The 70,235-nt window shown below is 42.5% G+C and overlaps 2 long non-coding RNA genes across 2 annotated transcripts; both read left to right on the forward strand.

Annotated features, from left to right (window-relative positions):
- The first annotated feature begins 30,137 nt into the window (after nucleotides 1-30,137).
- Nucleotides 30,138-37,066, forward strand: LOC127463200 (uncharacterized). The gene is made up of 3 exons (XR_007900693.1): nucleotides 30,138-30,261; nucleotides 30,367-30,474; nucleotides 36,262-37,066. It is a non-coding gene; the product is annotated as an uncharacterized LOC127463200 (long non-coding RNA).
- A 12,740-nt stretch (nucleotides 37,067-49,806) lies between these two features.
- Nucleotides 49,807-57,610, forward strand: LOC127463202 (uncharacterized). The gene is made up of 3 exons (XR_007900695.1): nucleotides 49,807-49,967; nucleotides 54,115-54,211; nucleotides 56,830-57,610. It is a non-coding gene; the product is annotated as an uncharacterized LOC127463202 (long non-coding RNA).
- Nucleotides 57,611-70,235: the final 12,625 nt, after the last annotated feature.

A 70,235-nucleotide genomic window follows, 5' to 3' on the forward strand; every position in this document is an offset into this window, starting at 1 on the left:
GCATGGAGTGCAAGGCCCCCAGGTTTCCAGATTTCAGGTGGAATTCCATCAACCCCAGCTGCCTTGCCGATTTTCACCTGCTGTATGGCCTTGAGGGTTTCTCCTAAAGTGCGGGCAGTATCCAATTCATACTTTACTGGTTGTTGTATGATGGACTGAATTGCTGAGTCTTGCACTACACGGTTGGTACTGAAGAGAGTCTGAAAGTGTTCAGATCATCGATTCAGAATGGAGGTTTTATCTGTTAGAAGCGTTTGACCATCTGTGCTGAGAAGAGGGCTTTGTACCTGGTATGTAGGCCCGCATGCTGTTTTCAGGGCCTCATAGAATCCTCTGTAATCACCCATATCTGCGCATAATTGAGTTTTTTCAGCTAGATCGATCCACCACTTGTTCTGGATGTCACGGAGTTTCTTTCAGCACTTGCTGCATGCAAGACGAAAGGCTGCTTTTCTTATGTGACAGGATGGCAGTGCAAGGTGTGCTTGATGAGCAGTTCTCTTCGTCCTCAACAACACTTTGATCTCTGGATTGTTTTCATCAAACCAGTCCTTGTTCTTCTTGAAGGAGAACCCTAAGGATTCTTCAGAGGACTGCAGGATGCTGTTTTTCATATGCTGCCAAATTGTTTCAGGAGAGAAATCTGTAGAATCCGTGGAATGGTTTTCGAGCCGTTTGAAGGTTTGCCTGGAATCTGTCTCTCACTGTGGCTGATTGGAGATTGTTAATTTGGAGTCTTCTCCTTGGGATACTGACCCTTTTAGGTTTGAATTTAAGATTGAAGTTAAGTTTGCAGTGCACAAGCCAATGGTCTGTTTGGCATTCTGCACTGGGCATCAAACGGGTGTGATGGACATTGCAAACATCCCTCTGTCGCACCAAGACATAATCAATGAGGTGCCAATGCTTAGATCTAGGATGCATCCAGGTTATCTTCAGACTATTTTTCTGTTGAAAGATAGTATTAGTGATGGTGAACCGTTGCTTCACACAGAATTCTAGCAGAAGTCGACCATTATCATTGCAGTTTCCAACACCATGCTTGCCTAATACTCCTTTCCAGGTTTCAAAAATCTTACCTACTCTGGCATTGAAATCACCAAGGATAATGATCTTGTCCTCTGCAGGAACCTTCTGGGTAAGGCGGTGCAGGTCAGTGTAGAATTTATCTTTTTCAGCAGGGTCAGCTTGGAGAGTTGGGACATATACACTAAAGATGACAACATGTTGCTTGTTGTGTGGTGGAAGGCATAAGGAAATAATGCGATCAGAATGACCTGTTGGCAGATTTTCGAATTTAGGAACGATGGAGTTTTTGATCATGAAGCCAGCTCCTGAGATATGCTTTTCGGTTCTGGGCTTACCTGACCAGAAGGTGTGTAACCAGCACCATGTTCTCTAAGGCTGCCTTCCTCATGAAGGCTAATTTCACCGAGAGCAGCAATGTCGATGTTAAGACGAGCCATTTCATAGGCAATTAGGGCAGAACGGTGCTCAGGACGTCCGTTGTTCACAGAATCAAGCATGGTTCTGATGTTCCAGCATGCTAGAGTTAATTTAGGTACACCTTTGTAGGCAGGTGCATGCCATCGTCTCTTGATCTTTGTGCAACCGCATTGGAAGAAGATGCCCGTTGGCCTGCGGTTAACCAACCGGGTGAAGGTGGAGATGAGCTTTGTTTAGGCCACGTTTTCTAGACCCCTCTCCGAGTGGAGCAAGCATTGCTGTCCTTGAAAAGGCTGCTTGGTTGTTCCGGGTGCTGCCCCAAGAGACTGTCATCTCCAGTCAGTCTCAAATGACCGATATCCTGAACCGCCTGCATGCAGGGTTGGGTCTGTGGCTTCCAGTGCACCTTTCACCTGCCATTTCGACCCTCACTCGTCGCTACAGGGCTTTACAAATGTGGGTAAAGCCTTCAAGCCTGCGCAATGGATTTTTAGGTGAGATGCGGTATGAGTGGAACTGAACCCACCCTTTAATCCTAAGGTTCATCTGCCAGGGCTGAGCGAGCTTGGACGGTGGCAGTGAGGTCCTCAGGACGTAGGTTTAATTAGAGTATCCTTCTCTTAGATGGATGGCTTTACAGGACTAAGTGAGCTCCATCTGCCCAGGTTTGGAATTAGAGTTGTCCTTCTCCTAGGATGACTGCCAGAAGGCTAACGAGCTCATCCTGCCCAAGGATGTATTGTATCTGACCCTACGGTTTTGACCTGTCTGGCATGGGCAACTCTACCGAAGGCATGTACCATCGCCAACATAGCTCGCAACCACGTAGGATTACACAGGCTACATTCCTACTATTAAAACTATTAGGGCAAGTCTTACACTTCCTACTTTTCTGCCACCTGTCTATATTCAATCCTAGGGAAACACCCAAGATCAACCCTTTGTCCTGACCACCCTTTCAGGATGTAACAAAAATATTCAGAACATACCGAACCTGGGCAGTAGCCGCAGGTGAGCCAAAAACAAACAAACGAACAAAACCGTTCCTGCTCCCCTACCCACCTAGGGCACTAGTACCTCTCCAGGCTACAGCCTGGTCGAGACCCCCAACCCCCAGAGGAAACCATTATCCACCCTGACCTTATCCTCCCCCCACTGTGTTACCTCATATCTTCCCACGCACTGCTTATCTGCCCACCCTCCAGTCTGAGGACCCCCACGGCTCGCCTGGTACCCTTCCCCTCCCCCCTCCTCCCCCAAACCGTACCAGCAAACCTCTGTGTGCTCCGAGGCTTCCAGTCTCTTTTCTCACGAGGGCACAAAGCCATGCCGGCAAAGCTCCCTCACTCCTTTCCCTCGCTGGGCAGGAGGAGGGGGGGAGTGGCCCTGTACAGGCCCAGGGGCAGCCCTGCGCCGCGGGGGGCCATCCTCAGCTGCACGGGCTTCTGGTGGGGGGACCGGACCCTTCCACGGCCGCCGGGTTTGGAAATAACTCACTGGGAATAAGCAGCTAGATTAAAACTCTCTTCTTCTCCAATGTGTAGAAGATCTGCATTCCTAGCAGTGACTGCCATTTTTTGAGGTGAACACAAAGAGCAGAAAGGTGTCCCTTCATATATACAAAGAGCTATTCTATAAAAAATAACTAACATTTAAAGCATACTTTATTTCATGACCATGAAATCAGGTTATTAGAATCAAATTCTAAGCAGTAGTATTTGTTTATCTATGTATTTGGAGTTTTCATTAAAGTCTTAACACATCCTGAAAATTACTAAGTAATTGAAATGACATCCCTCAATATGGTTTGAATGAAGTAATTAATGAAATAAAAATCAAAAGTTATCATCACTATGAAACTGAGACAAAAAAAAAAGATAATATTTCTCCTTTTGATTCTGAGTTGTGCTGCTGCTTCTAGTGGCATCACCCTCTCTCAAGAAAATGCATTGCTGGACTCATCAGGCTTATTGCTCAACAGTTTTACAATCCTTAATCCAATTGAGAGGCACTTATTCCCCCATTTGCCACTTAACTCTGGGGAAGGTGGTTCTAGCTGCAACCTAAAAGCAACTATGTGTCTTCCATTTATTTTCCTGTGGCACAGTATGGCTTTTGGTCCTCTTGATATCTTGGTTTGCTGTTATGTGTTGTGGTATTTTGTTGCTGGTATGTGGAATGGATATTTTGAGGGCGTTTCAGGGCAAACCTTGTCTTGTTTGGATGCAGTGGGTCAAGCTCAATGAGTCAGAAGCTTCCTTCAAGACCTTCAAGCCCATATTTCCTTCACTCTTTCTCCCAGGTACAAAGCCCTTATTTCCTGGAAAAGCCCTTTGACTGAGCACTATTTGGAGGACGTTACCTGCCCTTGCATACATTTAGTCCTAAATGACTGTGCTGTAGGACCTGCAGGTTGCAAAATCTTTGGGTAAAAGTCTCGTCTTTTTCTCTTTTGACATGTCCACCCTACAGCATGCTTGTGCATTAGCTGAATAATACTGGTAAGAACAATGCAGACAGATATGACTGATACTGCTCTGGGGATCAGAGTAAAAAAAAAAAAAAGCTTAAATGAAAAAGTGCAGGTAAAACACAGATGAGATCCAAATGTGGTCCAGGATGTGTTTCTTTCTGTGTCGTCCATCAGTTCCATCGCTATATTCACTGAAGGCCTCTCTCACATACCTCTACTTCTCCCATTTCTCTGCTGGTTTCCACAACAGAAATAAAGAGAGGAAAAAGAGGAATGGTGTCAGCAATAGGTGGTTTGATGCTTATATCAATGATGAACAAACATTAGGGAGTTTTGCTGGAGGAGTGAGAAGGTAAAGCAAGTTGTCTGGCAGCGGCTAGATTTCCACTGATTTTTTCACTGAGAGGGTGGCCACAGCCACCACACTGTTCTTGCTGAGGGCCAGCTAGGGAAACATGACTTGAAATGAATGAGATGTTAACAAACATGGGGTTTAATTAGCAATGTTACATAGATGCACTTTCGCTACAAGAATGTGAAAAATATACTCTGAGTCCTACTCAGTTACCCGTAAGCTAAAAATACTGACTTCTTGGTATTGCTTTAGGTTTAAAGTAGAATTACTGGTTTTGTTTGTGTGGTGTTTTTTGTTGTGGTTTTTTTGTTTGTTTTGTTTGTTTGTTTGTTTGTTTGTTTGTTATTGCAGTAAGAGCCAGGTGGCAGAAGAAGGGTTTTCCCTACTTTATGGTGGCTGTTAGTACAACTGTTAAATTAATCCAGTGGCTGGGATGATTTATTACTGATTGAAAGACTCTGATGAAAAACAGTGTTTTTGGGACAAAAATAAAAGGCTCATTGGGAATTTTGGTTATTGAGAGAAATAAGGACTCAAACCACAGAGGTCAAGAGAAACATCTGCAAAAGTAGAAGACAAGATATATTGCCCCCTTTAACACTGCCACAATGAACTTGAAAAGGAAAGAAGCAATTCTGACTAGGAGATTCAAATGGATCATTTCTCAGAGAAAAGGCATAAAACTGGGATCTACTTAGAAAAGAATAAAAAAACCTCAAACCTTGAGAAACACTCGACTGAGGTGAAGAACACAAATGCATAATGAGTCAGGTGAAAGCCAAGTGAGATCAAGGATAAAAGGTAGAGCTGCGTGAAATTCCCAAGACTTGATTGGTAAGAATTTGGGGTTTTGATAGACTTGAAGTGCTTTGAATTCAATGTTTCTTGATCCTGAAATCCTAAAAGCACAAATTGAAGCAATTTTTACTAAGGATTAAAGCATTCATACTAACCTGTAGATTTTCAGTCTCTGAATTCCTTCTAGGATCCAGCACCATTTTCTTCATTTGCTGCTGAGCAGTGCAATTCAGACTCCAACATATTCTTGCCAAATGGCTAGTCTGAATGTTTGCAGTAAAACTCGGGAGTGTTGTCTGTGAGAATATGTGCATATCTGTCACAATTGCTGTGGCAGCAGTTGACACATTCACCAGCTGGCCTTGCCTGATGTCTTCAGGTACCAAGAATATTTTCTACGCTTTCTCTATACTGAACTTGCTGCAATCTACACAGCTGGGAGGGAAAGTAAAGGAAGTGCATACATTTAATTACAAGCAATATCCAATTAAAATATTAGTAATATGTATAGGTACCTTCCCATACAACATGTTGGATAACACAAGTTGCTTTGCCTATTTTGAAAATGACTTTTAGTGAGGACAAGGCACAGAAATTACTACCTTGTGTGAGTTGTGCCCTTCGGTACATAATGAGCCTTCCAATAACTGTGATTATGAATTTCACAGGACTATACTTCTCTATCATTCTTTAAATTTCTGTATTCATCGTGCACATATAAAAGATGAAAGTAAGGCTGCTGTATGTGATAAGAATTTCCTTTAGGCAATTTCGATACAGGAATGATTTTAGAGTCTAGAAAACTGAAAAATATAAGAATATTCTTAATGTAGGAAAAAATCCCAAGCACGTGCAGTGCAGCCCTGGCCCCTGGCCTGGAAATGTATGTGGCGTGGCTGGCCCTGGGCGTGCAGGCCCAGCCTCAGCCCCAGGTGAGGAAAGGAGAGGGGGAGCTTCACTGGCCTGGACTGTGCCCTGGTGGGAGATGAGAGGGGAAGACTCAGAACACACAGAGGCTTGCCAGTCTGGTTTGGGGGAGGGGAAGGGTGTTGGGCAGCCCATGGGGGTCCTCGGACTGGTGGGAGGGCGGGTGGGGGAGCCCTCTATGAAGTGTTGCAGGTAAGCAGTGCATGGGAAGATATGTGGTAACACGGTGGGGGGAGGATAAGGTCAGAGGGATAGTGGGTTCTTCTGAGGAGCTGGGGGTCTCAGCCAGGCTGGGGCCTTGAGAGGTAGCCAAGCCCCGAGTGGGTATGGGGGCTGGAATGGTTTGGTTTTGGCTCACCTGCGGGTACTGCCCAGGTTTGGTATGTTCTGGATATATGTGTTGCATCCTGAAAGGGTGGTCAGGACAAAGGGTTGATCCTGGGTATTTCCCTGGGATTGAATATTGTCAGGTAGCAGAAAAGTAGGGAGTGAAAGGCTTGCCCTAACCGTCTTAATGGGAAAGAAGTCTGCGTACCCCCTTGCGGTTGCGAGCTATGCTGGCGATGGTACATGCCTTCGGTAGGGTCACCCATGCCAGACAGGTCAAAACTGCAGGGTCAGATACAATATACCCATGGATAGGATGAGCTCGTTAGACTTCTGGCAGTCATCCTAGGAGAAGGACAACTCTAATTCCAAACCTAGGCAGATAGAGCTCACTTAGCCCCATAAGGCCATCCATCTAAGAGAAGGATACTCTAATTAAACCTGTGTCCTGAGGACCTCACTGCCACCGTCCAAGCTCGCTCGGCCCTGACAGATGAACCTTAAGATTAAAGGGTGGGTTCAGTTCCGCACATACTGCATCTCACCTAAAAATCCATTGCGCAGGCTCAAAGGCTTTACCCACATTCACAAAACCCTGTAGCGATGGGCAGGGGTCAAAAGGGCAGGTGAAAGGTGCACTGGAAGCCACAGACCCAACCCTGCATGCAGGCGGTTCAGGATATCGGTCATTTGAGACTGACCGGAGATGACAGTCTCTTGGGGCAGCACCCGGAACAACCAAGCAGCCTTTTCAAGGACAGCACTGCTTACTCCACTCGGAGAGAGGCCTAGAAAACGTGGCCTAAACAACGGTCATCTCCACCTTCACCCGGTTGGTTAATCGCAGGCCAACGGGCATCTTCTACTAATGCGGTCACACAAAGATCAAGAGACAAAGCCATACACCTGCCTACAAAGGTGTAACCAAACTGACTCTAGCATACTGGAACATCAGAACCATGCTTGATTCTGTGAATAGTGGACGCCCTGAGTGTAGTTCTGCCCTAATCGCCCATGAACTATAGCGTCTCAACATCAACATTGCTGCTCTCAGTGAAGTTCATCTCCACGAGGAAGGCAACCTTAGAGAACACGGTGCCGGTTACACACTCTTCTGGTCAGGTAAACCCAGAACCAAAAGGCATCTTCTTCTGCCACCTGGCTCTTACTGCAATAACAAACAAACAAACAAACAAACAAAACAAAACAAACAAAAAAACCACAACAAAAAACATCACACAAACAAAACCAGTAATTCTACTTTAAACCTAAAGCAATACCAAGAAGTCAGTATTTTTAGCTTACGGGTAACTGAGTAGGACTCAGAGTATATTTTTCACATTCTTGTAGCGAAAGTGCATCTATGTAACATTGCTAATTAAACCCCATGTTTGTTAACATCTCATTCATTTCAAGTCATGTTTCCCTAGCTGGCCCTCAGCAAGAACAGTGTGGTGGCTGTGGCCACCCTCTCAGTGAAAAAATCAGTGGAAATCTAGCCGCTGCCAGACAACTTGCTTTACCTTCTCACTCCTCCAGCAAAACTCCCTAATGTTTGTTCATCATTGATATAAGCATCAAACCACCTATTGCTGACACCATTCCTCTTTTTCCTCTCTTTATTTCTGTTGTGGAAACCAGCAGAGAAATGGGAGAAGTAGAGGTATGTGAGAGAGGCCTTCAGTGAATATAGCGATGGAACTGATGGACGACACAGAAAGAAACATATCCTGGACCACATTTGGATCTCATCTGTGTTTTACCTGCACTTTTTCATTTAAGCTTTTTTTTTTTTTTTACTCTGATCCCCAGAGCAGTATCAGTCATATCTGTCTGCATTGTTCTTACCAGTATTATTCAGCTAATGCACAAGCATGCTGTAGGGTGGACATGTCAAAAGAGAAAAAGACGAGACTTTTACCCAAAGATTTTGCAACCTGCAGGTCCTACAGCACAGTCATTTAGGACTAAATGTATGCAAGGGCAGGTAACGTCCTCCAAATAGTGCTCAGTCAAAGGGCTTTTCCAGGAAATAAGGGCTTTGTACCTGGGAGAAAGAGTGAAGGAAATATGGGCTTGAAGGTCTTGAAGGAAGCTTCTGACTCATTGAGCTTGGCCCACTGCATCCAAACAAGACAAGGTTTGCCCTGAAACGCCCTCAAAATATCCATTCCACATACCAGCAACAAAATACCACAACACATAACAGCAAACCAAGATATCAAGAGGACCAAAAGCCATACTGTGCCACAGGAAAATAAATGGAAGACACATAGTTGCTTTTAGGTTGCAGCTAGAACCACCTTCCCCAGAGTTAAGTGGCAAATGGGGGAATAAGTGCCTCTCAATTGGATTAAGGATTGTAAAACTGTTGAGCAATAAGCCTGATGAGTCCAGCAATGCATTTTCTTGAGAGAGGGTGATGCCACTAGAAGCAGCAGCACAACTCAGAATCAAAAGGAGAAATATTATCTTTTTTTTTTTGTCTCAGTTTCATAGTGATGATAACTTTTGATTTTTATTTCATTAATTACTTCATTCAAACCATATTGAGGGATGTCATTTCAATTACTTAGTAATTTTCAGGATGTGTTAAGACTTTAATGAAAACTCCAAATACATAGATAAACAAATACTACTGCTTAGAATTTGATTCTAATAACCTGATTTCATGGTCATGAAATAAAGTATGCTTTAAATGTTAGTTATTTTTTATAGAATAGCTCTTTGTATATATGAAGGGACACCTTTCTGCTCTTTGTGTTCACCTCAAAAAATGGCAGCCACTGCTAGGAATGCAGATCTTCTACACATTGGAGAAGAAGAGAGTTTTAATCTAGCTGCTTATTCCCAGTGAGTTATTTCCAAACCCGGCGGCCGTGGAAGGGTCCGGTCCCCCCACCAGAAGCCCGTGCAGCTGAGGATGGCCCCCCGCGGCGCAGGGCTGCCCCTGGGCCTGTACAGGGCCACTCCCCCCCTCCTCCTGCCCAGCGAGGGAAAGGAGTGAGGGAGCTTTGCCGGCATGGCTTTGTGCCCTCGTGAGAAAAGAGACTGGAAGCCTCGGAGCACACAGAGGTTTGCTGGTACGGTTTGGGGGAGGAGGGGGGAGGGGAAGGGTACCAGGCGAGCCGTGGGGGTCCTCAGACTGGAGGGTGGGCAGATAAGCAGTGCGTGGGAAGATATGAGGTAACACAGTGGGGGGAGGATAAGGTCAGGGTGGATAATGGTTTCCTCTGGGGGTTGGGGGTCTCGACCAGGCTGTAGCCTGGAGAGGTACTAGTGCCCTAGGTGGGTAGGGGAGCAGGAACGGTTTTGTTCGTTTGTTTGTTTTTGGCTCACCTGCGGCTACTGCCCAGGTTCGGTATGTTCTGAATATTTTTGTTACATCCTGAAAGGGTGGTCAGGACAAAGGGTTGATCTTGGGTGTTTCCCTAGGATTGAATATAGACAGGTGGCAGAAAAGTAGGAAGTGTAAGACTTGCCCTAATAGTTTTAATAGTAGGAATGTAGCCTGTGTAATCCTACGTGGTTGCGAGCTATGTTGGCGATGGTACATGCCTTCGGTAGAGTTGCCCATGCCAGACAGGTCAAAACCGTAGGGTCAGATACAATACATCCTTGGGCAGGATGAGCTCGTTAGCCTTCTGGCAGTCATCCTAGGAGAAGAACAACTCTAATTCCAAACCTGGGCAGATGGAGCTCACTTAGTCCTGTAAAGCCATCCATCTAAGAGAAGGATACTCTAATTAAACCTACGTCCTGAGGACCTCACTGCCACCGTCCAAGCTCGCTCAGCCCTGGCAGATGAACCTTAGGATTAAAGGGTGGGTTCAGTTCCACTCATACCGCATCTCACCTAAAAATCCATTGCGCAGGCTTGAAGGCTTTACCCACATTTGTAAAGCCCTGTAGCGACGAGTGAGGGTCGAAATGGCAGGTGAAAGGTGCACTGGAAGCCACAGACCCAACCCTGCATGCAGGCGGTTCAGGATATCGGTCATTTGAGACTGACTGGAGATGACAGTCTCTTGGGGCAGCACCCGGAACAACCAAGCAGCCTTTTCAAGGACAGCAATGCTTGCTCCACTCGGAGAGGGGTCTAGAAAACGTGGCCTAAACAAAGCTCATCTCCACCTTCACCCGGTTGGTTAACCGCAGGCCAACGGGCATCTTCTTCCAATGCGGTTGCACAAAGATCAAGAGACGATGGCATGCACCTGCCTACAAAGGTGTACCTAAATTAACTCTAGCATGCTGGAACATCAGAACCATGCTTGATTCTGTGAACAACGGACGTCCTGAGCACCGTTCTGCCCTAATTGCCTATGAAATGGCTCGTCTTAACATCGACATTGCTGCTCTCGGTGAAATTAGCCTTCATGAGGAAGGCAGCCTTAGAGAACATGGTGCTGGTTACACACCTTCTGGTCAGGTAAGCCCAGAACCGAAAAGCATATCTCAGGAGCTGGCTTCATGATCAAAAACTCCATCGTTCCTAAATTCGAAAATCTGCCAACAGGTCATTCTGATCGCATTATTTCCTTATGCCTTCCACCACACAACAAGCAACATGTTGTCATCTTTAGTGTATATGTCCCAACTCTCCAAGCTGACCCTGCTGAAAAAGATAAATTCTACACTGACCTGCACCGCCTTACCCAGAAGGTTCCTGCAGAGGACAAGATCATTATCCTTGGTGATTTCAATGCCAGAGTAGGTAAGATTTTTGAAACCTGGAAAGGAGTATTAGGCAAGCATGGTGTTGGAAACTGCAATGATAATGGTCGACTTCTGCTAGAATTCTGTGTGAAGCAACGGTTCACCATCACTAATACTATCTTTCAACAGAAAAATAGTCTGAAGATAACCTGGATGCATCCTAGATCTAAGCATTGGCACCTCATTGATTATGTCTTGGTGCGACAGAGGGATGTTTGCAATGTCCATCACACCCGTTTGATGCCCAGTGCAGAATGCCAAACAGACCATTGGCTTGTGCACTGCAAACTTAACTTCAATCTTAAATTCAAACCTAAAAGGGTCAGTATCCCAAGGAGAAGACTCCAAATTAACAATCTCCAATCAGCCACAGTGAGAGACAGATTCCAGGCAAACCTTCAAACGGCTCGAAAACCATTCCACGGATTCTACAGATTTCTCTCCTGAAACAATTTGGCAGCATATGAAAAACAGCATCCTGCAGTCCTCTGAAGAATCCTTAGGGTTCTCCTTCAAGAAGAACAAGGACTGGTTTGATGAAAACAATCCAGAGATCAAAGTGTTGTTGAGGACGAAGAGAACTGCTCATCAAGCACACCTTGCACTGCCATCCTGTCACATAAGAAAAGCAGCCTTTCGTCTTGCATGCAGCAAGTGCTGAAAGAAACTCCGTGACATCCAGAACAAGTGGTGGATCGATCTAGCTGAAAAAACTCAATTATGCGCAGATATGGGTGATTACAGAGGATTCTATGAGGCCCTGAAAACAGCATGCGGGCCTACATACCAGGTACAAAGCCCTCTTCTCAGCACAGATGGTCAAACGCTTCTAACAGATAAAACCTCCATTCTGAATCGATGATCTGAACACTTTCAGACTCTCTTCAGTACCAACCGTGTAGTGCAAGACTCAGCAATTCAGTCCATCATACAACAACCAGTAAAGTATGAATTGGATACTGCCCGCACTTTAGGAGAAACCCTCAAGGCCATACAGCAGGTGAAAATCGGCAAGGCAGCTGGGGTTGATGGAATTCCACCTGAAATCTGGAAACCTGGGGGCCTTGCACTCCATGCCAAATTTCATGAGTTTGTGTTGCGCTGTTGGGAACTAGGTGAACTACCATTAGACCTTCGTGATACAGTCATCATCACTTTGTATAAGAAGAAAGGAATTAAATCAGATTGCTCAAATTACTGTGGTATTACTCTGCTCTCCATTGCTTGCAAAATCTTGGCAAGAATACTCTTGAACAGACTAATACCCGCTATAGCAGAAAGAATTCTACCTGAAAGCCAATGCAGTTTCAAGCCAACAGGAGTACCACAGACATGGTGTTTGTTCTCAGACAACTGCAGGAGAAGTGCAAGAACCAGAATAAAGGTCTCTATGTAACCTTTGTCGACCTCACCAAGGCTTTCAATACTGTGAGCAGAAAAGGTCTATGGCAGATTTTGGAACGTTTAGGATGTCTCCCCAGGTTCCTTAAAATGATCATCTCACTCCATGAGGATCAGCGCGGCCAAGTCAGATATGACGATTCACTTTCTGAGCCCTTTCTAATAAAGAATGGTGTGAAACAAGGCTGTGTTCTTGCACCAGCCCTTTTCACAATTTTTTTCAGCATGATGCTCCAAAGGGCCACGGCAGACCTTGAGGATCAGGACGGTATCTACATTCGATACCGTACTGATGGAAGCCTTTTCAACCTAAGGCGACTGAAGGCCCACACTAAGACCTTAAACCACCTTGTCCAGGAGCTGCTTTATGCTGACGCCGCCGCCCTTGTTGCCCACACAGAAGTAGCTCTGCAGCGTTTAACATCCTGCTTTGCAGACGCTGCTGAGCTCTTTGGGCTGGTGGTCAGCTTAAAGAAGACAGAAGTTCTCTACCAACCTACACCTCAGGAAGTCTTCCATCATCCCCATATCACCATTGGCCAATCAGTGCTCAAATCAGTCCAGCAGTTTAATTACCTAGGTAGCCTCATCTCCTCGGATGGTAAGATTGATGGGGAGATAGACAACAGGTTAGCAAAGGCATATAGTGCTTTTGGAAAACTCCATAAAAGAGTATGGTGTAATAAACACTTGAAGAAAAGCACCAAGATCAGTGTTTACAAAGCCATTGTGCTGTCTACTCTTTTATATGGTTCCGAATCATGGGTCATCTACCGCCACCACCTGCGACTCCTAGAATGCCTCCATCAACGCTGTCTCCATACAATCCTAAACATCCACTGGTCAGATTATGTGACCAATACATCTGTTCTAGAACAAGCAGCAGTCACAAGTATTGAGGCCACCTTGCTGAGAACAGTTGCATTGGGCAGGACACGTCTCCAGGATGAAGGACCACCGCCTCCCTAAGATCTTGCTTTATGGCGAACTTGCCACTGGTTGCCGCAAGAGAGGATCTCCGAAGAAAAGATACAAGGACTCCCTGAAACAACATCTCAGCCTCGACCATATTGATTAACATAACTGGTCTACTCTGGTCTCAAACTGGGAGGCCTGGAGGCACACCATCTATAACGCTGCTGCTGTTTCCTTTGAGAACGCACGCAGGCTCACTCTTGAGGAGAAAAGACAAAGCAGAAGGAATCGTGTCTCGCAGAATATACCACCTAAGGAATCTTTCTGCTGTGCCTTTTGCAATCGGATATGTCTGTCTCGTATTGGCCTCATTAGCCATCAGCATGCTTGTAACAAACATGGATAGAGCCTTCCTAAATCTTCGTTCGCGAAGCCTAGCCATGAATTTCTAAATCCACCCATACAGAAAACTTATGCATTTGCATGACTTCTCTGCACATATGCTTAAAATAGTACAAAATTGGCCACTGTTCAGATGAGTCAAATCAAATAATAGAGCCAGCAATAAATTTGTATTAATATGTGTAAATAGTTCCTTTCCCCTAGCTCTGCAACCTGTGAGATCAGGCCAGCAGACCATCACCCATCTCTCTGCTGCACAATATGCTCAGATCAAACTCTTCACTGCAATGCTTGAGAGGTTCTTGATCCCCAAGGAAAATAATAGATGGTCAGGAAACTGTGTGCTAAGTTCAGAAACTATTTCAGATGTAGTGTACTATGCCTGAAAAGAGAGTAAACCTATTACTCACAGCTGCATTGCAACAAATTCAGAGATGAAGCCATTGAGGCCCCTTTCATATTTTCTTTGGCCCCCATACAAATTGTTGACATCATTTATTCTTTACCATTCATCTACTGTTGTTCTGAGGCTAAAGCTGTATTTCAAAGATGGGAGAAGGTCTGGTCAATCAGTGGGGGACAATTACTCTGGGAACTCCTGCACCTTTCCTATTGCTTGAAGAATGCAAAAATTAAATCCAGTAGCCCTGGATACCTTTAAAATTGTCACTTAGTGAATTCAGGGCACTAAAACCTCAAATAAATAAACTCGTAAGGAGAAAAATAACTGCACAATATCTGCAAAGATATTTATGCTCTTTGTATTGCCTCATAGAATTGCAACTCACAGAGTGAAGTTTGAAGGGGCCTCTGGAAGTCATCTAGTCCAAACAATATGCCCTAGCAGAGACATCTAGAGCTGGTTGCCCAGGCCATGTCCAGACGGCTTTTAAATATCTCCAAGGATGCACAATATCTCTGGGCATTCTGAGCCAGTCCTCAGTTACACTCAAAGTAAAAAAATGTGATGTTCACAAAGACCCACCTGTGTTTCAATTTCATAGAATACTAGGTTTCCTTAGATTTAGGCTTTCAGGATTTCATGGGTAATATTCTGGGTGATCTAAAACACAAGTACTGATGCTGACTTTGATAATCACAGAATCACAGAACATACTGAGTTGGAAGAGATCCACATGGCCAGCTCCTGGCCCTCCACAGGACCATCTCCAAGAATCACACTATGTGCCTGTGAGTATCATCCAAACTCTTCTTTAACTCTGTCAGGCTTGGTGCTGTGACCACTTCCCTGGGAAGCCTGTTCCAGCACCCAACCACTCTCTGGATGAAGAACCCTTTCCTAATATCCAACCTAAACCTCCTTTGAAACAACTTCAGACCATTCCCTTGGGACCTGTCACTGTTCAGCACAGACAGAAGAGATCAGTGCCTTCCCCTCCTCTTTCCCTCAGGAGGAAGTTGTGATTGCAATGAGGTCTCTCCTCAGTCTTCTCCAGACTGAACAGACCAAGTGACCTCAGCCACTCCTCATACGGTTTCCCCTCAGGGCCCTTCACCATCTTTGTTCCCCTCCTTTGGACACTCTCTAAGAGCTTAATATCTTTCTTATATTGCGGTGCCCCAAACTGCACACAATATTCAAGGTAAGGCCACACCAGTGCAGAACAGAGTGGGACAATCCCCTCCTTCAACCAGCTGGCGATGCTGTGCCTATGCCCCCCAGGACATGGTTGGCCCTCCTGGCTGCCAGGGCACTAATGACTCATGTTCAACTTGCCATCGACCAGGACCCCCAGGTCCCTTTCTATGGCACTGCTTTCCATCATCTCATAATGCACCATGCAGAGATAGTAAGAAGGCAGGGAAGGCAGCAGACATAAAGAGACAAAACTTCTGAATTAATGTCTCTAACATCGATTTGCACAAAGTATTTACAACTGTTATACAACCACTTTACAGAAAAGTCATGACTCAAAAGGAAATTAGTTAAGCCGTGAGCTAACATATGCCAGCTCACCCGTGATTACGAATGGAAGATCACTAAAGGTCTTGGTTTAGCTGGTTAAATTGCTATTTAGTTAACACTTCAGCATAATGGTAACTCTCTAAGCTTCACTAGTTTAAGTCGTTACTGGATCTCTTTCGGGATGTGCAATATCACCCTTACAGAAGTGAAGTTGCTTTTGGTGTGGAGAACCAGGACAAAGCTCACTCAGCAGAGCTGGACAGTGGCTGTGCTGTATCCTACCCTGTCACCACTTTAACTGGGACTGGGTTTGCATGGAATTGCACATATCTAAACTTAAAGGATGGTGGAAATGGTTCACTAGTCTACACAAATGTAGATTGCAGTCACATTGCAACAGCAGAAGAAAGGCAGTTCCTGGATTGTGCATTGTATTTTCAAAAGGCACATGTAAAAATCTTTTCTCTTTTCCCTTTTGATCAGACAAATTTCCTGATGTGTCACTTTTTGCAAGGTCTCTTTTTCATTGAAATGTACTCTTTTTCTAATAGATGTATGGTATGCATTTGCAGTAATTACAGAAGATGTTGTCCTTTTCATTTATGCCTGTGCAATCCAGTTTGACATAATGTCATAAAAGTTTATGTGTTGTGTTCTCTGAGCTCCTTACTAATATCCCTGGCATTCTCCCTGACTATCCAAAATCAATACCATTGCTCCTCTCTCAATAAAAAATGGAGCATTGAACAGGGTCCAGATGTGCACACTGACAATTTGCAGCAATTAGACACTGTGCTAACAAATGACCTTCCCATGGGGTGATAAAGTAGAACCAGAAGAATCACCAATGTCTTTCTCAAGGGAGCCTGAAAATAACTGGGACCTTTAAGAAGCGAATTCAGTTTCTGTCCCTGTTTCTCTCATTGGATAGCCACAGAAACAGTGAAATCAAGACAGAGAGGCATTCATATTAGGAACCCTGGTAATCAATTTTTACTTGCAGATGGTGGATTGTAATCAATGTTAATTAACCAGATTCTTCTTCAGACCAGGGTACACTGAGAGACCAACATTTTTGATCAAGACAACTAATTTTGCTCGCCTTCAGAAAAGGATAGTGATGGCTTTGTGAGCCACAACAGAATACAAGATTAGGGAAAACAAATAAAGAAGATACTTTAAATTCATTAAGAAAATATGCCTTACATGCCTTCAGAGATAGAGGAAACAGCAGCAAACCACAGAATCACAGAATATAATGAGTTGGACAAGACCCACAAGGATCATCTGGTCCAACTCTTAAGCGAATGGTCTATATGGGGATCAAACTGTGACCCTGATGTTTGTGGAGATGGCAGTGGGATAGTGCAAGGCTGACCCTCTGGCCCCCAACAAAAATTCAATCTCAGTTGTGGAGACCAAAATTTCTTCCTGGTTTTTTTTGTATGGTTTGGTTTGGGGGTGGTTTTTTGTTTATTTTTTGGTTGGTTGGTTGGTTGGCTGGTTTTGTTGATTTGGAGTTTTTCTCCAATGAACTTTTCAAAATAGATCTTTGTACTCAGGTTAAGTTCATGAGAAAGAGTACTGAATCAGAATTGTCACTACAAAGTTACAGTCTTCACAAATTTGTCTTTTGCATTTGATGCTATTCATAAAGGCTTATTTTTTTTCAGTTTCAATTAGGAGAGAGTTTTAAACTCCCATATTTAAAAAAAAAAAGTTCTAATTTAATTTATTTTTGTTGCTGCAAAAATTCCATGCATTTTCCAAAAACATGGAAACTTGATTATTTTTACTGTAAGCATATTTCTTCTTTTATTTTTAATAAAGGGTCGGAGAATGGTAAAGTTGTCTCTTTTTCCAAAAACGCTTGCTGCCAGATGGTGGAGGCCATCAGAGGAAGCTGATACTGTTTCTTCATGGTCTATATCTGCTCTTCAGAAAAGAAAAGGAGTTCATTTTCTAGTGCTGTCAAACTATTACCTCCTCCTTACACAAGAAGCTTTAAAAATTCACAGTGCAAGAGAAGAAAAGCATAATGCAATGAAGGATTATATACTTGCCTATATGCAAATCCTGCTGTATTGATCTGTGAATTTGGTGTAAAAAGCTGCCTTTCCAGACATCTTTGACTGGAATGAAAATTTAGGCTTTCGATGAACTCTGAGTGGCACAATAATGAACTCCAGATAGCATCAGAAATATTATTATTCCTCAGGGTCAGCAGGGGTCTTGATTGCAAACTCACTGTAGCAGAGACTTTTCTGTTTTGCTTTTATACTCTGGAAGCCAGGAGGATGTGGTTTCCAACTAGTTCTTCTAAAAGCAGCAGTGATACATTGGCTTTGCTAGACAACTGGTATGACTGACTTGGCCTAAGAAAAAGTAAAAACATGAACACAATGCTCTGTGCCACACGGATGGTAACAGGTCTGATTTTCACAGTTACTACAGGCAAGCCACGTAATGATTGTTGCTCAGTTCCTTCTATGTGTAGTTGGTAGTTGGTATAACAATAGTTCTGTCTGTCCTCTCTTTTGTCACTTAAGATGTAGTTTTGCAGAAAAGGATAATTTCTTTTGTGGATTTCCAAAGCATCCACTACAACCAGGACCAAGAGCGTACACAGGAGGTGTCTTGACTGGACAGAGATTTGCTTGGAGTGCTTAGATAGCAGGTGATATTATTAACAAGCGGAAAATAAAAATAAATGAAAAAATATTATTAGTCTATGAAATGTTATAAAACATAGAATTTCTTTCTCATGCTTCAGACATTTTGGGGTAATTTTTTTTCTAGGAAATGTAAGGAACACGGAGAGCATATGCCAGGAGTGTAATTGACACCAGTTTTATTACAGACTTGGCCTACCACTATCACGAGAAAAAAGGAGTCTCTGTCTAATACAGGAGGCAGCAGTATATGCTTTATACAGTATGGCCACTCAAACTCTCACTGGAACGATCCAGTGAAGAATTTAGTGCTACAGGAACAACAGTATCACAGAACATTCTGAGTTGGAAAGGACCCACAAGTATCATGGGGTCCAACTCTTAAGTGAATAGCCCATGGGGGGTAACCCGCAACCTTGGTGTTATTAGCACCATGCTCTAATCAACTGAGCTAATCTCAGGGTTGTAAATGCAGACTGACTTTGGTGCAGAGAGCTGGAAGCCATTCCTGCTCCAAAAGAAGAGGAAAAAAAGACAAACAAAAAACTCGACCTAATTTTTCAAAGAACATATTTTTTGACAATAAAGATCAAATTCACCACTTCAGGTATTCCTACTATAGTCTGTATACAGAAAGTAAGCCTCCTTTTATCTTTGTATCTTTAAAATGAGCAGGCTTCTAGCTTTCCATGAGGCAGAAACTTCAATTCTACCTGAGAACATGAATCATGAACTGTGGTAAAACATATGTAACCAAGAAGCATATACAAAGCTTCTACTGCAGAAGAAAGAGACAAAACTGACTTGCAAATGGGATAATTTAATTTGCCATATGCAACAAAAAAGTTTCCATACAACATAATCATGTAAATTCTTGGGTGTCATCAACCTTCATTCAATTCTGAACTGTATATAACTGGCCTTTAACAAGCACTAATAAGTTCATTATTAACAGTTCCAACAGTGAAACTTCAGTGTAGGAGAAGTTTCACTGCTTTTGTACCTTAATTCCCTCTTTTGGGGAGTTTTAGTAAACACTGAACAGTTGAAGTGTACTCTTGAAACTTCTCATACATAAGTACATCAGGCAGCGGATACCACATAATAAGTGGATAATACATCAGCATTACCATAAGTACTTATCTAGGTCACAAGTTGTTTGTCAAGTGCCACATCAGCTGAAAGGCAACTAGCAGCAATTGTTTAGGTTCGTGAATGCCTTACTGTATGCAAAAGGTCTTGTGCCTGATGTAAAAAAATAATATCATGGGTTATGTAGGACAGTTGAACAAAAACCTACTGATAATAACATTTGAAAGAGGATCTGGTTTGCTACAGACTGAACACTGAAGTGAGATTCATCTGTAAAGTTTGAATTCTGATTTATTTCTGAGCATATTTAAACCAGCTTCTATGTCTAATATGAGATTCAAGAACAGACCTTCGGACCCTTTAGTTAGAATTTGCTTAGAGATTTTGAATAAATTTGAAAACAGCAGTAGTCAGAGCATGCCAGATTAACCATTGTTTCGAATAGGGGCAGTTTCAGATGACATGAGCTATCCAACATTATTTGATACCAGGAGTCAGATGAACAGACAAGTGGGTGAAAAACACCATGAACTTTCTTCAGTGCAACTGGGATTTATCTTATGCAGTTTCACCAAGGTAAAGCTGGTGTACTTGCCTACTTTTTTATTATCGTAAAAGAAAAAAAAAATACTTTCACTGGATATCTTTTATCTTTGCCAGAAAACAAAAAAAGATTTAATGCCTAGCCAATGTCTGGAGGCAATTGTCATTGATTAGTCAGATTATTATGACTTGTCAAATGATTACACAATAATAACAATCTCGCACTGAATTCATTTCATTTGTCTCTTGATCATACAGAACTTTAATTTCTTCAAACTGCAAGGTACTAAGATTTGAAGTTTCAAGTCAGAGAATGCTATGTGTACTATCAATTATTTCAGACTTGCGAGCATTGATGATTTGCAGAATTCCACTGAATCCTCACAGCGACTCAGCAGTGTAGGGGTTGAAAACATTTCTCATTTATACAGTCACCCCATCCTGACAGAATTTTCACTGGTGGAACATTTTGCTGAACTGAACTCGGGAAACTCCACATGCACATACACAGACTAACACCCCATTGCTGCCAGCACAGCTGACGCCTATACACAAATATTAGCAAAGGATTAAAAAGCAACAGTGAAACTTGCATTCAGAGCAGACTGGAACATACAAAGTATTTGAGACACTTGCAAAAAGTCTCATTTCTTATTCACCAAAGGCAGAGCATTCAGCACCTTGCAATACAGGTTTTTTCAGTGGGTAACCTTCTACTACTTCATAGGTATCACTTTACAGCATCCCCAGTGATTCAATCCATACTTAAGAGTACCTTGCCCAAGCAACCAATGTATTTCCTGGTCCCTTGAATGGTTCCTTACAAAATCTGTGTAAAGGGATCATTTTATCCAACACTGAAATACAGCCTGCCCTGTTGTATAAATTGACAACTCTTTAATGGCACACAGCAGTGTTGTAGGAGAGGTTTAAAATGGAAAGTGAAGGCCAAAAGAAGGCAATGCTTTCTTAACAGCAAGTGGCTTCGATACTTTCCTGCTGGCTCTAAAATGTGTTCATTTTCAAAGGAGTTAAACTCAACTTGATGGGTAAGACACCATGGCCTTGTTGATTTAATTAATACTAAAACATGGAAAATCACTTAGAATTGCCTGTATACATTCAGTCTCTAGAATTTGTATTTCTAATTTTCAGAGAATAAAATATTTCTGAAGCTTAACACCCAGAAGATGCACCATACTAAAGAGCAGAGTAAACATAGCTCTAGATGAAAACTGCGTTACTTAGCAAAACACTCAGGCTTGTTTTTTGAAAGGATACCAGCAGACTGAACATCTTGTTTTTTCATTAAAGTGGCCTGTCCTATTTATTTGCATCACAGTGTTAGTTTTCTGATGCCTTCACCAGCAAAAATTCTGTTGGCACAAACACCTGGTAGGTTTGCCATTGGATAGTTTATTGCCATGTATTGTTTCAAGCAGAATTCCAGTGATATTGTCAAAGGCACAAAACAACAGTAGTGAGTTTTACCTTGCGGACACAGTATATGGTGTTAATTGCAGGTTCTGTGGAATGGCAAACTTGTTTAAATCTAAAAAATACAATCATTTTGGATTGTGTGATAATTCATTTTTAGGGCTCACATGACAGCCAGACTTACTCACAAGCTAGCTTTTTTTCAGCAAACTGATTTAATGTTGGCTAGAAAAGAATGGCTGGTCAATGCCAGACCTTCTCCTCTACTTTCTTTCTTTTCTAGTTCCTTCTTCATGAGTTTTGATCATTGAACAGTACTGATGGCCAGAGCAAGGGACCTGGACCCTGTCATCAACCATTTAACTTTCAGAGAATTCAGAAAAGTCAGGAGATAGATATATATATATTAAATTGCTGAAGAGAACTGGATGTTTCAAAGGGCAGGTCAGACGTGGCAGGGACTCAGTTATCTTTTCACTGTCTACAGCAGAGTCAACCTGTAGTGAGGAAGCCCCCTAATTAGATGTTTCTATACAAGTGTCTGAAATTGGGTAGGGTGAACAAGGACCAGAACGTGATCTGGCTTCCAGAAACTCCGAAGTCAGCTTTTTGCCATTCATGTGAAAAATAGAAGTAATATTACCACTCACTGTAAAGCTATCAGTTTCCTAACATAACAAACAGCTCATTAAGGTATCTCTAATATCTTACTGCTACTGTATTATGCTATATGTAAAAAGTGGTCAAAGCAGACAGGGAAATATATTCAGACATAGTTTCATCCAGAACACTTAAAACAAGAATGGTATTGTCTACACTCATCGATCGAAGCAATGAGGGAGATGTCAAAGAAAAAAGATTTTTGTCCCCCACAAGCCTTTCCAACAGCTGTCTGGAAGAAAATATACAATAAAACTAAGAGAGTCTATAAAAGTGTTGGATGCAGATTTGAGGGGTGGAGTAATGGAAATGGAGCTTTTCTGGAACTTGCAAAAGATCTTTCTTAAGAAAGAAGAGTGAGTGGAGCCTGGCAGAGGCACAGGGTTTGTAGGGAGGCGACAAAAACAAGAGCAAAGAGACAAGCTAAAACAGACAGTGCAGAAAATTTATCTGTAGAAAAAAGCTAAAGGCACAATATAGCCAAGTAAAGTAACCCCATAAAATTCTCGAACATGAGCATTCTGAGGCTGAAATTTTATTTTCTCTTTATTTTACAAGGTGTAAACTGGTCTTCCAGTTAGAAAACACGTTAAATAATTTCTCTCCAAAAAGACAAGTTTCTTTATTAAAATTGCAGTGGGTTTCACAGTCTCCACAAGCAGTTACTGTTTTTTTGCACTCTTGCTCTCAAATAAGGGCAAAATTCTGTGACCTATTAATTACAAAGCAGATCCTGACATACACATACAGTCCTTTAAGCAGATTGCACTGCTCACTATATCTAGAAATTAAAAAGCAGCTGTTGAGAAATTGATATAAACTAACTACAGTAGCCTGGAGTTACATATTTATATTAGTAAAAACTGGACTAGCTCTTGAGTTCCTAGAAGATCAGAGTTAACTTTCAGTCTGTGACTCAATTGTAAAACAATGCCATTTTCTCTTCTCAAGCCAGCAGACAGCCCAAAACAGCACCCCTGGGAAGACATGACTATCTAACTGGGAGATTTTCTTCACTCTGTAAAAAGACCAAAGTTTTCAGAGAGTTCTGTGTAAGTCTTTACTATTTGCTGTTTAACCAATGAACACGGTAGGTGACAAAGAATAGAGACAACCTGTCTGTCACTGCATACTGGACAAAGCACATATATGACCTGTTGCAAATTGCATCCTGACTCAGTATCTCTGAATTTTGCTTTCATTTTTGGCTGGTTTGTGGGAAAGGGCTACTGCTGTCAGGGGTTTTCCTGTGCTACACCTTCTCTCATAAAAATGAAAAAAAAAAAAAGGAAAGTACATTAACAAGACCAAGGAAAGTACGCAACAAAAAAATTTAGCAGAAAAAAACCCCAAAGCAATGAAAACCAAAGTGCAAAGCAGATAAGAATTTCTGTCCCCCATTCCAATAATACAGTGATTGCATGCCATTGATGTATTTTTTTGTAATCAAAAGCAGTCATGTAGTTGTGAAATTAAAGTATTATTTTAATCAGAAAAGCTGATTTTTTTGTAACATAGCTGATGTTGGACCAAAGTCAATATGAGGAGTAAATGCAGAAAGGGACATAGCAAAGTTTGATACAAAATTCTCTCTTATTTACACTTTCATGGATGATCCAGGAAAATAATATCTGAACTGTCCTACTAATAGAAAAGAGAAGTCACTAAACATCACTGAAAACAGCAAAAAAATTCAAAGCTATATCAACATTGAATCTTATTTAACAGAAACAAATTGTTAAATATTTTTTGTTTGGGCAGGTCTAGGCCAACCCTAGAAGCCCAAAGGCCTAGAAGGCTAAGAGCCAAACCTTTAACCTGTTACAGTACAAATATCACAAAGAGACTCAGTTTGGAAACATGTTTAGCCAATAGAACTTGAGAAAAATAACTCCACATCAATAGGGGGCAAGTTTGGCACATGGCTCCTTTTGCCTTAATGGCTTATCTGGTGTTAGTTAACGGCTAGTTTTGAAATCACAGCTTCTGGGTCCAGAAAAGAGCTGTAAGTGCTCAGTGCTCATCAGTTCATTTCAGCCTCATGCATTCCCTACATTTTCTTTTATTTTTTAAATCCTAGAGAAAGGTAAATCAGGAATTATTTTCAAAACAGAGGAGGTTTTTTTCAGTATGAAGTCTACTTCTGGATAAATAGCCTGCTGTTTTTAAATGAGATTGATAGAGGTTTGCTTGTGTTTGATTATTTTAGGGGTGAAACACACAGGAGAAAATAGAGAAAAGATAAAGCTTTAAGTTTTGCAAATCACAAACAACACCAGCTTCTTTTATTTGCCACTTGTTCTTAAAAACTGATTGCATCCAAAAGGTTTCTCCAGGCACACTTTTTGGGAAATGCTTATGATGGGTTTGCCATTGAATGACCTCATTCCCAGAAATCTGTTTGCAATGAGTAACAAAAACAACGAAGATGTCATCAAACAATAAAATTCTCCAGAGAACTGGAGACTGTTCTCAGCTCTCAGTGTATGTAAACACCGGAAATAAATGCAGTCCTGCAATATCCTATAGTCCCGTCTCAAAAAATGCAGCAGGGTAGCATTTTTTCTCCATACAGGACCATATGAAATTGTGAGAAGACAACTGCACTTTAAAATTCTTTTATCTTTATTATCCTCCTCCATTGGAAATACTGGGCTAATGTCTAAACCTTCAGGCTATAGACAGTCTCCCTTGCCCATTTCAACAGCAAGACACGCTCTCTTCAAAAGCTCCCCTGGGAAGCGAACCAGCTGACTACGGGGCGGAGCCGAGCTCGTCAACGAGGGATTTAAGCGGCTGCTGGGAGCGCGGGGAGCAGGAGCGGGTGAACAGAGACGTGGCGCAGCAGTTCGCGCAGGCAGCCACCTCCCAGCTCTCTCGGTGAGCTTTCCTTTTTTTTTTTTTTTTTTTTTTTTTTTTTTTTTCCCCCCCCAAAACTCAACTAGAGCCAGCAATGGTTTCCAAAAAGGTGAAAGCCGTTGCTGCTGTTACCACAGCGGATGTGTTAACACAGACGGAACCCCCCAAGAAGGACACCAAGAAGGGCACAGGTCTTCAGGTCACTGACTGCACAGAGTGTCTGAGCCTGGCGTTAGTACAACAGGACAGTGTGAGAGACGCCTGAGTACGATGCGAGCAGGTGAATGATTTACTGTGCCTGGTGGCAGAGCTCAAGGAAGAAGAGGTAGAGAGGCTAAGAAGCATTAGGGAGAGTGAAAGAAAATTGGCTGGTGGAGTTGCACCCTTTCGACCCCAAAAGAAGTCCAACAGGAGACGGTGAAGCCCTGCCCCTTCTGCCATCAGGCAGATGGAGCAAACCGAGTAGATGGGGAGTAGTGGAAACAGGTCCCTGACCGGAGAGGTAAAAGAATCCCCTGCTGACCCCCATCACCTCCCTGGGTGCTCTTAAAGAACAGAGTCAGGCAGAGGGCAGTCAAGAAGAGGATCTGTCTGGAGGGTCTCCTGGTTGTACCCTGTCTACCACACAGATTACAACTACAGCTATTAAAAAAAAAGAAAAAGAAGGGTAGTTGTAGTAGGTTACTCCCTTCTGAGAGGAACTGAGGGCCCTATATATCAACCAGACCCATCCCACAGGAAAGTCTGCGGCCTTCCTGGGGCCTGGGTGAGGGATATTAGGAGGAGACTCTCTAAGCTAATTCAGCCCTCTGATTATTATCCACTGTTGGTAGTACAGGCTGGCAGTGATGACATTAATGGAAGAAGTACAACTGGAAGAATGGCAATGGAAGTACAAATGGAAGAAGGGCAATTAAAAAGGATTTCAAGATGCTAGATCAGTTAGTTAATGGGACAGGAGCACGTGCTGTTCGCCTCAGTTCCTGCAGTAGCAGGGATGAATGAGGAGAGGAGTAGGAAAACCCATCTTATCAATAGGTGGCTAAAGGATTAGTGCCACCAGCAGAATTTTGGGTTTTTTGACTATGGGGCAAATTTATGCTACCTAGTCTCCTCAAATCAGATGGGCTTCATCTATCTAGCAAGGGCAAAAGGACTCTAGCCCTAAGTTGTCAGAAGGGCTTTAAACTAGGTTTGAAGGGGGAGGGAATTGAAACTGGACTCTCCAGAGATGACCCTGAGGGTGGAAAGCCAGAGTTAGAAGTGAAATCAGCAGCCCAGCTGAAGTGCATGTACAACAATGCACACAGCGTGGGTAACAGACAAGAGGAGCTGGAAGCCATCGTGCAGCAGGAAAGCTGTGCTGTAGTCACCATCACGGAATCGTGGTAGGATGACTCGCATGACTGGAGTGCTGCCATGGGTGGCTATGAGCTCTTCAGAAGGGACAGGCAGGGTAGGAGAGGTGGAGGGGTGGCTCTGTATGTTAGAGAGTCTCTTGACTGTAGAACTTGAGGTCGGTAATGATAAGGCTGAGTGTCTGTGGATCAGAATCAGGGGGAAGGCCAACAAGACTGATATCCTGGTGGGAGTCTGTTACAGACCACCCAACCAGGATGACAAGGGTGATGATTTATTTTACAAGCAGCTGGCGGATGTCTCAAAATCACCAGCCCTTGTTCTTGTGGGTGACTTTAACCTTCTGGATGTCTGCTGGAAACTCAACACAGCAGAGAAGAGGCAGTCCAGAAGATTCCTAGAGTGTATAGAGGATAATTTTCTGCTCCAGCTGGTAAATGAGCCTACCAGGGGTGGAGCCCTGCTAGACCTGCTGTTCACAAACAAGAGGGGCTGGTGGGAGATGTAGTGGTCAGAGGCCGTCTGGGGCCTTTCATGACCATGAGGTAGTAGAGTTTTCAATACTCAGGGATGCAAGGAAGGCCATCAATAAAACCTCTACGCTGGACTTTCACAGGGTAGATTTTGGCCTATTCAGAAGACTGGTTCAGAGCATACCCTGGGAAACAACCCTTGAAAACAAAGGGGTCCAGAAGGGATGGACATGCTTCAAGAAGCAAGTCTTGAACGCACAAGAGCAGGCCGTCCCAATGTACCAAAAGGCAAGTGAGTGGGGAAGACGACTGGCCTGGCTGAACAGGGAGATTTTGAAGGAAATTAGGGTGAAAAAAAGAGCTTACTGACTATGGAAAAAAAGGGCTGGCTACTCATGAAGAGTTTAGGAATATAGTTAGGTCATGTAGAAAGAAAATTAGAGAGAAAAAGGCACGATTTGAACTCAGTCTTGTCACTTCTGTTAAGGATAACAAAAAGTCTTTCTACAGATACATCAGTAGCAAAAGGAAGGGCAAGGAAAACCTCCATTCTTTATTGGACATGGGGAGGAACATAGTTATCAAAGATGAGGAAAAGGCTGAGGTACTTAACACCTTCTTTGCCTCAGTTTTCAACAGTAAGACAGGTTGTCCTCAGGACAATTGGCTTCTGGAGCTTGTAGACAGAGATAAGAAGCTGAATAGCCCCCCTGTAATCCAGGAGGAAACAGTTTGCGACCTGCTGAGCCACTTGGATCCTCACAAGTCTACGGGACCAGATGGGATCCATCCTAGAGTGATGAGGTAGCTGGTGGAAGAGCTCGCCAAGCCGCTCTCCATCATTTACCAGCAGTCCTGGCTCACTGGGGAGGTCCCAGATGATTGAAAGTTGGTGAATGTCACACCAATCCACAAAAAGGGCCAGAAGGAGGACCCAGGAAACTACAAGCCTGTCAGCCTGACCTCAGTGCCTGGCAAGGTTATGTAGCAGATCATCCTAAGTGCAATCACACAACACCTACAGGATGGACAAGGGATCAGACCCAGCCAGCATGGACTTAGGAAGGGCAGGTTCTGTCTGACCAACCTGATCTCCTTTTATGATCAGGCAACCTGCCTGGTGGATGAGGGGAAGGCTGTGGATGTGGTCTATCTGGACTTCAGCAAAGCCTTTGACACCATCTTCCACAGCATTCTCCTGGAAAAGCTGGCAGCCCATGGCTTGGACAGGGGCACTCTGTGCTGGGTTAGGAACTGGCTGGAGGGCCGGGCCCAGAGAGTGGTGGTGAACAGTGCTGCATCCAGTTGGCGGCCGGTCACCAGTGGTGTCCCCCAGGGATCAGTGTTGGGCCCAGTTCTGTTTAATATCTTTACTGATGATTTAGATGAGGGGACTGAGTACACCGTTAGCAAATTTGCAGATGACACCAAGCTGGGGGGGAGTGTTGATCTGCTGGAAGGCAGGAGAGCTCTGCGGAGGGACCTGGACAGACTGGAGAGATGGCATGATTCCAATAGGATGAGGTTCAAGAAGGCCCAGTGCAGGGTCCTGCACTTTGGCCACAACAAGCCCATGCAGCACTACAGGCTGGGGACAGAGTGGCTGGAGAGGAGCCAGACAGAGAGGGACCTGGGAGTTTGGATTGACAAGAAGCTGAACATGAGCCAGCAGTGTGCCCAGGTGACCAGGAAGGCCAATGGCATCCTGGCCTGGATCAGGAACAGTGTGGCCAACAGGACCAGGGAAGTGATTCTTCCCCTGTACTCAGCGCTGGTGAGGCCACACCTGGAGTACTGTGTCCTGTTCTAGGCCCCTCAGTTCAGGAAGGACATTGAGGTGCTGGAGCAGGTCCAGAGAAGAGCAACAAAGCCGGTGAAGAGACTGGAGCACAAGTCCTATGAGGAGAGACTGAGGGAGCTGGGGTTTTTCAGCCTGGAGAAGAGGCTCAGGGGAGACCTCATCACTCTCTACAACTCCCTGAAAGGAGGTTGTAGCCAGGTGAGGGTTGGTCTCTTCTCCCAGGCAACTATCAGTAAGACAAGAGGGCATGGTCTTAAGCTCTGCCAGGGGAGGTTTAGGTTGGACATTAGGAAGAAATTCTTTACAGAGATGGTAATCAGGCACTGGAATGGGCTGCCCAGGGAGGTGGTGGGTTCTCTGTCCCTGAAGGTTTTTAAGATGAGACTGGATGTGGCACTTAGTGCCATTGTCTAGTAACCATGGTGGTGTTGGATCAAGGGTTGGACTTGATAATCTCAGAGGTCTTTTCCAATCCAGCTGATTCTATGATTCTATATTTGGAGGCTGCAAGTCAAAGCCACTGATGAAAGCCAAGTCTCCTGTCTGTCCTTACTCTTGCTCTCTTTTATCTGGCTTTCTGTAGAGTTTACAGTTGCTACAAGGGAACAGCTTGTGAATTGCCATTTTTTCCTCAGCTTTAATTTCACAGCATATGTGTCAGACTTGACTATCAGGGCTCTAGAAATAAAATTCCGTGAACACTCAGAACAACTAACTGTGGAAGCAATATTTTGCCGAGAACCACATTATCATCACAGCTTGCTCAAGCTAGCTATTGTCGAAGGGATATTTGTGAAGGGGCAAGGGATCGGGGAAAACTCCTATGCTCTATTTTTCATACATTAGTGGCAGAAGTTTCACAAATTTTTGAAAAGTTGTCCAAGATAATCCTATTGTAAGTTCATGGGCACCAGTGAGTTGGAGATCAGCGAGGTGCTAAGATAAGAGTTTATTCATGCATTTATTGCTGTCAAAGATGGGAACAACTGTTCTAGGTTGAAATGCAATCCTATTTTAGGAGTGCATGTTCCTGGCATCATCACCCATGAGTGTCTAGGCAAGGTTGACAAACTTGATAAAGGAGAAAAATAACACTTCACCAGCTTTGAAGATGACTCCAGGAAGAGCAGTAAAGTATTTGGGATGAGAGATTTAGCTTCACCAGGCTCCTGGTAGGAGAAATCAAACAGCAGAAATGCAACAGTCTGCTCATCAGATGACTTTGTTCATCCAAGCCCTTAGTGCCCAGTGGCCCAAGCATCCAGAGGACTGAAATCACCCAGACAACAGATGTGGACATAGGCAGGCAAGGTTGGCAGGCATCAGGATCCCTTAGAAGTCTCCATGCTGTTTGGAAGGTGGGATCCTTCCCTCCTCTTTTGCCACCAACATAGTAAGGTGCCCTTTTTATGTCCTTAAAGAAATGGTCATAGGGGACTTTGTATTTAAAAAAAAAAAAAAAAATCACAGAGAGACAGCCCAGAGCCTGTATTCGTGGTCTGACATTTCTCTCTTCTTTTTGTTTGCTCACTTTCTATGTTTCTCAGGTATTTGCAGTGGTCAGGACTTTGCAGAAGTTTACATTCCCCGTAGTATGCTTCAGACTATAGTTTATCTGCATTTATACTGCATGAACTCTGAGGCACTCCAGCTGGATCCATCAAAGTTGGGGCAGGTGGGGGCAGGGGTTATCTTTGTAAGAATCATGCCTAATCTTGGCTGACCTTAATAAGGACTGACCTGTATGTACATGTTTTCTTTTGTCTTTTTTTCTGAGCAGACAATTCTGGGATGCCATTAACTGTGAGTCACCTTTCAGGGCTTAGCCTCGTCAAAAGTCTGTGACACCACTGCCATATGTACGCACTTGAACACAGAAAGGATATGGGTACTGGACATTGATAAAGTGGCTTTGCACCTTGGTTTTACATATATCTCTGCTTTCTACATGATGCTCCCTGGAAAGGTCACAAGGTCCAGTGCTCCCTCTTGTCTGGTTTTTTATCATGACCCACAGAGGCAAACAGCACTTTGTAGTGTTATGTTATATATACAGTGGGGTGGGAATTTGGGGCTGTACGGGGAAGACCACCCAAGGAGGAAGATGCCTCTGAGTCAGATTCTGAAGAAAGAAAAATGGTGGGCATGGTCTTGGGTGAAGACATAAGTTTAAGGGAAGGAGTTACAACCTCCAGACTGGTCATGAGGAGAGTTTTCAGTGGGAAGGGAGGCAGGTTTAGCTTAAGATGGTCTCTGAACTCTTTATGCTGATCAAGAGCATAGAGAGCATCAAGAATACCCTTTTCAAAACTGAGTATGACATTATTTGGAAGACTGGTGTCAGCTGCTGACACAGAGCTGAGAAGGTAGCATACTGTTCTACAGGTTACACTGGTCACCACACAGTGGGGAAAGAAAGGATCTGTCAGTGATGCCAGCAAGGTGTGGGGAGCCAGAGAACTTGGCACAGAGGACAGTTAGGACTTCCAGGGGCCCAGCATCTCTGCTGCTTGCTTAGCAGACTGCCACACAGTACCCCAGGCTAATTCAGGAAGGTTTCCCTTCCTGGAACCCAGACCACAGAGTGCAGCAACACTACTCTCTAGTGTGAGAGGATTACCTCTCACAAGATACCCCTTGCCTGGGATATCTTGCTCCTTTTACTGTCAGTCAGTCCCCTGGGGTGGCAAGGCACTCTAGGGAGAACAAAGAGCAGGACTTTTCAAGGATACTGGAAGGATTTCCTCTTTGTGTGCAGTATAGGCAAAGTTAAGGTTCTTGAGAACTGCAGTTTGGACCCTTGTATGTCTGCAGATCTCACCTGTGGGCAGGTGCTATTGACAGAGTCAAGTAGCCATGTGATTATAAGATCTGATTACAAATCTGAAAGACAAGTCAGATGTTCCACTCCTGCAACCTGTCGTATTCATCTATCAATCACTGATCTAAAACTAAAGGAAAAGTCTTCAATTCCTCTTTGGCTACCCTCACCAGGATGAGAGGGAGGCTGAACTGAAAGAACAAGTCAGGTGTATGTCAGCATTTTTTAAAAGGTTCCTTCATCACCCCTGAAACTCCACCAACAGTCTTCTTAGTTAGGATTTGCCTCTAAGTTATGATGAGCCCCTTCAGTTCAAACCTCACAAGCTGAGAGAGGATGATGAATTTACAGACCATATTTGTTCATTTCTTCACATTTCTAATGTTCTCAAGGAATGCCATTGTGAGGGCACAATACAGTAGGCTTCAAAAGAAAAACAAAAATGCTGTCCCTCTGCTAATTTGTCACAAAGCAACTACTGTTTCATGCAATCCAATCAATTACAATGGCAAAATATTTGCTTCACATAAATACATGAATGATTTCCAGGGATAAGGCATTTCTTATGAAGAAGATGAGAGAGTAGGGAGGAATAAACCAATTAGCATTAGAGAGAGGAAAGAGATTTTTTTCAGTGTGAGGCCAGAATTCATTAAAGCAACTGTAGGAGCCAATAGAGCTGCTCAATGAGGGTGCATTAAGAGGGAACACTGATTATGGTGGGGAGGTATCTGCCATATCATCCTACACTAACTTCACTGAGTACTTGTGCTTCAGAGCAAGGTGCAATAATGGTGTAACAGACTAACCTAGAATAAACTGACCCCTAGAGAAGCTTCCTCCTAGACCCTCCACTCAATTAGTGAGTGGTTTTTGCTCTAGAGCTTTAGGGTTTATAAGACACATTTGTTTTTCTTGCCTAATAATGATAGATCTTGTCATTATCTCTGTGCTGTCTGATGCTTTGATAGAGCTCGTTATGCTCCTAATCTCAGTGATACACTACAGTGGCCAAGGCATTGGATAACCTTACATGTACTTTGGAAAGGATTATTTCAAACTTTAATATCTAAGAAAAAGAAACAAACCCAACAAGAACAAATAACAGCAATCATTAAAAAGTAAGTTACAAATACAGTAGTGACATCAGAACTTCTACCATATAAAAAGTTTGTTTCATCACTGTCTCATTTTTCAGCTTCTTTTTTTTTTTACTAAGGGAAAGGTTAAATAGACAATTTACTTTCTCCTTTCCTTACAATCTTTTTCAAAGATTCTGCTTTTGTTCTTGCATTGTGGGATACTTTGTAGCCTCTGCTATGGCCTTCTGCTGCTCTTTGCAGTGCATTTTTTTTCAGTGCATGTTGGCAGGTGTTATCCATACACTCCACAAATAATATGCTGATCACACGGAACTGCTTTAATACCTTGCTTCCAGCTGCTTGGTCATGTTAAAGAGCAAAAGGTACATTTCCAAATACTCATTGCACATGTAAGGAAATGCTGCGAGCTGGGGCAAGGATCTCATCAGCTCAAGAACAAAAAAACCCTAAGCAATGAAACATGCTATTTATACCGTGATCTGCCTTATTTTTACCAAAAAACATCATTCAACTATTATATAAAATAAAAGTGCAAGTGAAAAAGGAAATACAAGAGAATGTTTCTTTTTGTTTTCATGAAATGCTCACTAATCTGGAGAGGGCTTTTTAAAGGTTTTCAGCATCTATTAGCTAGGAAATTATTTGAAATATTTGAAAAGCATTTTAGAGCCATCAAATCTATTTATGAAGACTTATGAAATACTTTGAGATCATGTATGCTTTAATTGTGATCTCACCTTAAAAATTCACCCCATCAAATTCAAGATGGTGGTCACACATGCTGCTGCATGGGTGCAACCTCCTGTTGAAACTTGGGTTACAGTATCGGGACCTTAATGTGACATGGAGGATGGAGAAATATTGAGAGATGTATTTTTGAAGCAGACAGGTTTCTACTATTTTGGCAGGATCTCAAAGACTTAATATTGTATTGCCAAAACAATCCAGTCTGTTTAGAAGCAAGGATTTTTCACTGGAGCTGGCACTCACTAAATTTTTTAGGTTCATAATCTTAGTGTTGGTGTTTCTCATCAAGTCATGAGAACCCAAAAAAATGTCTTACAGGCTACCAAACTGTTCTTATCTTACCAAGAACAAGTACAATTTCATAAAAGCTGCTTGCATTTCTAATTCTGAATCTAGTCAAGTTATCATCAGATAAAAAGGCATAATTTTCACTCTTTTTTCTATTCGTAGATTTATTGTTAACTTTGGCACCTTTTTTGTTTTGCATTATTCCACACTACGCTGCTCTAAAACTAGTTGCAATTTTAGTATATACAATATATTTTGCTGCCATATCCTGGGAACAATCAATGACCTTTCTTGATAATGTATCACTTTACTGAATGTTACACATAATTAAAAAAAATGAACACATGCTATATTTATATTTGGTAGTAAAATTCCTTCTCAAATAAAATTGCTATCAATACAATCATATAGACAACCATTGCTATTAATGGTAATGCATGAAAAAACCCGCAAATGTCAAGATTTAAAGGAACCAACCTCTTAGCAGTGCAACCATAACAACATGCACTTTCTTTTCTAGTTGATAGATTCCCACTCACAATATTTTACACAGCTTTGTATACAGCCTATTCTGTTGCTATATCATCACTGATTTCAACAGAGTGTCATCAATGTTAAGATAACAAAGATTAGACTAAAGAGCCACTGGTAAATAAGTCTATGTATTGTTATAGAATTGGGAAAGTGGTAGAGGGCCTCTCATGATCATCATGACGTTATATAGAAAAAGAAACTTCCTCCATGTAAGCAGTAGAGTAATTTATTGCAAAGAATGAACCTGGACATTTTTTGACACAGCCATTCTGGCTCATATTAGCCCATGCAGGTAATCATCTGCCATTCCTAAAAGCTATTGACTATCCCATTTTCCCTAAGGCTGTATCTAGAAGCATGTCAGAGAAGTCCACGAGAACTGGTCAGTTGTTTTCCTCCATTCCTAGCAGGTGCCCAGATCAGTTTGCAGCTATGTCCACAGTGCATTCCCTATTGCTCAGTTTCCTATTAATTAAGAAGATTCCCATGAACCCAAGGTTCACTTCACTGCACATGCAACCAGCTAGCTCACCTATGACTTTGCTGGGGAAAGAGCTTGTGATTTTCACCTTCCCACAGGAACCTGCTCTTTCCCTGTTGCAACATACCCTTTCTGTTTTGTCTCCCTTACTAAAGGATAGGAACAGTTTATTCTGAAAGGTTTGGTAGCTACAGTTTTATACAAACTTTGTAGATACACTGATGTCCTAAAATACTTGGCCTATTAGACAGATATTGGATATGTTGAAATACTGTAAAATGTTTAAGGAAAGGAAGAAACACATTGACGCTATCCCTGCCTTTGCAGTTTGTTCTCTTTTTTTTTTTTTTTTTAATTATTATAATGCTAACTTAAAAAAATTAAAAGAGCCTTTTTTTAAAAAAGCAGATTTTTTTCCTCCATTGTTTATTAGCCATGCACAACTGCTTAAATGGCAGGGTCACCTTTGCAGGTCATTCATTTTTCCATAGTGACTCTTCGTGTATAAATATGACCTGAGCCTTCAAACTGCAGCACACACTAACTCATGCTACAAGTAGTGATTTTTTCCTTACTACAAGCATTCCATTTACAACAGTGATGCCAAAGATCCCATTAAAGAAACAGCAAGCTGCCTTCTTTACTTTTGCAGGAAGGGCCCAGTGATGACCATGTGGTGAAGTGAATTTACAAAATAGTCAGGTCTTTGTAACAGGTAGCCTGCATTTTTCTGCAGTTGCATTCCACTGTTTATGCTAGGTTACAAAGCAAGCAGGAAGAAATGCTCAGTGCTACTGTATCAGCTTGGATAATCACACACTCCTGCCTTCGACAGAATAGCTCGGAGTTCCCACACATCTCACAGGGTCACTTGGACACATGCAGGTTATTATTCCTGACAGCAACCACACCTCTCTTGTGACCGTAGCCTGCACACAGAGATGCTTCACATCACCAGAAATGCCAGCCTGGGCAGATGATCCAGATGTCTTCTGAAGTTTACCAGCACTCTAGGTCTCCTGCCTCTTTTTTTATCTGTCTCAAGTACATCATACTTATCTCTACTCTTGTGAGTTAAGATGTTTTACCTCTTTGCAGACACAATTAAACCTGTATTTAACCAAGAGGCTATCTAAGTGAACTGCCATGGATTCCCTAGTCCCTGGCAGTAGGACTTTGTTGCAGGCTCTTACGTTACCTTGTATGCTTTCTTGGGGTGATACATAGGTGCATGCACTGCAAAGAAAACACAAGCATGGTTGTGTAGAGATTAACTTTAGAGTATTGCTGGAGAAAGGAAAGCATCTAGAACTACTTATTTCCATAATTTTTTTTTGTTTTGTTCAAGATTTGGGTTTGATTTTCTTTTTTTTTTTTTCAAATAAACATGAGCTTGCAATAACAGTTCTTTCCTTGCAATTAAATAGTTTGCCATCTGTATGATACTACTGACACTGTCTTTGGAGCCACTGCTCTTGAATGTGTATGGTCCAACACTGAGTGAGGTGACAAGCTCAACAAGTAATAAATGATAATAGGAGGCTTGCTTGGTCACTTTCAGACCAGAAGAATGAGCTCAAGCTGATCTACGAGTCTTTTATTCTATCTCCCCTTCTATTTGTTGGGGGTTTTTTTTGTTCTTTGATTTTAGACACAATGGATCACTCCCACCAGTAAAAAACAACAAACTGTTCTCTGCAGCTGACCTCCCACTGACATGAGGAGCAGGCAGTGATTTTGCTTTCAGATGAAACCTACAGAGAACAAACATCTGTGAAGAATGGAGGATGGTGGCTGCCCAGTGAAGTGCCTGAGAGCAAAGTGTTCAGCATGCTCACTAATAAGTGTCAGCTTGATTTGAATCACTTGCTAAAGTGCAGCCTGGCTGAAGCTGAAAGAACATACCTTTCCTCAATGAAATGGAATCCTAAGGCATAAATAAAAGATTTCACCTGGGAAGAGTGATTTATTGTCTCTATCCCAAGAAAGATGCCTGTGATTTACCACTCCTCCTTGTTTTAGAGCAGAAGCTAAAACAATCCCTTCCCCCAAAATAACCCCTAACTAGCACTATTTCCATTAGCTGGAAGAGAAGTCTGAGATGTGTTTATACCAGTTATTTAGTTGAAGTCAACAAAGTCATAGAAATGGAATAACAGACCAAGTAAGAGACGAATTGGGGGCATGGTTCCAAAAATTTTGAGAAATGTACTAATACTCATTAAAAAAAATGAGTATATCACAGTGGGCTTCTGTCCAATCTAAGACTCTGATCCCATATCCCACTGAAAGGAGCCAACTAATTCATTCCTGACCATATGGATGCTGTAAAGTTGTAGAGATCAAAACCCTCCCTGACAGAATCTTGGATCAACGAAAGAAAACATTTCTGCTCCCTCTTGAGTAGCCATTTCAGATTTTAGGGGAAGCCTGATCCATGCTGGGACAATGGTTTGAATGGCTTAGTCAATGCTAAAGAACATGCACACAGTAGACATAATCAATAAAGCTTATAATTTATTTACTTCATTCCTGAGTACGAGGAGTTTGATTTAAGGAGCTGACATGGTATGTCAAAGTGAGAAGCAGCTTTCTGGATTGAATGGCAGGTTTTAAATACTGTCTAGGTCTTAGTAGATTCTCCATAGCCTCTTGCCCAGTACTACATTGAAGGTAAGACACTATTCATAGACACTCAGCAAATCACCACACCATGTCTACTGCTAGCTGTTGCCACAAATTACATACACAAAATACAAAACCATCTGACAGTAACGACTGAGCCCCTTTTGAGTCCACTCAGTCAGGGAGCTTGAACTTCCATGGGTTCTGGGAAGTGGAGGCAAGATAATTGATAATTAGATACAGTCTCTACTTCCATCTTCCATCTTTGTAGTGCTTGAAGTTGCAAAAAGGAAAAATGGTACGGAGTCTGAGGTGGTTGCAAGTTGGGAATAACTGGGGCTACTTGTCTCCTTTTTCAGCTCTGTATCCTCATTTTTCCCCAAACTGAAAATTTCAGGGAAACCCCTAATTACTGTCATGGTCATCCAACAAACTATATACTTCTCTTCAGCAGATAAGTTTACTCAGTTACCCTAAAACTTTGCCCTTCTTTGCAGAATGAAGTAAATTATCTGTTATGCTTATAATGTCGGAGTGCAGAGCACTTGTCAAGACAGTAGAATATTTTCAGTTGAAACAGTTCTTTACTGCAGAGCCTGTGCTTTAATTTGGTCAATCTTTAAGCCAAAAATGGAAGCCACTTCTGCCACAAGAACTGCTTCGTGTCTTTTTCTTTTCAGTCCTCAGCAAAATGTCAGCCAGATTTAGCACAAACTGATCATGGGTAGGAACAACTCTGAATGCATGGCCAGCCTTGAAAATTCTCATGCAGCAGTAAATATGTTGAAGACACTGCAAGAAAAGAGTGACTTGTCCCTTGTTCTCTCCTTCTAGGTTTTGATGATCTCTAATATATGTGCAAATGTGATGACTGCATAACACATTTACACAATTTTATTTACAAGATGCTAGCTATTGCCTAGACCTCTATTCCCATTTACACCACAAAACATAAATAAACAGCATAAATTCAGGGAAATAGAGAAATGTGAGCTTTTACATGCACTGGATTTGTACCAGTGCTACCTTCATTTGATTTCTTGGGATTCCCCGATAATGGGAAAAACTCCACAGGGGCGTAACAATGCAGGACAAAAAAACCTCTTAGTTCAGAGAACAGTGTCCTCAGCCCTATGGCTACATCATCTCAGATCTGAGAACACTCTAGTATTCAGACAGAGGAAGCCTCCACATTGGGAACGAGAGCCTATGTCATCCTTGCTTTCCATAGCAGACCGCGAGCTACACTAGAGCACAGCAAGCAAGTGGAACTGAGCTTCTCTGAGATCCACTCTAAGTATCTTCTGAAACAACCAAGGCAGGTTTTTCAGTTTCTAGATGGAGTCCAGGCCCCTATGCAGCATTCATATTTCCCCATGAACTTCAGAGCAAGGGCCATTACTGGTAGTCGTGAAGGCGCTAGAGAAATTGAAGTTTATTTTGAGGGTTTTTTGGCCTCTGCTTCAGCAGCTCTTCTGCATACGTCATGTCCTGCAAGAACTCCACGTAGAAATTCTCCCTCCTCAAGGTGAGCAAGGTCAAATTTTCTTCTTGATGAATTCGGAAAGCACATTGTCCACCCCAAGTACTTGGCAAGTACTGTACAGCACAGGTACATCAAAACCATAAGCAACTTTTGCACTCAGAAAGAAATGTTAGCATTGGCTGCTGTACAAAAGGAATTTATAAAACAACAAAGAGAAGCAGAGACCATTTGGGATATTCCCAGTTGGCAGGAAATACAAATGGCAGGAGTAAGGTAGATAAAAGATTCATGCATCAGACCAAAATATACTTTTTCTGTTCATAACATTATACTTAAAAGGTATACTTTGTGTTTTATAACTCAAGCCCACATTGAAAAAACTGCTACTTCTCAGCCATCTCTTTATATAAAAGGTGCTCTTCAGCCCTTCCTGAGTGAGATGAAGAATGATTTATTTGTCAATCAGGGAATGATCTTGGAAAGAAATTTTTCTCTTCTACTTTTTCTCTTGTAGAACTAGAAAAAAACCCACCACTCTTCCGGCTCATGTACCTGTGTACAACAAGGTCACCAGTTATTGCCATCTGTTCTGGCATTCGGTGTCAGAGATCTTGGAATTTCTAAAGGAACTGGAAAATTGCAGTGAATTTCCAGTTTCTGGTACCAACATAGCAGGAAGAAAAATGTGCTGCCACTCTGCATGATCCGGCACTGATTCTATCTGGAAACGCTGTCATTGGCTTTAACAACAAATCTTCCTTTTTCTGAGTAGTTTTACTTTGCAATAATGTCTCTGCCTGCTTATGGGGGTCTAAGTAAAATGAATGCCATTCTGTGCTTGAGTGAGATTTATTTCACCCTTGGCAAGAAGTCATCAGTTTATTTGGGGGGGATTTAAAGTTCTGTTTACCGAAAAGTGATGGGTAGAAAAACAATCTGCTCTCCTTTGTGTCCAGGTTTGGAGTTTTTAGAACTACTTTGCATTGGAGAGAACTTCTGGTAATCCCACCTCCATGTAGTCTGATGTACCACTATAATGCAGTTCTGCTTGTTTTTACTCATTGCGTTGGCTGTCTGTTGCATTGTTGCTGGATTGCTTCCAAAAATCATCAACATAATAATAAAAGAACTTGTTCAGAAGATGTTTATCCAAATATCTAAACAGTTTTTTGAGGAGCAAATCCATATTGAGCAGACATCATTTGCAGCAATAACATCTGGAAGAAAAGAAAAATGAAAAGTGTCAGTCAAAGTAAACAGACTCTATAATGCAGCCCCCAGGAGGCCATACTACAGTGTATAATATATTCAGTTGCTCACACCTAGCCCTATTTTCAAAGTCATAAACTGGTGTGGATTTGTCAGAGTTTCAACAATATAATTGTTTAGCTGTAAATTTTCCTGCTGGCAAGTTCCAGAGTTTTCAGATAATCCCAGGCAGGGATTCAAGCTTTCAGTCACATACACAATAGATGTTTGCAGGTAGTGTGTGGAGCTTGCAAACCATGCTGCCACAGAAGTATTCTGGGGATCATGAGATCCCTCAAGCACACAATGTAATTTGAATATATGATACATAGATACTTCCAACGTGGTGCACAAAGAGAGTGACACTGTTGTGGATTATGTATGATTAATGGTGGAAGTGCAGAGTAGGTTTAGAAGTGTGTAAATTACTCAGTTTTTTAGCATCTTGAGCAATAAGAGACATTTCCACTTGAAGCCATGTGAAGAGGGCTTGGCTGAGACCTTATTTCAAAATAGTCAAGGGAAACACCTGTCTCTGTTAGCATGAGGCATGGCCCTTAGCTTCTTATTTTGGTTATTTTTCTCCTGACTACACAATTTATGTCCAGGCAGCAAGATCTCCTGAGGTTTTCTGTTTAATTTGAAAGTTTATTTGCTTCCATGTAAGTTATACAATGGGGCTTGAAGTGTTTATAGAGAAAGATACAAAGATAGCAGTCCTACTGAAACAATTCTTTTCATGGGTAAACATGATAGGAGCTGATGTAGATGAACTAATGAATAGGAAGGGAGAGAGAAGAGCATTTCCATTTCTCACAAGATTAGGAAGTCGAAGACTATTTGCCTTATTGAACTGGAGTTTTCTCTCTCAAAACACCATACACAGAGGCATTTTTATTTATCCATAGATGGAAGCAGAGCAATGCTGGAAGACTCCAGAGCACAGTGCTGTGTCCCATCTCTCACACAGACTTCCCGCTGTGTTACTGAAGGGTAGCACAAATCCTGCCAACACAGACTTTCCACCCCTGAAATTCAGTGCAAATAACCTTCAACCATTAATTCTTAAAAACCCCGTATTGCAGTAACTATAACCATAAGTAAAATTGCTTTACAGTATGAGAGCAAGAGAGAGAAACTATGACTTTTCCTCTGTGCCCTTTTTTGACCTACTTCTGATCCATCAGAAAGGACCTCCTAGCCCACTCACACTGTGTGGGGCAGTTACTGCAGCTGCTGTTGTGGAATTTACCTATGCATCTTAAGGAACCCTCTTAAAGAACTGTTTCTGGCTCCACTGTGGCACATCATCTGCCCCTTTACATTCATGATCTCTCTCTTACTAGCCACAGCTGCTCACTGTAGTTCAAAGAAACGTGTCTCACAGAAGATCATCCAGAACATCGTGGTGGGCTCCTCTCTGAAGTCACTAACTCTTTGTGCTCATCTCAGTGTTAATGACAATTTAAAAAAAAAAAAACCAAAAAAAAAAACAAAAAAAAAAAAACCAAACAAAACCAACAAAAACCAAAAACCAAAAACTAGAAAATTAAAAAAGGAATAATTTTCCCAGTGTTTTGAATAGGAAAGCTATGTCAGACTATATTCCCTCCACCCTCAAAAATTTGTCACAAAGCATTATGTGGAAATCAGGAAAAGCTGTGAGGAAATAGTCAGTTGAAGGCCAACATAGATCCAGACTAGAACAAAACAGCTGAAGCTGAATCAGGGTTGAAAGCACTTACCTCAGGTGGCCCAGCATTTTCACAGCACCCTGCAGTACAAGCTTTGCAAATGACCTCACTGGTGCAGGGAGATGAAGCAAAACTGGCCACAGACACATAGGGCCTGTGGTGATGTTTATTCTGCCCTTTGCCACTTCTGCCTTGTTTATATGTGACAAGGCAGTTTTCAAACACCTAAAACAGTACAAGCTTGCAATTTGGTGTAGGGTATGTGCATAATACTAAATGCGCTCGGATCTTTTCAGAGACCTTTCATATTTCTCCAAAAGAAATTGGAAGTAGAACACAATGTTTGAGTATAATACTGAGTGCCAGAGAGAGAAACAGATGTAAGCATTTGCTGTCTCTTTTTCTTCCCCATTAAAAACACATAGAAAGAATTGCCTTATCTCTGTCTTCTTTGAATATCCCTGAAGATCGAGAGGCTCATGGTCAAAGGTATTATAAATTCCTCTGTACCACAGATCTCTAGCTTGTATCTGTAACTCTGTGCTAGCTTCAAGCCTTATCCAATAATTAATCAGATTGCCTTGGTCACATTTGGACTGTAAAATGCCCCTGCAAGAAACATTCACAACCAACCCTGATTCCACACACACCAAGCTCTGATTTATTCATCTATTTGGTCTGACTAGAAGCAAAGCTATTGTTTTACACCTGGGGTGTGATCCACCACTCACTGATGTCACAAACAGTACTCCAATTGACTTCCACATGACACAGGATCAAGGTTTTTGCCCACCAGCAACAGAGAGTAAGTCATGCTGGTAGGGAGGGCAAGATTCCCAGAGGCAGCTTACAGTGCAACAGATTTATCATTGTGTGCTAGAAAATGCTTCTTATAATCAAGCCATGCAGCCACAGAATTTAGGTACCTGTGCTGAACAGCCATGCCACAGTGGCTAAGCTCCCAGACCTCCATTTCAGCCTCAGTTAAATTCACTGTAAAACCCTAAGGTTGTTTCCATCTTTTCTTTCTTTCTTTCTTTTTCTTTCTCTTTCTTTCTCTTTCTTTCTTTTTCTTTCTTCCTTCCTTCTCTTTTTCTCTTTTCATTTCTTCAACATTCTTAACTGTCTCTGTTTCTCTTTCTTTCTTCCTCTTCCTCATTCCTTTAGTTTCTTTCACCCTCTCATTCTGCCATCTCTCTGTCCCTGCTCCACTTTCTCTGTTTCTCTTTCTGTGTCATCTCTTCTTTTCCTTGGTTGTTTCATAATTAACTTTTTCTTCTCTGTTTTGCTTCAAAATACTAGATAGCAAATCAAAAGATATGTTGAGGTCTTCAGATGACATCCAGATTACTTTGGTTATGCTTTCTAAAAGGGCTGGAAAAAAATGTGTTCATACAGCATGACAGAACGTACAGATTCTAGAATATCACGTGCACAGCAGCTGGACCCTTCACTCAGACTCCCTTGCTGCAGCTACCTGCTCTCCAGAGTATGGTGGGGGGAAAGCAGCACAGAGAGGAAATGTGTCAGGCAGAAGAGCACTTCTCTTGATATTAGACACTGGTTCACCATTATAAGATAAACCTTTTGAGTTAATGTTGAGTTGTTTAGGGTTTACAATAACTTATTTGAGAGTAAAATTAGTCCTCACGTAAGAAGATATCATTTGCTTATCCTAATTACTTTAAAATTGGCTTTTCATCCTTGATTGTTAGTCAAATATCTTTTATTTAATCAAAATGTGATAGTTCCTTTCACACATTCCTTAGAGCTAACTATTCCTATTTCTGCTTTTCCTTCTTTTTGCTTGGCCCCAAATGCACTAAAATGTCCCATCTCTCATCATTTGAGGGTTAGAGGTGACTGGTTTATTTAGAGTTCAGTTGTATTGACACACACATGCTGCAACTGGCATACTCAGGCCTCTGGGCTCCAGTCCTGAAAGCCATTTCCACACTGTAAGAGGACAGGATGCAGGCTCTGACCTATCAGTAGGCTGTCTGTACACTAAAATAATGGAGATTGTGATAAACTGTCACCAGAATACAGTCTCAGTTCCCCAACTCTTAATGGTAGAACAACACAATAGGGTCAGACTAAAAAGGTTTCCTTATGAAAATTTTATCAGCAACTTTGGTAAATTGCTGTGGGAAAGGTGCTTTGCTCTCAGGCAGACCTGGAACCTGTTTTTACAAGGTACAGCTTGCATGCATTGCCTCACTCCCGCAAGATATTAAGGGCACTCAAATTGAATTAACACCAAATCAGGCCTGTGCACTTAACAATACAAATGCACTTAAGGGATGCCTCAGAATGATTTGTGACTAAAGAAAGCAAAGAAGAAATTGGCCTTGAAGACCACAGGGGTGGTGTTATGTGTCATATACAGGAAAAGCCATAAGTAGAATTTAGAATACCGGAAAACCATGAACTTCAAGGGCTCTCAGATACCTTAGACCCAGTTGTAAAGTAGATGGTATCTTTTTGTGGTATGTAGAAGAAATTGATAAATAAATTACAGCCAATTTTCTTAGTGGCATGCTCTCCATTACCTCTGACAGCAGTGTAACTGCTTTGCTAAAATGATAAGAGGTGAATAATGGTATACCAGGTAACAGCAAAGGAAATTCTCCGAGTTGCCTGTTCTCTCTGTGAGAGCAATGACACAATGCAGAAGTGAATGAGATGTGACGTGGCAACTGACGGGGAGCTCCATGTAGACTGCTGCTAAGGCCAAAGCAACTGAACCATAATCTCAGTAAGAGAGTGGAAGCAGTAGGGTTTAGTTTTTCTGTTGAACTGTCATCCTTCTCAGGAAGCCACCTCTCTTTGCCACCATTTTTCATCAAGTTACTTAATTGTCTGTATTCTCCCACAAGTTGGAGGACGAATCCTGGAAAGTTTAGATTGAATAAAGTGTACTAAGAGCATTCCACATCTCAGGGTTGCTTGGTGAATTGAGCTTTACAGAGGGATAGGTCCACCATGGTGAAATTGACCAGGAGTTATTCCTTTGTGCTAGAGCAAAGACTAGTATTGGATTAAGAGTATCGTGCATTAAAGCTATGTGTCACATGGTATTCTCTTCAGCAAGCATGATGTTGGAAACAATTAAAGCAACGTTAATCTTCCTTTTTGACTTAGCAAAATGGTGGAGTTGGGGTCTTAAGTGACTGGAAATTAGAGTAAAAAGGAAAGTGAAAGACTCCAGGCATTTTTCTAAGTCGGGGATCTGAAACTAAAATGGTGTGCTGGTTTTGGCTAGGGTAGAGTTAACTTTTTTCCCAGCAGCTTGTATGCGGCTGTGTTTGGCCGCACAGTTGTGCTGGAAACAGTGTTGATAGCACAAGGGTGTTTTAGTTACTGTTAAGCAGCACTTGGTGCACACAGGGTGCCAAGGCCTTTTTTGCTCCTCAGGCCACCTCGCCAGTGAGTGGGCTGGGGTGCACAAGGAGTTGAGAGACACAACTGGGACAGGTAATCCCTACTGAACAAAGGGATATTCTATACCGTACGGCATCATGCTGAGCATATAGACCTGGAGGCAGAAGAAGGAAGCAGGGGACATTCGGAGTGATGACTGTTGTCTTCCCAAGTCACTGTTACGCATGTTGGAGCCCTGCTTCCCTGAAATGGCTGAATGTTTGCCTGCCCGTGGAAAGCAGTGTGTAACTCCCTTGTTTTGCTTTGCTTTTGCTTTACCTATCAAACTGCCTTTTTCTCAACTCCTAACTTTACTCACTTTTATTCTTTCAATTCTTGACCCCATCCCACCAGGGTGAGGGAAGCAAGCAGGTGGCTGGCTGGGGCTTGGTTGTCATCTGGGGTTAAACCGCTACAAATGGTGGTGGTTGTGGTGGGATTTCTGTCTATCAGTGCTACAGTTGCTGCTTTTGCTGCTGTTACAAGAAGTAGCCAATTCAGTCAGATCTTCTGATTTGGTATACAGGAATTTCCTTGGCTTAGAAGGACGCTTTATACCAACATTGAAATAAGACACTTATAAAGTTATGATAGTGTTGTGGAAAAGCAGGGCAAAGCTTAGTTTTATGCTTATGGCGGCTACACTAGGACAGTGAGAAACAATGAGGGATTTCTATAAGCTACACCATGACTGTTGAGCAACATGCTTATATACTGAAGTATTTACTGTCAAAGGAAACATGATGAAGGGCTGTTTGTTTGAGTCTGCAGTGGCAGAGTGGTTCACAGGCTGTGGAGTGCACACTCATCTTCCAGGTGAGTGCCAAGAGGTAGGAAATAAATATCCCATATACCTATAAGCTCTGGCAAGGTTTCTAGCAGCCTGTTGGCAGAGAAAGACATAAAGCCACCACTGTGAGCAGTAGGAGCTGGTGAGTGGCTCAGCAATGGAAAGAAATCTTCTCACATATACCAGTACCAACAGTCCACATGGAAAAGGTCTTCTTCCTACAAGGCCCAAGAATCAAGCCCCAGAAGGGAGCCAGCTAGAGACATTCAGGGCAGAACAGACCTTTTATCTTTTCCTGCATCCCAGCGTAGAGCAGAACAGCCAGGATGACGACCTCACAGAGTTCAACTCCCACCATAGGGAGACAATGGCAGAAAGACTTTCTCCTTCTTCAAATATTCATCCAGGCCTTAGCCTGGCCAGCTGAATATATTTCTATGATTCTGCTTATTTTAATGTGGAATGAGAGTCAGTTAAAAGATTTTTGCTTTGTACTATTGAAACCCAGGTAGCATCAAACGGAAAGCAAACCACTACTGATCTGTGTCTCTACTTCTGAGACTGAATCAATGTCACCCAAAACTCTCTCAACAGAGAAAAGCTTCAGGCTGGAGAACATGATTGAAGGAAATCCTTTGTGCTCGTGACAGCAGAGCTTGGCGGGGGGAGAGGGGCAAGAGATGTCCTGGGCAAGCAGTTTGACCTCAAAACTATGTCTTTTGTCCTTCCACCCTTCTACCCTTCAACCTGATAGGAATTCAACACAAATAACTACACTGTGGATGCTGAAACAGATGACCTACTAGATGTCCTTCTTAACAAATGTTTTTATGAAGTTAACAAAAGGACTATACAGAAGCTTCCCATTAATCCAGGCCCAGAGTCAGGTTGTACTCAGGGTGTGCTTATAAACAACCCTTCTTGGAATACTAATCAAACATATTTGATTAAATAGCAAAGCTAATTTTTTTTTGCTTAGATTCAAGAAATATCTCTCTCAGCATTTAAAGGAAAGGATCACACCCCAGACTTTTGCCCAAGTTTTTCTTCCTGGGGAGAATTTCTGAATTCCCTTATAAAATTGAGTTCTTGAAAAACTTCTGGGGACAATCTAAGTTTTATAAATTGAAAGAATGAAATGCGTTTGTACACATAATAAATATTTGTGTGAGCCAAAATTAATCAGGCCTACACATCTTTGTATAGAAAGATTGAGACACACGAGAAACCTATAATCAAAACTCCTTTTCATACAAAAGCGAGACTCCAATATTCTGCATTTACTTTGGTTTCTTTATTTCCACTGGAGGCATAATTTTATATCAAGTTTCCCTTTAGAAACAGCAAATGGAAAGTTACTAAATGGTTAATAACAATAAATGATTAATAGATGTTGTAATAAATAATCAATAGTTTTAAAATCCAGTCAGTCAATAGGTTGCCAACCATTTCTAAAAACCATGTATTACACCTCATCTTGACATGCTTATAAGCTTCGATATCACTTGTTACTGCAAGGCTTATACCTCTAGGAAGCATTTATTAACCCTTTATAAACTGTAGGAATTAAACCATATTGTAGAATGCAAAATAAATACCTTATGATCAGAAGTCCATCACAAAGACAGAATATCAGTCCCAGTGCAGCTGATCTTTCTTATGAAGATAGTAAATTATTTGAAGGCAGTTGAACTAGATTTTCTACTGTGCAAGAAATAGCCATCCAGGAATCTCGCACGGGTGTCTAGAGGTCAACTGGTGCAGTTTACCTACCACCCAGAGCCAGTAACCCAAGACCATACCCAGAGGGCTTTGGACTATCCCAAGGATGGAGACACTGCAACATCTCTGGACAGCTTGTACCAGGGATCAGTCACACTCACAGTGAAAAATTGTTTTCTGATGTTAAGACAGAGCCTCCTGTGTTTCAGGTTGCACCCACTGCCTCTGGTCCTGCCACTGGACACAACTGAAAACTGCCTGTCTGCACCTTCTTTGTACCTTCCCATCAAGCATCTCTACACAAGGATAAGATCCCCCTGAGCCTGCTCTTCTTTAGGCTGAACAGTGCCAGCTCTCTCAACCTTTCCTTGCAGGAGAGATGCTCCCTTAAACACATTTGTGGCCCTTTGCTGGACACAAGTCTCTCTTGTACTAGAGAGTTCAGAACTGGCCACAAAACTCCAGGTGTGGTCTTACCAGCACTGAGGAGAGGGAAAAGATCATCCCCCTTGACCTGCTGGCAGCAATTTGCTTAGCACAGCCCAGAATGATATTAACCTTCTTTGCAGTAAAGGCATGTTGTTGTTTTATGTTCAGCTTTTCATCCATGAGGATCCCCAGGGCCTTTTCTGCAAAGCTGAACAATACATATCTTTAGCAAACACCTGACCCAAATTCCATATAATGCAACCTGTTCTTCAATATGTTATAGATTAACTTGAATTCACAGGATAAGATCATCCACTGAATTCAGAGAGGCCAAAATTTGACCTAGGGAAAATGAAGGAGAACTTTAAGAATTTACCTGCTCCTTTGGATCTGTCCCTTAATTGACAGTTGCTTAATTTTTATGCCTAAACATATTTTCATTATTAAGTATTTAGCAGAGCATTGGAATATTAGTTTTCTTCCAGAACTAATTTCAATAAACACTTCTAAGGAGATGGATGTAGGCTTTGCTCACCCTGAGATTTAGTAAAAGTTAATAATAGTAGAAGTTAATAATTGCCAAACAAGGAGACAAACTGTTGTTTGGTTTGGAGTCAGTCCACTTACATATCCCCTGACACCTTAAATGAGTTCATTGTATTTTACGAGTATTAAAGCTTCCCTCTTCAGTCAACTGGTTCTCTTGATTTAATTTGAATACATACTGTGAAGTTATATCCCTTGAAATCGTTGGCTTGTCTGAAGGTCCCCAGATGCTCCCTCGTCAGTTCTCTCTTCAGTCCCACTCACTCTTCTCCACACACCTCTCACATCTTTACTCAGCTGGTGCTAGCCCACACAAATACATCAGTCAAAACAGGAAGGTTTTCTCTTTCATATGTTAATACTCAGCAGGAGAACACAGAATAAATTTCCCCTACTAATATATATAAATATATATGTGTGTATGTGTATGTTTATGACCTACACTCTTCAGTGATTGTAGTTACCTGACTTAGGATTTCCATTGAACCATGAGGTGAGGTTTGCTTTTTTTTTATTTTATTGCCTCAAGTGCTCACTCTGGCCAAGAAACAGGGAACACAGTTTCTCCCCCATCCCTGAACATACAGCTGGGCAAGAGTTTCTTGTTACATTTATCATGTTATGTGTGGAGTTAGGTTTCTTGTCATACTCACAATGTAAGCAGCAACTGGGTATACTGGAATGGACTGCCACTCTCTCATGAAGCCCACTAATATTGAAGCACAAATATCAGTGTCACTGGAAACACATATGGTTGCAATGCTCTACTTCAAGGGCTGCACCATAGTGTTGGGCAGATCAGTCAAAACCCAATTGTGACAACAGAAAAGTCATATCCATCTTTCTGTCATATACAAAGTGTCTGACAGCACATCCTAATAGGAAGTGGTGAGTTACATTGAGTTACCTATTCTGTCAAAAGGAGAGGGATGCCTAAATGGTGGGTTACATTTACTTACCTTGTTCTGTCAAAAGGAGAGGGATGCCTAAATGTGACACATGTATACAAAACTGTGGTAAAGACTTGACTTCCACTCCTTTACAGACACGAAAGAATTCAAATGTTTTTGTGTTTTCAGACCGGGAAGAACAAAAAGAAAAAAATGGTCATGTTAAAAAAAGAGTTTTATTTACTAAATCGTTGCTAAGGCTGTGTTTTTTGTCATGGTTCCTGAGAGAGTCAAGGAGTTTATGTTTTTCAGAAAATTATCTGTGACTGATGACATTTTGGGACTTTTTGAATGTGGGTGGGTGGATGCAATGCTAACCAGTTGAATCTATTTCAGAAAAATCCTTTGCTGCTGTCAAGTCCCAGACTGCAATAGAATATGACAAAGAGAAGGAACGCAACAACGCCACCACAATGACAAAGTGTCCTGGAACAGTAAACTCACGAAGACTGCCTGGAGCAATGAGCCTTCTCCCTCAGTGAAGAAAACAAAAGGTCTTTTATTCTTTCTCTCTCTTCCCGGCCCCCTTCCCACTCACTCCCCCACATCCCCTTACCCATATTTAGAACTATAGCCTGTTTCAAAGGTTAGTTCTGGCACAGTGACCAAAAGGATCTCCATATGGTTTTTATTTATTTATTCTTTGTCTCAGATGCTTTTGGCACAACATATTTGCATGAGTTTGATGGTGTTTATAGAAACCTTGAATACTGGAGATCATAGAAAAGGTCATTGGCTCATTCTTTCTCTTACTTAAATTGAATTTTCCCCACTGTTGTTTCTGCTGCTACTCATTTTATTTTTAATAGATATTGATTTCTTTTCCAGATTTGTATTTGTTTTTATTTATTTGTTTGCTTGCTTTTTGTTGTGGTGGTGGTTGGGTTTTTTTCAGCTTGACCACCCCTGGGTTCCCTGCAAAAAGCTTCAGACAGTCTTATTACATTGGAGGAATGTGGCCTTGTCAATGAAATTGTCACTTGGAGCTAGTGCCCATTCCTCCTCGGCACAGAAGGCTTCCCTTCAGTCTCCCTAAAAGAGGAGATTTATTCTGATTGAGTTTTCTTATGAAGCACAGCATCTTCAGAGGCTGAACATTCTGTCCACTGCCTTTAACAACTTAATTCCTATGTATAGCAAACAACTGTGCCAAAACTGCTGTCCATTTACCTACTTGTAGTATTTGTGGAAAACCTCATTTAACACATGCTCCAGTTCAATAGAGGGCTGTGGCAAAGCTCCAATTCAGAAAAACCATTAGCTCCTTGTTTCCTTCTGAAGTGACTCAGACTGTGTTCAGTTGAGTAGAAGAGTCTCCTTATATCCACTTCTAAATAATGCCAAATAGTGCTAAGGTTTAATTGCTCTGTGGTTGTGCTTTCTTGGTCTTCAGTAGAGTTATGTGAAGAAATAATTTTTACTACTCATCTTCAAATGTTAAGATTCAGATAGGGAAGTTACTCTTTGAGTCTATATACATAAATATATATATATATATATGACATGTATCTTATAACATTTTAAGTCACTGTTGGTAAATGTTAATGAGAACTGGCTAAACAGCAGATCCCAGAGGGTTGCAATCAGTGATACAGGGTCTAGTTGGAGGCTTATCACTAGTGGTGTCCCAAAAGGTTCAGTATTTGGCCCAGTATTGTTTAACTTCTCCATCAGTGACTTGGATGAAGGGGCAGATGCCTCCTCAGCAAGTTCACTGATGACACAAAGCTGGGGGGACTGGCCAATACCTCAGAGGGCTGTGCTACCCTTCAGAAGGACCTCGACAGGTTGGAGAGATGGGCAGAGACCTGTTTGAAATTCAACAAAGGCAAGTGCAGGGTCCGGCACCTGGGATAGAATAACCCCAGGCACCAACACAGTCTGGGGGCTGACCTGCTGGGGAGCAGCTCTGCAGAGAAGGACCTGGGGGTCCTGGTGGACAACAATCTGCCCATGAGCCAGCAGTGTGCCCTGGTGGCCAAGACCAATGGGATCCTGCAGTGCCTTAGGAAGAGCATTGCCAGCAGGTCAAGGGAGGATCCTGCCCCTCTACTCAGCCCTAGTGAGGCCACATCTGGAGTGCTGTGTCCAGTTCTGGACTTCTCAGTACTAGAGAGACATGGAGCTTCTGGATCAGGTCCAGTGGAGAGCAACAAAGATGATCAAGGTACTGGAACATCTCTCAGGAAAGGCTGAGAGAGTTGGGCCTGTTCAGCCTCGAGAAGAGCCAACTGAGAGGGGACCCCATGAATGTATATAAGGGAGGGTATCAAGAGGATGGAGCCAGGCTCTTCTCGGTGGTGCTGAGCAATAGGACTAGAGGCAGCAGGCAGAAATTGGTGCAAAGGAAGTTCCACCTGAACATGAGGAAGAACTTCTTTACTGTGCAGGTGATTGTGCACTGGAACAGACTGCCAAGAGAGGTAGTGGAGTCTCCCCCCCTGGAGATATTCAAGAACCATCTGGACATGATCCTGTGCAATGTGCTCTAGGATGACCCTGATTAAGCAGGGAGGTTGGACCTAATGACCCAACGTGATCCCTTCCAACCTTATGCATCCTATGATTCTGTGATTCTGTAATGTCAGATGACAATTTCCTCTAGCTACGCAAACTGTAAAAGTTTCCTGAATCCAGCCTTGATGAAGCACAGCTGCCTTCAAATGCTTCAGATGTACCCCAAAACCTAAACTGCACAAAGACAAGTTCAAAGATCAAGGTAAACCCCAACTGGCTATCTTGACTGCTTGAAAGAAAAATCCTGTGGTGCTTCTTCCTAATCTGAGTGCTTTATGCACTCATACATGGGTTTCTAGTATCTGACCTAACTGACAATATCTTTCAATTTTTATATTATATAGTATGGAGATAAACCATGTTGAAAAGGAAAGCCCTGGTTTTGCTTTTTAGTGGGTATTCCAGCTCACTGGCAATGTAGCTATCAGAGGTGATATCAGAGGTTGTATGATGACTGAGGGATCTCTTGTTCTCAGCCCATGGGGAATTATTCTGCAGCTGAAGGGAAGACTTTTACAAGTTTTTGGCAAGAGGCTCATTATATCTGTTCTCAAGAAATATAGTACTTAACCAGGTACCTAACTTTACTCACCTAAAAAAAGGAAAGATCCTCCACCAGTGTCTTCTTTTTTCATGAAACTGAAAATATATGATATCAATATATACAAAAACATGTACACTATGAAATTCTACCTCACTGTGATAATGACACAGATAATAATTCAGTAGTCAAAATCACTAATGCATCCTCATTCTTTTATATTTACAGGTAATCAATGAGAAGTAGAGTAACAACCAGAAGTTAAGGTTAATGAAATCAAATGAAGAATTTTGAAAAGTCAGATGTGTTATTGTATGCCTAAATATTGACTTTAGCCCCTTATGAATAGATCAATAGGGTTTAATGTCAGAATGGACTCAGCATAACAAAAGACAACAAACTTCCCTTAAGGAATGCCTGGTCCCGCACAATGCATGTTCTTGAACTAGAGTGTATTTTTTAGAAAAGAGAACAAAAAAATAAAGAAGAAATTTAGACTTAAATAATTTCCCCCAGGTATGAATCATGACCCCTGTTGCTTCAGTGACTATTTGAAAAACTGTCTTCATTTTAGTCGGAATTTGTCTAACTTCAATTCCCCATCTCTTAGTCTTATTAGTTTAGTGAAGAGAGAAAATGGTCCTACAGAGTAGTCTGCATGTCACTCCACACTGCAGCTCACACTCAGGTTCCAGCATAACCTGGGGCCTCTCCCTGAACTCTCTTCATATCTCAGCTCCTTTTTGGATCATGGGACCAGTAGTAGGCAATATTATAGCAGGTTCAGTGCCAGCTTTGCAGGTGTTGAACACAGAAAAACCCTCTTTGCTCGTGAGGACCAAAAGCTACCGTGGGTTTTTTCCATTAGAGAGCCTTTCAGTTATAAGATTATCTTTTATGAAAGAGCCATGGAAATGTATATTGCTTTCTTGGATCCTAGCTATACTAAATAACCAATCTTTATATCTGCTTTTCCCCCTGTTCTTGTGGAATGAGCAGCTATGTGACATCAACAGGTATGTTCATTGTGCAGGGAAATGTTAAACAGCACTAAGGCTGGGTCAAATATCTGTGGCCTGAGAAAAGGAGATATTCACTACTATGTTCTTGAAACCTGTCCCTTATCCATTATCAGAGTGCTATATTGGGTTGGTACCATTCTAGGCTTTAAACTGAATGGCATGCTAACACAAAATAAAGTGCATCAGAGATTTCTTAGTTTATTGAATTAACAAGCTGTTTTTATCAAACAGAATTTTAAAATGTCACAAATACACCAGACCTTTCCTCAGACCTTTTTTCTTAACTCATGCTGATTGCTAACAGAAATATCATCTTTTTATTTAGGGCCTATGCTGATTTTCCACTATTTATGTAGTATCAATGTCCAAAACAGCAGGCTGAGTAACTCCTTCGTGCTCTGACCCAGTATTTGCTTAAGTCTCTTGGAATGGTTATGGCACATGGTAGGGGAAAAAAGTTGGTGTTCATGACTCACAGGAATGTTAAGCCATTTTGTTTAAATGAGTTAAAATTGCTGGTGTAGGCTCCTTCAATAGGTGATTAAACAATCTGATTTTCAGAGATGTTCTGTAACATCATCTTTCATCATCACTGGAACTGAGAAGTGTTCACTATTACATGACAGAAGTAGAGGCTTCTATCAAGTCTGTAACAAAGGTATTTATTGAATTATCATGTTTTCTGCACTATATATAGTAACTGTACCAACTAGCAATGGATTATTGCAAGCTTTTTTTTGTTTGTCAGTACATTTTTCCATAAACAGCTTCCTCTTCACAAACTTTTGCTTCCCTTTTAACTTACATTCACCAGTGCTATTTTCTATTTCTCTAATAATATTTATATATTTTGGAAAAAAATTATTTTCAACTCTAGGCCTAATGCTTAAGAAACAAGAAGAACAACAATAATATTTTTAAACTCCTAAACCAAACCCGTAGACCCTAATAGCCCTTTAGACTGTCAGTTTGTTGGGCAGCTAGTGAAATGTTTTATAAGAAATAACAAGATTCTTTTTCTAGATGATCTCATTTAACTTTTTTTTCAAATTTGTGAAAGTGATCTGTTAATATCTTTTTGTACAGGTACTGCTGGTACTCCTGTTTATATGTTACAAATGTAATCTAGTTGAGACAATTCACATTGAAAAAATCACTAATTTTATGTTCTGGAAGCAACTTCTCCTTTTCAAGGTGAAGACTAGCATAAAGCTCCCAGACTTGGATGTAACACACATTAAGTCAGAAAATCAATATGTACTATTTCTGAAAATTTCAAAACCAGTCTTTGGAACATTGGCAATATATGCCACCTGATAGGTGCTGAGGCAGTGGGATGGTAGCTGTAGAACAGTGAAAAAACCAGCAAGTTTAAAAATGAAGGAAAAGTAACAAAATGCCATGGTTTGAGATAGCCCCAAAATCTAAATTCCCTAGTCCTAGCCCCCTGTCACATCTCAACCTAATGTGAGATGGGTTTTTTCCAGAAAAAACACACCAGACTCCAAATGGGGAAAGGGAATATATTACAATGACTGTACAAATAAATATTATAATACATTATACACACGATCATAACTATCTCTACCATGACATAAGTATTTACAATGGATCAGATCTCTTCTCCCCCCCAAATAAAAGTCCAGGAGGGAAGAAGGACACATCCCTTCCAGTCTCTAAGCAGAAGTATCTTCTACAGCAGCAGTCATCTGTCCTCTCCACATGCAGCAGCTGATAGCTGGATTTCTGCCGGCACTCACGAGGGAGGCCTCCAAGCCTGTCTCGGCCCCTTGACGCAGGCAAAGGGGTCTTCCGTGGGCTACGTTCACCCCAGACAAGGTCATTCCACCACGGTCATATCACGAGCACAGGGGTCTTCGTGACGGTCTGGTATCTCCAGGAGATTCAAGCTCCTTGCAGGGCCTCTGCGCCCTGCCTCAGGCTGCGAGCTTCTTTGTAGCTTGCAGCAAGGGAGGGCCCCCAAGGTCACCCTCTCCGCATTCCATCCTGGCTGAACTCTCAGGACGACTGAGCTTCTTAGCTCTTCTCTGCAGTGCATGTCGCACTTCACCCCTCTCTTCTAGAACGTGAGGCGTTTCCAAGGAGTTTGGGGGGTCTGGTTCAGTTCTTACCCCCAAAACTCTGTAACTCTGTAACTCTTTTTCTCGGCTCTCCTTCCAGGAGTCCTTTCTGCGGTGCTGCATGCCTCTGTTGCTGCTTCTTATCTCTTCTGGCCCTGTGCCACCATTTCTCCGGTCAGCGTTGGTCTGTCACTACTCCTGCCGCTGCCCAGGGTGGAGAAAACATCTCCCAGCATAACTACAGACACTTAGCTCAGTCTAACACTGTTCCAAGTCTCTGCAGTCCCCCCAGTCGGGGCTGGGAGGGGGCCAGAGCCCTCCAAGGGGCTTCCTCGTGGCTCACAACATGGCTACCACTTCTTCAACCACCCAACTACAACTCTTCTCTTCCGTTTGGTTGTGGTATGTTTATATTTCACAGGAGCGCAGATTGTTTCAAATCTCCAGTGTCACCACCCCTTGGGGGTTACCACTTTTTCTTAGCTTCAGGGGGAAAACCTAGTTCAAACCACTACACAAAACATAATAAAACATAATTAGAAAAGAAATTAGATATTATTTAAGACTTCCCAAAGGAATGTTTTTCAACAGACAATAGATACTGAAATATTCTTGGAAGTTTTACCTGGCAGCATTATTCACCTGGCCACATTTGTTCATCTAAGATGCAAATACATTTACCACTCTTCAGACTCTCAGGAAACAACTAAAAAATGTTCCAAGCTTGCATATGAGAGCTCCTTTGAAAATATACAAGTTGTTGTCAAATCATTAATTAGAGTCATATAATTGTATGAAAGATATGTAAGACATTTTTTTAAGTAAATGAGGAAAACTAAGATACAGAGAGGTTAAATTACTTCATCACAGTGTCTTGCAAAGTTGACAATACATCAGGACTGGTTCCTTGAGAGATGAATAGCAAGTATAAGTTGCAGCTGACACTGCAGGTGTAATACTGCAGATGTGACCCTTCCATCCATATTTATGTGTCATATAAAACCAAACCCCATTTTTCCAATCAAAGAAGTGTCACCTAATTTAACGTTACTTAGCAATGTCTAAGCAAGGGTCTTAAGCTTGTAGCGTATTTGGTTCCTACCATAAACAAAGTGGATGAAGAGGGAGGACATCCTCACATCAGTCAAACAAATCCACACCTGTAAGTGATCTCAGTGGTTCTGGTTTTCCCCAGTGCCTGATGGTGACACACCTGAATGAAGAGCTCTGCAGCAGTGAGCAGCTTAATTAGCGCAGATCCTTTTCAAGGAATCAAGCCCATTGCAACAAGAATTACAAATGCACAGAGGTCTTCCCACTACTTGAAGTCAGCAGTCATGCTTTTATCCATTGATGTGCTGTCAATGATGAACTGACAGATGCAAGACTTCAGGCAAGAATGCCACACCCATACAATCTGGGAAATTATGTCCTGCTGCATGAAAATTATTGCATTAATTTACAGGCGGGCAAGGTCACCGCTTTTTCAAAATTTCTTTTGTGTTTCACAAGTGGAAATGACAAAGGCAAAGCTTCATTAGTGATCTAGCAGTCCCAGACAGATCAAGGTCTGAAGGAGATGAAATTCCTCCTGTACATATTGCAGGTAATCAATCATCAGACGTGTACTACCATCAGGAGAGGCCTGCAGTCACCAGATGCTTTGATGCACCTAGTGTCTTCCACCACAAAAACCAGCTGTCATCACTGCAAGACAGTTCTGGCATGCTGGCATCATTGCCAAGCTGGTTTTCAGGATAGTCTCCCTCTCACTGTGATTTTTTGGTTTACTAGAAGGCACCCTGTACTCATGGGTGTTGAGAGAAGAGCATATGTGGCTCATAAAGAAATGAAGGCATGACCCTAGTAGAGAGTTTACCATTCAGTGGCACCACTGAGTCTTTGCTCAGCACTGAGCTCTGCATGATACTGTGGAGTCAGGAGGCTGCAGGGACCAGCACCTCTGATACCAGAACAAAAGCAGGGATATTGGGTACCCATAACTTCAGAAACACTGTGTGATACCCCGGCATCAGACATGTGCTCAGAGCTGCTGAACTTGCTTGAAGATCCAGTCTTTGCTGAGTTCCCCATAAATGTTTTTGTTTTAAATAAAGGGAGATACTTCTCTGAGGTTACTGGCTTAGCCTGTACAGCATTTTAAAGTACATATTATAATGAATTTTCCATCAAAGCTGTCACTTGCTATTTACCTTAAGAAGATAAATACAGGAAGACTGTTACTATAGGAAAGCCCTAACTGGTTTCCCATTTCAAGGTAGGCACTGTCTGTGCTATAATACTTAAACCCACTGTGATCCCTCATGAGACAGGAATGCTTAACAAGACAAAGAGGAATTTCTCATTTCACTAGTGGGGTTCCCTGAGGCTCAGTACCAGGGCCGGTCCGTTTAATACCTTTACTGATGATTTGAACAAGGGGATCAAGTGCACCTTCAGTAAGTTCGGAGATGACACAAATCAGATAAGAGGATTGCTCTGCTGGAGGGAAGGAAGGCTCTGCAGAGGGATCTGAACATGTTGGATCAATAGGCTGAAGCCAATGGTATGAGGTTCAATAAGGAAAAGCACCAGGTCCTGCACTCAGGTCACAACAACCCCAGGCAGAGCTACAGGCTGGGGGAAGAGTGGCTGGAAAGCTGCCCAGTGGAAAAGGACCTGGCTGGTTGACAGCCACTGAACATGAGCCACCAGTGTGCCCAGGTGGCCAAGAAGGCCAATAGCATCCTGGCCTGTATGAGAAATAGTGTGGCCAGCAGGACCAGGGAAGTGACTGTCTCCCTGTAATCATCACTCGTTAGGCTGCACTTCAAATCCTGTGTTTTGAGCCCCTGATGACAAGAAAGACATTGAGATATTTTTATACTATAAAGTATAGAATTATGGCTATTCCGTGACTGTGTAAAGGTAAACAAAATAAAAAAAAATAGGCAACAGTCACCTATCATTGAAAGAATTGTTGTTACAGTTAGATTAACTAAACCAAAGCACCAGGCAGGCCAAGAAGGCCCCCTCCAATAATGCCAGGCAAGCTTGCCTCAGTCCTGAGATCTTGCAAAGTTACTGCAAAGTCTAAGGCTTTACTGGGCTTTACATGACCACTGAGAGTTTCTTCTCAAAAAAAACGAAGAGGCATCATTCCAAAAAATGTTCCATGTTACTGTAAAGGGAAAAGTAAACACATTTTATTATCAGGGAATAAAATGCCTGCCTGATCTGGTTTCCATGAAGTGAACAAGCTCATTTGCAACAGACAATCCCTCCCTTCCACCACAAGACACACATCCACACCCCACACTTCAGTTTTTACTGCTATATTTCCTGTGGCATATTAATCATGGCTAGGCTTTGTGAACTAAGATTTGGAAAAGGTTCTATCGACATTTGTTACAAGCACACTGGTGGCTAATAAGGCCAATATGAGACAGACATGTCCGATTGCAAAAGGCACAGCAGAAAGACTCCTTAGGTGGTATATTCTGCAATACACGGTTCTTTCTGCGTTGTCTTTTCTCCTCCAGAGTGATCCTGCGTGCTTTCTCAAAGGAAACGGCAGTGTTATAAATAGTGTGTCTCCAGGTCTCCTGATTGGAGGCCAGAGTAGACCAGTTATGTTGATCAGTATGGCCAAGGCTGAGACGTTGTTTCAGGGAGTCCTTGTATCTCCTCTTCGGGGCTCCTCTCTTGTGGCAGTCGGTGGCAAGTTCACCATAAAGCAAGATCTTAGGGAGGCGGTGATCCTTCATCCTGGAGACGTGTCCTGCAGGTGTGTTCTCATCAACATGGCCTCAATACTTGTAACTGCTGCTTGTTCTAGAACAGATGTATTGGTCACATCATCTGACCCGTGGATGTTTAGGATTGTACGGAGACAGCGTTGATGGAGGTGTTCTAGGAGACGCAGGTGGTGGCGATAGATGACCCATGATTTGGAACCATATAAAAGAGTAGACAGCACTATGGCTTTGTAAACACTGATCTTTGTACTTTTCTTCGTGTTTATTACGCCAAACTCTTTTATGGAGTTTTCTGAAAGCACTACATGCCTTTGCTAACCTGTTGTCTATCTCTCCATCAATCTTGCCATCCGAGGAGATGAGGCTACCTAGGTAATTAAACTGCTGGACTGATTTGAGCTCTGTCACAGTCAGAGGAGACTGGAATGTTTGCTAAAGAGGATGAGTTATGAGATAGACTAAACTCCTCTCTCTCAGCAATTGTAAATTCAAAATTAAGGGGCTTTAATCGAGGAAGAGTGGAAAAAAAACCAGAAGAAATAACAACCCTTTATTAAAAGATATATGTATATTGGCAAAAACAGTAACAGAACACAAAAAAACTAGACAGTAGTCCTAGAAAAAAGAAGGTCTGAGTGAATACTTCTCTGTCCTTTAGCGCAGTCCTAATCGTGGCCTGCAGGAGGCGCTGTTGGATTGCTGAAGGTGTAGGGCCTGCAGTTCTTGTTGTTCCCAGATGACAGTGTTCTGAGGCTCTTCCCTTCTCTCCCAGCAAGCACAGACCCCTCCGATGAAAACCCAGTAGGTCCCGGCTGGAGTCACGAGGCAGTGTGCGAGCCGACTGAGTCCGGTGGTCCGGCCTCACCAGGACGAAAAGCCAGAAAAAAAGACTTCCAGGCCTTTTCTCCAAATGCCTGCACGCAGATTCCTGTCTCCGTCCCCAGGAGCAAACTCCACAGTCTGTCCCCCTCCCAAAACTTCTTTCTCCTCTCCCCCTAACCTCTCTGATGGGCCATTAGCTAGGAATTCGGCCAGATCTTTTGTAAAGCTAATTGACTCCATTCCCCCCACTCACTCTTTTTTTTTTGAGTGGAGCAGGGTAAGAAAAATTCCCCTATGGAATTTAAAATCTATAACAAGCTCTGATTGGCCAATGGTGATATGGAGATGATGGAAGACTTCCTGAGGTGCAGGTTGGTAGAGAACTTCTGTCTTCTTTAAGCTGACTTCCAACCCAAAGAGCTCAGCAGTGTCTGCAAAGCAGGATGTTAAACACTGCAGAGCTGCTTCTGTGTGGGCAACAAGGGCGGCGTCATCAGCATAAAGCAGCTCCCAGACAAGATGATTTAAGGTCTTGGTGTGGGCCTTCAGTCGCCTTAGGTTGAAAAGGCTTCCATCAGTACGATATCAAATGTAGATACTGTCCTGATCATTGAGGTCTGCCATGGCCCTTTGGAGCATCATGCTGAAAAAGATTATGAAAAGGGTGGGCCGTGTTGATATCTGACTTGGCCGTATTGATCTGACTTGGCCGTGTTGATCCTCATGGAGTGAGATGATCATTTTAAGGAACCTGGGGAGACATCCTAAACATTCCAAAATCTGCCATAGACCTTTTCTGCTCACAGTATCAAAAGCCTTGGTGAGATCAACAAAGGTTACATAGAGACCTTTATTCTGGTTCTTACACTTCTCCTGCAGTTGTCTGAGAACAAACACCATGTCTGTGGTACTCCTGTTGGCTTGAAACTGCATTGGCTTTCAGGTAGAATTCTTTCTGCTATAGTGGGTATTAGTCTGTTCAAGAGTATTCTTGCCAAGATTTTGCCAGCAATGGAGAGCAGAGTAATACCTTGGTAATTTGAGCAATCTGATTTAATTCCTTTCTTCTTTTACAAAGTGATTTTGACTGCATCACAAAGGTCTAATGGTAGTTCACCTAGATCCCAACAGCGCAACACAAACTCATGAAATTTGGCATGGAGTGCAAGGCCCCCAGGTTTCCAGATTTCAGGTGGAATTCCATCAACCCCAGCTGCCTTGCCGATTTTCACCTGCTGAATGGCCTTAAGAGTTTCTCCCAAAGTGGGGGCAATATCCAAGTCATTCTTCACCGGTTGTTGTGTGATGGACTGAATTACTGAGTCTTGAACTACATGGCTAGTGCTGAAAAGAGTCTGAAAGTGTTCAGACCATCGATTAAGAATGGAGGTTTTATCTGTTAGAAGCGTTTGACCATCTGCGCAGAGTAGAGGACTTTGGGTTTGATATGTAGGCCCGTATGCTGTTTTCAGGGCCTCATAGAATCTTCTGTAATCACCCATATCTGCGCATAATTGAGTTTTTTCAGCTAGATTGATCCACCACTTGTTCTGGATGTCACGGAGTTTCTTTCAGCGCTTGCTGCATGCAAGAGGAAAGGCTGCTTTTCTTATGTGACAGGATGGCAGTGCAAAGTGTGCTTGATAAGCAGTTCTCTTCTTCCTCAACAACACTTGGATCTTTTGATTGTTTTCATCAAACTAGTCCTTGTTATTCTTGAAGGAGGACCTTAAGGATTCTTCAGAGGACTGCTGGATGCTGTTTTTCATATGGTGCCAGAGTGTTTCACGGGAGGGATCTATAGAATCTATAGAATTAATTTTCGAGCCTAGTTTGAAGGTTTGCCTGGAATCTGTCTCTCACTGTGGCTGATTGGAGATTGTTAATTTGGAGTCTCTTCCTTGGGATACTGACTCTTTTAGGTTTGAATTTAAGATTGAAGTTAAGTTTGCAGTGCACAAGCCAATGGTCTGTTTGGCATTCTGCACTGGGCATCAAGCGGGTGTGATGGATATTGCAAACATCTCTCTGTCGCACCAAGACATAATCAATGAGGTGCCAATGCTTGGATCTAGGATGCATCCAGGTTGTCTTCAGACTATTTTTCTGTTGAAAGATAGTATTAGTGATGGTGGACCGTTGCTCCACACAGAATTCTAGCAGAAGTCAACCATTATCGTTGCAGTTTCCAACACCATGCTTGCCTAATACTCCTTTCCAGGCTTCAAAATTCTTACCTACTCTGGCATTGAAATCACCAAGGATAATGATCTTGTCCTCTGCAGGCGCCTTTTGGGTAAGGTGGTGCAGGTCAGTGTAAAATTTATCTTTTTCGGCAGGGTCAGCTTGGAGAGTTGGGACATATACACTAAAGATGACAACATGTTGCTTGTTGTGTAGTGGAAGGCGTAGGAAGATAATGTGGTCAGAGTGACCTGTCGGCAGATTTTCAAGTTCGGGGACAATAGAGTTTTTAATCGTGAAGCCAACTCCTGAAAGATGCCTTTTGGTTCTGGGTTTACCTGACCAGAAGAGTGGGTAACTGGCACTGTGTTCTCTAAGGCTGCCTTCCTCATGGAGATGAACTTCACTGAGAGCAGCAATGTTGATGCTGAGACGCTATAGTTCATGGGCGATTAGGGCAGAACGACACTCAGGGCATCCACTATTCACAGAATCAAGCATGGTTCTGATGTTCCAGCATGCTAGAGTCGGTTTGGTTACACCTTTGGAGGCAGGTGTATGGCTTTGTCTCTTGATCTTTGTGTGACCACATTAGTAGAAGATGCCCATTGGCCACGGTTAACAAATTGGGTGAAATGTGAAGGTAAGCTTTGTTTAGGCCACCTTTTCTAGGCCCCTCTCCGAGTGGAGCAAGCAGTGCTCTCCTTGAAAAGGCTGCTTGGTCGTTCAGGGTGCTGCCCTAAGAGACTGTCATCTCCAGTCAGTCTCAAATGACCAATATCCTGAACTGCCTGCATGCAGGGTTGGGTCTGCGGCTTCCAGTGCACCTTTCACCTGCCGTTTCGACCCTCACCTGTCGCTACAGGGCTTTGTGACTGTGGGTAAAGCCTTTGAGCCTGCGCAGTGGATTTTTAGGTGAGATGCAGTATGTGTGGAACTGGACCCACCCTTTAATCCTAAGGTTCATCTGCCAGGGCCGAGCGAGCTTGGACGGTGGCAGTGAGGTCCTCAGAACATAGGTTTGATTACAGTGTCCTTCCCTTAGATATATGGCCTTACGGGGCTAAACGAGTTCCATCTGCCCAGGTTTGGAATTAGAGTTGTCCTTCTCCTAGGATGACTGCCAGAAGGCTAACGAGCTCATCCTGCCCAAGGATGTATTGTATCTGACCCTACGGTTTTGACCTGTCTGGCATGGGCGACCCTACCGAAGGCACATACCATCGCCAGCATAGCTCGCAACCACGTAGGATTACACAGGCTACATTCCTACTATAAAAACTATTAGGGCAAGTCTTACACTTCCTACTTTTCTGCCACCTATCTATAATCAATCCCAAGGAAATACCCAGGAACAACCCTTTGTCTTGACTACCCTTTCAGGATGTAACGAATATATTCAGAACATACGGAACCTGGGCAGTAGCCGCAGGTGAGCCAAAAGCAAACAAATGAACAAAATCCTTCCAGCCCCTGTACCCACCTAGGGCTTGAGTACCTCTCAAGGCCCTGGCCCAGCCAAGACCCCCAGCCCCCCAGAGGAAACCATTATTCACCCTGACCTTATCCTCCCCCCACCGTGTTACCTCATATCTTCCCACGCACTGCTTACCTGTGACACTTCATGCAGGGCTGCCCCACCCACCCACCCTCCAGTCCGAGGACCCCCACGGCCTGCCTGGTACCCTTCCCCTCCCCCCCTCCTCCCCCAAACCAGACTGGCAAACCTCTCTGTGCTCTGAGGCTTCCACTCTCCTCTCTCACAGGGGCGCAAAGCCATGCTGGTGAAGCTCCCTCTCTCTTTTCCCCTCCGGGGAAGGGGGGGGGCAGCCCCGCATGGGCCCAGGGGTGGCCCCGGGCCGCGCGGCTTCCAGCATACTAATAAACAAAAGCAAAGTTGCCTATAAACACATTTCTGAAACAGTGTTATGGTTCAAAGGCATTCAGCTTCTAATCTATTAACATGTTATGAAATAGATAATTCTGAATGTGCTGCATATCAACCTGGAACTCTTTAACACCTTTGTATGAGCCTCTTTTTGCTTAGAGGAATGAGTGTCCTTACAGTAGCCCTTGTTATCCCCAAAATATTTTGTTCTACTCCATGCTTTGTAAAGACACTTGTCTCTTTCAGGCTTGAACTGACCATGTCAATCAGCTTTAGCAGAATGCAGTACCACTCATCACTATGTGTATAGGTTCACAGATCACCTATTCGCAAACACAGTCATTTTTCTTCCAATTTTTCAGAAAGCATCATATAAAATTCTATATAAATGGGGGTGCAGTCATGTATTAATAAGTAGGCATATATATGTTTTGGATGGAGATCTTTGCAAAGTGGATTTAATCCCAAAGTAATTTTTTTTAATCAGTTTTAAAAACCTTCAGAATTGTAGATTATAATGAAAACAGTGCAACTGCGCATCTAACAGCAGCTCTGCAAGAGATGTTCCTAGAGCAGGAGTAACATTTAAAGAGTGAAACTACAATCTTACAGCAAGTCCACAACCCTCATTTGTACTTATAATACCATTTTTGCAGTTGTAAAGGGAAAGAGTAAACAGCAGCACAAAATTTTTACTAGCAGTATTAATATCAATTACTCTTGTAAAACCAATAGCATAAATCTTGCTCTAAGCATCATAGCATATTAATTAATCAGACCTGCCATCCTCATTTGCCCTTCACTAGGTTTCACTGATGATTACCCAGTGGAAAATTCGGCCCCTTAATGCAAACAATATCCTTTTTAACACTTTCTTTCCAGAGGCTGGCTTTTGGAGGTGGCACAGGCATCTTCAGGGAAGGAGGCTGGAACTCTGCTCTTGGCTCCAGTCACATTTCTATGATTTAACCCTTCATATAGATTAAAAACCAACTTGGAAGGAATTGCTTTCCTCAAACAGAGCAAGTTCTCCCTCAAGACCTCTTTTATTTTCCTCTCAGCTTTAGCCATAGGATTACTGCCAAATATTTATGCATCCGTTGAATGTGAGGCAAGACATGTATTAAGTGCTAAGTTATTCTAATTTATTCGGCTAAAGGAACCATATGAGGTAGCACAAAGCATTCCTTAATTTTGAATTTTAGGCCAGTCACAAGTTTTACTTGTAAAGGACACCATAATTTTATTTTCTTGTTGGTAGTGCTACCCAGGAACAAAAGAGAAAAATCATCTAAGAAATGAAACCCTTGTAAATAAAATATAATACACAGAAGGAGCAGAATTTTCCTCTGGGTCATTATTAGTGAAACCCAGTGAGGGGATAATAAGGACATGAGACCTGATTAATTAAACATTTGCACTATTGTGCTTAATTACAGTTTTGTGAATCATCCCATGGACATCTGTTTACACAGGACCACAAGACCTGCCACACTGCGCTTCAGCGATACCTCAGGCAGAGCCCAGCATGGGACACCCAGCCACTGGGGTCCTGCAGCTCCTTCTCAGCACAAACCATCCTTCTGCCTGCCCGGGCAGCACATCACAGCCTGCCAATCTGGCGGCATGTTCACAGCAGCTTCTTCCCAGAGGAAGTCTCCAAACTGGCTTGTTTTAGTGCTCTGAGCTGATTCACTTATACCCATCAGTATGTGAATTTGCAGTGACAACTGTAAGTTTTCGTATTTGGTTATCAGAGTGCACTGTGGCATGGTCCTAGTATGTGGGATGTATTCCCATTTATCTTACGCTTCAGTCTATGTTTCAAGTCATATGCAGATAACAGGAAGTAATATGCCCGTGTTTTCACTTGAAACACTTTTCAAAATATCTGTGTCATGACATATTTGCAGTTTAAAGCCCTTTTTATTAGCTTTTAATTGCAAATTAACTAATCTGGGGTTTTGCAACTTTCTGACAAAAAAACTTTGAGCTCCTGAAGCATAGTAAAAACCCTGGCACTAGAATTATCTACTAGATTCTGTCGAGTTACTAACAGAGACAGTGTCAGCCTGTTTAAAATTTAGTGTAGTAGAAATACTAAATTTACATAATTCATACTCCCACAATAAGTTGCAGCAGACTTCCACTCCAAACACAACAATGTGCCCACAGCATTTGGGGAATCTGCTTGTCAATGTCAGCTGGGACTGGCAGCACACCAAGCAGCTCTGTCATGACAAAATGACCCCTCCTTCTGGGAAGACTGGGAACAGCTCTGCTGCCTCTTGGAGACACTACACCCCCTCTTCCCTGGGGAAAGTTCCATATTTTTGTTCATTCTTTGGCTTCTTCTCCCTGATGAAATTTGGGGTGGCTGAATATATTCTATGTTACTGAAAGTGTGGCTCTTTGGCAGACCTTCTTATTCAGGGAGAAGAAACTGTGGAAGTAACATGTAGGAAGAAAAACCAGTTTCATATATTTATACTTTCTTTTCAGATTATTGACATTCCAATTCAGTTGATAATTATTTTTTAGTGACTTTATAGCAGTTGTAGTTCTCCTTCCCCTGCCCATGTAAGAATAGATATTAAATCAAAATATTTCTGAAAAACCCAGACAAAGTAGAATACATAAATAGCCCAGCTAAATAGGCTCTTTATTACATGACAGTTGAAAGGCACAAAAGGCTTTACAGCAACCAAGACCTAGATGTACATGATTAGAAGGAACAAATGAGAAAAAAAGTTGTACAGTTGAAAACTTCTGCTGTGTTTTCTGTTGTAAAAGGATTGGCTGTAAAAAATTCTGTTAGCAGAATCCTGCCAGGCACTGTGGGTGTCAACATCTTGTCTATGCAAACATATAGTTCGGTTGTGTATGGTGCTACAGAAATCCAACTGTCACAGGTCAAAGAGACATGCTGAGTTGTCTCAACACAACTTTAGAAACTCATTGCTGTTGCTTTGCCCTTGCAGTAAAATACTGTCTTCCACAGCTTCACCTCATTCGTTCATTAAATGATAACATTTCTGTCAGATTAGAGCCTAGTTTCCCTCCAGTATGCCTTCTTCAGCCTGCATTACACATAGCCAGGCCTGGCATCCAGCTGCTTTGAGTGCCCTTCAGGTCTGACCCACTAGTGGGACCGATTCTTGTCTTGGCCTAACAGATAGCAAAAAGCACCTTCCAAACTTTGGAAGATGGGAATGTTCTGGACTGAGGGCTTGGCACTGAAAGGTGAAAGTACACCTGGATCCTTGAGTCACATCTTCAGACAATCACTAGATGTACGGCATCCTTTCAAGGAAACAGAGTGCCCATGAACAATATCTTCACCCTTTCTCTCCACTCTTCACCCAGACTAGATGATTTCATAGAATCATAAAGTATCCTGAGCTGGAAGGGATCCACAAGGATCATCATGGCCAGCTCCTGGCCCTCCACAGGACAACCCCAAGAATCATACCAGGTACCTGAGAGAGGAGTTGTCCAAACTCTTGAACTCTCCTTGAACTCTGTCAAGCTTGCTGCCATGATCACTTCCCTGGGAAACCTGTTCCAGTGCTCAATCACTCTCTAGGTGAAGAACCTTTTCCTAATATCCAATCTAAACCTCCTCTGAAACAACTTCAGACCATTCCCTTGGGACCTGTCAGTGCTCAGCACAGACAGAAGAGATCAGTGCCTTCCCCTCCTCTTCCCTTCAGGAGGAAGTTGTGATTGCAATGAGGTCTCTCCTCAGTCTCCTCTTCTCCAGACTGAACAGACCAAGTGACCTCAGCCACTCCTCATACGGCTTCCCCTCAGGGCCCTTCACCATCTTTGTTCCCCTCCTTTGGACACTCTCTAAGAGCTTAATATCTTTCTTATATTGCGGTGCCCCAAACTGCACACAATATTCAAGGTAAGGCCACACCAGTGCAGAACAGAGTGGGACAATCCCCTCCTTCAACTAGCTGGCGATGCTTTAAACTAGCGAGGTTGTGCTGGTTTAAAGGTAAACCAGCAGGGGAAATGAACTCAACTCAAAAGAGAGATTATAAATCAGAATAACAATTTAATAAAATAATACAATAAGTACAATTATACAGACAAACAATTGGTTTTAATCCACAAAACCCAAATATATAACCCAGCACCTTGGGGTATGAACAGAGTGGTGTTCTTTGGGCCCCCTGAGTCCAAAGGAAAAAAAAAGTGAGGGGAAAACCTGTTGGTGAGAGTGCTGTTGCACTCTGGTCAAGAGTGGTGATTGCAGTCTGGTCAAAAGTGGTGACTGCAGTCCAGTTGAGGATGGTGGTCTCAGTCTGGTTGAGAGCGGTGATCTGCAGTCTTCCTCTGGATCCCACAAGTGGTAAAAAGGTTCCAAAACTCCAAGTTTATATATTCTCCAGTTCAGGCAGGAATGCTCAGTCCTTCCCTCAGAGTGGGGAATTCCATAAAAGGGTATGAGGACAGGAACATCTTCCTATCTCGCAGGCCTCTACTGCTAACAATTTCTGGGAAATGGCATGGAAGGCTACAGAATACATAGTTTTGGGTTACACCCATACCATGATGAACTGGTCTCAGCTGTCCTAACTAGGACAGCCCCCCAGGACATGGTTGGCCCTCCTGGCTGCCAGGGCACTAATGACTCATGTTCAACTTGCCATCGACCAGGACCCCCAGGTCCCTTTCTATGGCACTGCTTTCCATCATCTCATAATGCACCATGCAGAGATAGTAAGAAGGCAGGGAAGGCAGCAGACATAAAGAGACAAAACTTCTGAATTAATGTCTCTAACATCGATTTGCACAAAGTATTTACAACTGTTATACAACCACTTTACAGAAAAGTCATGACTCAAAAGGAAATTAGTTAAGCCGTGAGCTAACATATGCCAGCTCACCCGTGATTACGAATGGAAGATCACTAAAGGTCTTGGTTTAGCTGGTTAAATTGCTATTTAGTTAACACTTCAGCATAATGGTAACTCTCTAAGCTTCACTAGTTTAAGTCGTTACTGGATCTCTTTCGGGATGTGCAATATCACCCTTACAGAAGTGAAGTTGCTTTTGGTGTGGAGAACCAGGACAAAGCTCACTCAGCAGAGCTGGACAGTGGCTGTGCTGTATCCTACCCTGTCACCACTTTAACTGGGACTGGGTTTGCATGGAATTGCACATATCTAAACTTAAAGGATGGTGGAAATGGTTCACTAGTCTACACAAATGTAGATTGCAGTCACAGGACACGGTTGGTCCTCCTGGCTGCCAGGGCACTTCTGACTCATATTCAACTTGCCATCAACCAGGATCCCCAGGTCCCTTTCCATGGCACTGTACGTGCATTCAAGGTTGCCCCATCCCAGCTGCAGAATCCAGCACTTGTCTCTGTGAAGCTTCATATAGTTGGTCTGTCTCCCTGGTTTGTAAAGGTCTCTCTGCAGGACCTCTTTGCCTGTGAGACAGTCAATAGCTCCTCCCAATTTAGCATCATTGGCAAACTTCAAGTCCTGCATCCAAGTTGTTTATGAAGATGTTGAAGAGCACTGACCTAAGATGGAGCCCTGCAGAACCCTACTAGTGACCAGTCATCAGCCTGACGTAACCCATTTTACTGTAACTCTTTGTGCCTGACCCCTGAGCCAGTTGCTCACCCACTGCATGATGTGTTTATCCAACTGTGTGCTGGACATTTTGTCCAGAAGGATACTGTGAGAGACAGTATTGAAAGCTTTACTGAAATCCAAAAAGATTAAATCAACTTTGATCAACTAGCTGTGTTACCTTAATCATAAAAGGACGATTTAGTCCTAGAGGTCTCTTCCGCTGGACTGCATGTTGCCCAGTAATCAAATAAGTTAGTTGTGAACACTTTTTTTTTTTTTAAACAACCGCCTCTCTCAGGTTTTAGTAATTTGCTAGATGTCATCATAATTACTCCTAATTATTCCTAGT

The sequence above is a fragment of the Manacus candei genome, unplaced genomic scaffold (assembly GCF_025592945.1).
Source record: "Manacus candei isolate 608988 ecotype Guabito, Panama unplaced genomic scaffold, ASM2559294v1 h1tg000152l, whole genome shotgun sequence".
Lineage (NCBI taxonomy): Eukaryota > Metazoa > Chordata > Aves > Passeriformes > Pipridae > Manacus > Manacus candei.